Source organism: Mobula hypostoma, chromosome 24 (assembly GCF_963921235.1).
Source record: "Mobula hypostoma chromosome 24, sMobHyp1.1, whole genome shotgun sequence".
NCBI lineage: Eukaryota > Metazoa > Chordata > Chondrichthyes > Myliobatiformes > Myliobatidae > Mobula > Mobula hypostoma.
In genome coordinates, this window is record NC_086120.1 from 2323534 (window position 1) to 2395622 (window position 72089).

General features: G+C 40.4%; 1 protein-coding gene across 4 annotated transcripts; it reads left to right on the top strand.

The window, feature by feature from the left end:
* The first annotated feature begins 7033 nt into the window (after window positions 1-7033).
* Window positions 7034-59235, top strand: safb (scaffold attachment factor B). 4 transcript variants are annotated; one of them, XR_010015984.1, is made up of 24 exons: window positions 7034-7247; window positions 9329-9416; window positions 9625-9686; window positions 14075-14332; window positions 16345-16422; window positions 19245-19272; window positions 20679-21183; window positions 21671-21720; window positions 22272-22387; window positions 26018-26167; window positions 27035-27159; window positions 32818-32966; window positions 33768-33856; window positions 38410-38552; window positions 39744-39900; window positions 41140-41261; window positions 41346-41501; window positions 42401-42673; window positions 44083-44116; window positions 45621-45772; window positions 51851-51963; window positions 54742-54808; window positions 55997-56055; window positions 58870-58949. XR_010015984.1 is itself a non-coding variant. In XM_063032381.1 (24 exons), the coding sequence occupies exons 1-23, from the start codon at window positions 7098-7100 to the stop codon at window positions 56029-56031; spliced, it is 3105 nt and encodes a 1034-aa protein (XP_062888451.1). In that variant the 5' UTR covers window positions 7034-7097; the 3' UTR covers window positions 56032-56055; window positions 58870-59006. The 4 variants fall into 4 exon arrangements, 3 of the variants coding, with proteins under 3 accessions (XP_062888451.1, XP_062888450.1, XP_062888452.1); XM_063032381.1 differs by having other exon boundaries at window positions 55992-56055; window positions 58870-59006; XM_063032380.1 differs by lacking the exon at window positions 55997-56055 and having other exon boundaries at window positions 58870-59235.
* The last annotated feature ends 12854 nt before the right edge of the window (window positions 59236-72089 follow it).

Below are 72089 nucleotides of genomic sequence, written 5' to 3' on the forward strand. Positions count from 1 at the left end.
GACATGTCTATCCACGGCCTCCTCTACTGTAAAGATAAAGCCACACTCAGGTTGGAGGAACAACGCCTTATATTCTGTTTGGGTAGCCTCCAATCTGATGGCATGAACATTGACTTCTCTAACTTCCGCTAATGCCCCACCTCCCCCTCGTACCCCATCCGTTACTTATTTTTATACACACATTCTTTCTCTCACTCTCCTTTTTCTCCCTCTGTCCCTCTGACTATACCCCTTGCCCATCCTCTGGGTTTTCCGCCCCTCCCCTCTTGTCTTTCTCCCTGGGCCTCCTGTCCCATGATCCTCTCATGTCCCCTTTGCCAATCACCTGTCCAGCTCTTGGCTCCATCCCTCCCCCTCCTGTCTTCTCCTATCATTTTGGATCTCCCCTTCCCCCTTTCAAACATCTTACTAGCTCTTCTTTCAGTTAGTCCTGACGAAGGGTCTCGGCCTGAAACATTGACTGCACCTCTTCCTAGAGATGCTGCCTGGCCTGCTGCATTCACCAGCAACTTTGATGTGTGTCAGACAAAGTCAGCGTGGTTTCCTTCAGGGAAAATCCTGCCTGGCGAATCTGTTGGAATTCTTTGAGGAGATTCTGAGTAGGATAATAAAGGGGATGTTGTAGATGTTTTATATTTGGATTTTCAGAAGGCCTTTAACAAGATGCCACACATGAGGCTGCATACCAAGTTAAGAGCCCGTGGTGTTACAGGAAAGTTACTAAAATAGTTAGAGGATTGGCTGGTTGGAAGGAGGCAGCGAGTGGGAATAAAAGGATCCTTTTCTGGTTAGCTGCCAGTGACTAGTGGTGTATATAAATGACTTAGATGATGAAATAGATAGCTTTGTTGCCAAGTCTGCAGATGATATGAAGATTGGTGGAGGGGCAAGAAGTGTTGAGGAAACAGGTAGGACGCAGAAGGACAGACAGATTAGGAGAATGGGCAAGAAAGTGGCAAATGAAATACAATGTTGGAAAATGCATGGTCATGCACTTTGGTAGTAGAAATAAATACGCGGACTATTTTCTAAATGGGGGGGAAAATGCAAAAATCTGAGATGCAAAGGGACTTGGGAGTCCTCGTGCAGAACACCCTAAAGATTAACTTGCAGGTTGAGTCAGTGGTGAGGAAGGTAAATGCAATGTTAGCATTGATTTCAAGAGGTCTAGAATACCAGAGCAGGGATGTGATGCTGAGGCTTTATAAGACACTGGCGAGGCCTCACCTTGAGTATTGTGCACAGTTTTGGGCTCCTCATCTAAGAAAAGATGTGCTGGCATTGGAGAGGATTCAGAGGAGGTTCACAAGGATGATTCCAGGAATGAAAGAGTTATCATACAAAGAACGTTTGATGGCTGTACTCACTGGAATTTAGAAGGATGAGGGGGGATCTCATTGAAAACTTTTGAGTGTTGAAAGGATTAGACACTGGTTGTAGAAAGGACGTTTCCCATGGTGGGAGAGTCTAGGACAAGAGGGTACTGCCACAGGTTAGAGGGGCATCCATTCAAAACAGAGATAAGGAAAAATTTCTTTAGCCAGAGGGTGGTGAACTTGTGGAATTTGTTGCCACATGCAGCTGTGGAGGCCAGGTCGTTGGGTGTATTTAAGAGAGAGATTGATAGGTTCTTGACTGGACATGGCATCAAAGGTTACGTGGAGAAGGCCTGGAACTGGGGATGAGGAGGAGAAAAAAAAGGTCAGCAATGATTGAATGACAGAACAGACTTGATGGACTAAATGGCCTAGTTCTGCTCCTATGTCTTATGGTCTGTAATGAATTATGTAAACAAAGAATGCCTAATTAAACAATATATTTATGATACTACTGCAGTATTAAATACACCTCATATGTACATGGCCGCACAGTAACTGAAATGTTCCCTACATTTTCTGTGTAATAAATGTACCACATCTTTTGCTTTGAAACATTTTAGAGCTTCAACTTATTTACATTGCCCAAGTTTCAAGTTACAACACTGTTACAAATTGTAACAATAAACACAAAGTTAAAACTAATTCAATTAAGACATTTACTAATGTTTTGAACTATGTGCTTAGAAATGAAGAATTTGAAGGAACTATCAGTTCTTGTTGATATTGTTGGACCATTTCAAGCTTCCAGTGCTAACTCTGAACATGTACTCAATCCTATGAATTCAACCAAATGTAAATCCAGAAACAGATGAGAAGTGGAATATTTGGATGATGTGATGAGGATTAAGACGTATCTTTCTTCTGGATGCAAAATTAATCTGGGAAGTGTTTATAGAGATATAATAAAGACAGAAGAGAAAAAGTTTACAAAACATGAAAGATTTTCTTAGTTGTGCCGTAGTTCATTACACAGTACTCTTCAATTAATAAATACAATCAAAAGTATGTGTTTTTTAAATTTTCATTCTAAATATTCATAGTATGCATGTTATATTAAAAAAAAATTTAAGTGCCACACAGTTTTCAGGCCATGTAAAAATTTCCTGCTCAGAGCAATAGTTGGTCTGTACAGCTGTTCTAAAGAAATTAGAAGGAATGTTGAATATATAAAAATAAATATATTAAAAAAATTAATTTGATTTTTACTATGCTATCATTTTTCTTAGAGCAGATGTCTGATCTGCCTGAATGTAACTTTAATTCCACTTTCCTGTTTACTCTAGTCATCTTTTACCTCTTTGCTTATTGAAAATCTCTCAAAGTTCCAAGTAAAATTATTGTCAAGGTACATATTTGTCACAATTTACTACTCTGAGATTCATTTTCTTGCAGATATTCACAACAAAACATAGAAATACAACAGAATCAATGAAATACTACACACAGAGACTGACAAACAGCCAATATGCAAAAGAACTCAAACTGGGCATATACCAAAAAAAATATTGAGAACAGAGGTCTCTAGACCTCTGCCTTACATATTCAGAGACCCTTGAGGTTTTTCATTGTCTGACCTTGTGACCATACAATAACGTTTCATTCCCGTAACCTATCACTATAAAATAAGTGTTCCAGTAACACCCATTATAGCTGAGGATTTATCAGGCATTGGTCAAACTGCATTTGCAGAATTGTGAGCACTTATGCTCCCCGTATCAAAGGAAGGATAGGTTGGCATTGGAGGGGGTCCAAAGAATGTTTAAGACCATAAGACAAAGGAGCAGAATTAGGCCATTTGATCCATCCGGTCTGTTCCTCCATTTCAACATGGCTGATCCAATTTTCGTCTCGACCCCAATCTCCTGCCTTCTCCCCATACCATGTCATGCCATGGCCAGTCAAGAATCTACCCACCTCTGCCTTAAGTATACATAAAGACTTGGTCTCCACAGCTGCCTGTGGCAAAGAATTCCACAGATTCACCACTCTGTGTTGAATTAAACATTCTCTAGTTTAAGAGAATAACCTGGGGAATGAAATGGGTAACATATAAAGAGCACTTGATGGGTCTGTGGGCCCAGAGACCTTCACACCCAATGTGCAGCCACTGCGGAGGATCTCAACCCACGCCCACCTGGGCCACCTTTCCCCTGGATGTCTGTCACTATGTAGTGAGGAAGAGACAGTGGCCCATATCTTTGCAAACTGTGTGTTTCCAAAGAGGGTCTGGAAGAAGATGAAGGGACCGATGTTGCATTTCATCCCAAGGAGAATTTTCTTGAGCCAGAGGGGGGTGAATCTGTGGAATTTATCACCATGGATGGCTGTGGAGGTCAAGTCATTACATATTTTGAAAACTGAGGTTGCTAAATTCTTGATTGGTAAAGGCGTCAGAGGTTATGGGGAGAAGGCAAAATGGGGTCAAGAGGGATAATAAATCACCCGTGACAGAGCAGATTCAATGGGCCAAGTATCTTATGGTCTTACTTTCCTCACATCCCTACCAGCCCTCTCTGGATTCTACCATTCATTAGTGAATAGGGCTTACAAGGAGAAACAAGGGGATCTGTGATGGTATCACATTTGATACCATCTACAAAGCAGACTGACCAGAAAAGTAAAAGCCTTTGGAATCTGGGGGAAAGTAGCAAACTAGATCCTAAAATGGCTCAAAAACTGGAAACCTGGGTTCCAGAGGAAGTTACCAAGTATTTTTGTGAATGGAGGGCTTTTTGCAATGAGCTCCTTTTTTCAATGTGGCTATTTTTAACTTTTTGTTAGAAACACAAAAATGCAGATGCTGGAATATGAAGCAAAAACAAAACATTTGTGGAGGGAAATGAGCAGCCTACATTTTAGGTCAAAGCACTTTTTCTGGACTGAAAGAGTAGAGGAGAGATAGCCAGCATATAGATGTAAAGAAGAAGGTAAGTGACAGCTGGATCGAGCCGGGGAGGGGTTGATGCTAAACGAAGTCCCGTGAGGGAAAGAGGGGTAAAGATAGTGATAGAGGCTGGGAAGTGATAGGTGGAGGTGACAAATGGCTGCAGGTGATGGATTCTGGTATGAAAGAAGAGATCCAAGGGAGGCATGGTTGGTATTGAGACAGTGGGGATGGGAAGGGGACTTAGTAGTAGTAAGAGTGTGAGTGATGGGTAAATGGAATAGGCAGGGAAGGGAAAAGAAACTGGGAGATAGGGAGTGTTTATTTTGGAAACAAGAATGTGTCTGGGAGGACCCGTGTGAATCAAAGAGACAGAAGAGGAGTGAGTTACCTTAAATTGGAGAATTCATTGTTTATGCTGTTGGGTTGCATACTACCCTTTGGAAGATGAGGTGCTGTTCTTCCAATTAGAGCTTCCTGTTGCAAGCTATTTTAGTTCCTCTTCCCATTTCCACTGACCTCTGTGCTCAGTCTGCTCCCAGGCCAGGGTAAGGTGCAACACAAACGAGACCCAGTGCAGTGTAAACTAGTCATGCAAGTGTAGAGGAGGCCATATTGTGAGTACTGTATGCAATTGATAAAGTTGAATCTCTGACTCACCTTGAAGAACTGTTTAAGTTGCTGGATGGTGGTGAGGGAGGAGGTGTAAGGACAGGTTTTTTAGGAGTCAATGCCAGGAGTCAAGAAGGGATGGATAGAAAGAGATGAGCAAAACAGTGAACACAGAGAATGTGGTCCCCGTGGAATGAAGAAAGTGGTGGGAAAGGAAAAGATATGACTGGTCATTAGATTCTGTTGTGCTTCACAGTAGCAGAGAAGCCATGTTTCCTGAAAAAAAGAGACCATTTCAGATGTCTTGGAATGAAAGCCTCATCAAAAGAGCAGGTAACTTAGAGAAAGCAACAGTATTCTTGCAAGAAACAGTATTCTTGCAAGAAACAGGGTAGAAGGAGGAGTAGTCTACGTAGCTGTTGGAATCAGTGAATAGCTTATCTCCTGAAATGGAGGCAAAGAGATCCAGAAAGGGGAGGGGAATGTCAGATATGTTGCAAGTGAATTCAAAGGCAGCATGGAGGGTGTAGCAAAACTGATGACATTGATGAGTTCCATGTGATTGCAGGAGGCAGCAGCAATGCAACGGAGAAAGATTTGGGAAGTTGTGCAAGAGTAGGTTTGGAACAAGGACTATTCCAAGTAGCCACTGAAAAGGCTGGTGTAGCTAGGTCCTATGCAAGTGCCCATGAGTGCACTCCTTTGATTGTAGAAAGTGAAAGAAATCAAAAGAGATGTTCAAAGTAAGAACTAGTTCTGTTACTGTTAATTCCCCTTCTTTTCCTGAATAATGGTATTCCATTTGTTGTCTTCTGGAGCCATTCAGAATCTACAGTATGTTAGATCATGACCAATGCATGCACTATTGTTGTAGCCACTCCTTTTAGAATTCTAGGATGTGGGCCATCAGAATGAAAGTAATTTTCACATTCAGGTCCTCTAACTATCACGCAGAATAGGCCCTTCGAGCCACACTGTCCACCAATTCCCCAGTTTAACCCTAGCCTAATCATGGGTCATTGGACTGTGGGAGAAAACCAAAGCACGCAGAGGAAGCTGTTACCTTAAAATCCTCATTTTATCTTCCAGCTCCATCAACTTCATTACTCTCTATTTTAAAAGGTTTTGCAGTACAGTCATACAGCACGGAAACAGACAGACCCACTGAGTCTACAATCAAGCACCAAGTTGTACTTGACCCATTTTATCTTCCTCACGTGCCAATAATCTTCCCCAGATTTTACCATCCACCTACTCTAGGGGCAATTTACAATGACGAAATTAGACTACCAACTTGTATTTTTTTCGGGATGTGGGAAGAAAACAATGCCTCTGGAATAAGATCACCTAGTCCCAGGGAGAATGTGCAAACTTTGGGGTGGAAACAGGGTCAGGACTGCATCTTAATAATCTGGGTTGGGAGGCAACAGCCAATAGCTGATCGCTGACTCTCCTTATCTTTTGTATTTTTATTTGAACCACTAGAGATTCTGTAGATGCTGTAAATCTCAAGTGACAAACAAAATTATGTTGGTCCAAAATATCGACTGTTTATTTCCCACCATAGATGCTGATAGATGTTCTGATATTTTGTATGTTACTGTAGTATTCAAGATTGTTTGAATTAAACATGTCTGATTCATAACTAGGCAAACCAGAGACACGAACAAAAAAAAATTGCTGTTAAACGTTTGCCAAGTGACTGGGTTTGAAATTTAAGTATTTCTAAGATAATTAAACATTAAAAGCGACTGGCAAAATGGGAAAGAAGTTGGTGTAGGCCTGACTTTAACGCATGAGCTTTCGATCACAACATTTGGAGTATGGGTAAAGCTAAAAAAAATAGCATGGGCAGGAAACGTGGAGAAGGGGCTGTAAATCCCACAACCGTCGCCGGTGATGTAGGACGGTTAAAGCAAGGAGAATGGAGGCAGTTTATGGCATCGCAGCAGTCAGATGCCACGGCCCATCCCGCTCGGTGAGCGTTTTCGGAGGGCGCGGGGGAAAGAGCGGCGGGGTAGAGGGGAGGGGGAAGACGGAAGAGAGAAGGGAGGACGGAGAGGGAGGGGGAAGGGAATGAGGCGGGGTGGATCGGCATGTGCGCAGGCGTGGACCGGCCTCCCGCGCTTTGAAGCTTGCACGCACGCGCAGCAGGTTGCTCTAGTCCCCTGCAGCAGACGGCGCCATTTTATCTTCCTGTGGCGGTGTGGTGGATCGGAGTGATGGCGGCAGAGAGCGTGGCGCTCGTTGAGGCGGCGGATGAATTGCGCAGGATCACCGAGCTGAGGGTGGTGGACCTGAAGGCGCAGCTGAAGAAGAGAAACCTCGATACTAGTGGCAACAAGAGCGTGCTGGTAGAACGGCTGCGCAAGGTGAGGGGCTGTTACGGAGGCGCCGACCGCCAAGGCCTTGTCGGTAGGCCGTTGTTTTCACCCTTTACCGGGACAGCAGACATCTTTAGGTCTAGGGTTGGGACTGCAGTTCCTGACAGTCCCAGGCTCGCTCTCTCCGTTTAATGCTAGCATAGTCCAAGCGCTCAAGCCTTTAAATGTATTTCTGTAAATTCCTCGTATTTTTCTATATGTAAAGCCTCTTTCAAGATTGCAGGCATTTCGATCACATCCAATGGGACATAAAATTTCACAATAAAATTTGCTGTGTTGTCCAGTTTTGGGAAATCTTAACATTTCCCCTTTTAATTATCCTGACTTAATTAGCTGCGTTAATCCTTGCACGACTTTCGTTATCGCACATGATGTATTGCATTCCGGTTTTTTCCAATCCAAGAACTGAGGGTAAATTATTTGAAAATTTAAATTGAGAATATCATTTAAAAATTAACCAACATTTGAAAGGCCCAGGTAAAAATAAGTTTTCATTCATTGAGGCCACATCTTTTGACAACAGCAAACTTCAAATCAAAATTTCTATAAGCTCGATAAATGGTACATTTCATTAATTGTCCTCTTGATTTTTCAGTGTTTATCGTTGGAGTCGCTGCTTAACACGTGTTGTTCCTAACAATGAAAGAGTTACTTGTGGGCTAACTAAAGATTTGATATTTAACATTTAGTATGTACGCCATATCTCTCACATTTAAAGACCTTTACAAGGCAAGCAAAGAGCTTGAGAGTTTAAACCATCAGAAAAGATTGGTTGAAGAGTTAAAATGTGGGAAGATGGGTTATGTTGCTAGAAGAAAATTCAAAAGTGCAGGAGTGATGGCCAAAGGCACTTACAGCAGTGAAGAGAAGAAATGTGGCTTTAATATGTATAATTCAAATCATTATCTTGGAGTGAGACTGAAATAGCACAATCACTCCAGTTGCTGAACGGTGACGTCATCCCTAATGGCAGAAATTGACCTAAAAAATCCACATTGGCACTCTGGAGTCATCCTGAAGCTTGTGCTGAAGATGGCGCTGTCTTTGGAGTTATCAAATAGAAACCCTGGCACTGTGTCCTGATCAGTCAACATCGATTTTTAAAAAATAGTTATTGCCACATATGCTCTTCTGATGTCTTGCTCTATACAGTTGGGCTGAATTAATTTCAACATTACAACTGTGACCACATTTTTAAAGCATTTCAGCAGTCTAGTATTTTAAGATGTTATTAAAATATTTAATTTAGATGCTACTAAGGTTTAGGTGTGGTTTCTTTTGGCTGATTTTTCAATTTATTTCCAGGTTTTAATTTACTCTAAGAAATTTGAGTTCAGATGTTTAAGTTTATTCCTTTTTAAAATTTAAAACAATACATTGTTTGTTGGGTGGCATGTTAGTGTAATGGTTAGTGCAATCACCTTACAGCACCAGTCATCTCTGTTGATTCCCACTGCTGTCCAGTAAGGCATTTTTGTACATTCTCCTTGTGACTGCATAGGTTTCTTCTGGGTGTTCTGGTTTCCTCCAACATTTCAAAGTTGTATGGTTAGGGTTAGTGAGTTGTAGCCATCTAATGTTGGCATTGGAAGCATGGCAACACTTATAGGCTGACCCCAACGCAACCCTTGGATTATGTTGCTTGTTGATGCAAAAGCAACACATTTCACTCTATAACAACAGGAATTCTGCAGATGCTGGAAATTCAAGCAACACACATAAAAATTGCTGGTGAACGCAGCAGGCCAGGCAGCATCTCTAGGAAGAAGTGCAGTCGACGTTTCAGGCCGAGACCCTTCGTCAGGGTCTCGGCCTGAAACGTCAACTGCACCTCTTCCTAGAGATGCTGCCTGGCCTGCTGCGTTCACCAGCAACATTTCACTCTATTTTGAAGTTCTAATATACATTGACCAAAACATTGACTGTATTTTTTCCATAGATGCTGCCTGCCCTGCTGAGTTCCTCCAGCATTTTTTGTGTGTTGCTTAGATTTCCAGTATCTGTAGATTTTCTCACATTTGTAAAATCTAATCTTCACCAATTTTTTGTATAATTGTACTGTCTTTTAGGTGATAGAAGAGGAAGGTGGGAATCCAGATGAAATTCCAATTGCAGCAGATACTCCAGGAAGAAAAATACCAAAGCGAACAGGAAAAGGTAATGGGCATTAACAACAAATGTCGAACTCATGGTTTTTTTTGGTCACAATTTTACTACTCGTATTTCTACAGAATCCCATGGGAGATGAGCTGGTATTAATAGTCAACTTTTCTGTACTCCAGTTTGAATGATATACTATTAACATTTAATTACTGCATAAGCAAGCAGATACATTGAAATTTTGACACTTACCCTTTTGATACAGGTCGGAGAGCAGAGGATGATGGAACAGATGATGGGTTGGAGGAAGATTCTGGAGATGGCCAGGTTGGTGACTGGACTATAGTTCGATGCAATGTCAGTTAAAATACTATTATAAAATAAAAAATTAAGATAAAATATTAGCAATGAAGTTTTGACATGAGAGGATTTAGAATCATATATCATTGAAAATTTTCCATCGCTTCTAATTGTAAACTTTTTAACAGTGTGAATTTTGCGTCTTTATTCCCTAAAGTATTACAGCAAGATCCCAGTAAAGTGAGTTTATCCACTCGTGCTTTAGGTATCTAAACTGTACTTCATTATTCACTTAATTTATTATTTTGCTTAATTATATGATGCTAGCTACTTTGGAATATCTGGCTGCATGAATGTTGGTCACATGACCCACAAAAATCTTTTGTGTTCCATTCTTTGACATTGTCGTAGCTATGGCTTGATTTGAATTTCCACCCACATCAAAGATTGTCATGTCATCCTTGTTCAATATATGGTGACATTAAAAAAATTTCAAGAAATGGTGAATTTTCATTGGTAATGTTTGTGGTTACTGATATTTATAGTGGTATGTCGTAGATTTTATTTACAGTATCACTTTTCATGCAGTCATTTGCATTGTCATATTCTGTAAAATGTATTCCAGTACAGGAAAAATTAGTATCTGAATGAAATAATTGTACTATGCCTTTTGAATACAGTGGTTTTATTGTATAATAGGCATGGAAAGGATACTAAACTTCTAAGAGCAGCACTTGCCATTCATTAAGGGTGCATTGTGGTCTCCATTAGCAAGCTTCAACAGAAAATATTTCCAATATATCTATAACTGTATGTACTTTGTTATATTTCCTGTTACTATTTTTGCTCTGCCCTGTTCTTGTCATTAGTAATGACAATGTTTCAAATACTTTTAATTACATTTTGTGAATTTTTTCTTTGTCCTTCATTGGATATTTCATTACTTCACCTATTATTTTCAGTTCTTTTGGGTTCCTTGGATGCCATTTTGTGTGCTGAATGTACAAGAAAATTAAGTATGTGCATAACTAGTTTTCAGGTTTTGTATTTTAATGCATTCAGATATTAAAGAAGTTTTGATTATAAGCCATTAAATGTCCAAGTAAAATTCTGACTAATGTGTTCACAGCATAGTTGTATATTGCAGTCTCCCGTAAAGAACAATATCACAAAGATCATAAAATGTTCAACTACTTTTCACCTGGTCATTTCTCATTTTACCAAAAGTATCTAGTAGTTGTAAATTGTATGGCAAAGTACTTGGGCCTGAAAACTTCAGAAAGTGTTCTGTGATTTTCTTGCTCTGAGATCTTAAAGTTTATATTCCCTGTCTCTTACGGTGTCTATAAAAATAACAAATTTGCCTTTTTGGATGCTTTCAGTGCTCAGAATCAATTTACTTCACTAATTGTGCAGAAATGAATTTCCAGTCACAATGTAAATTGATGCCTTCTAACTGGTTATTGTTTCACCAAGTATTTCTAAGAACAATGGCAAACTGAGCTCTCAGTGGATTCTTTCAGATCAGTTGTTTTCCATCTGTTTTCTTTTTGTAGGCTTTGTCGTTTATAATTTCTTGTTTGTCACCATTCACCTCAGTGAGTCACTTTTAAAATGTAGGTAGTTCAAACTATGACATACTAGCAAAAGGATTCAAGCAGGACAAGAAGCATAATGAAGGGCAAAAACAGATGTATTTAAATCCTTAAGCTTTCTTGCCACATTTATGCCACTTGGTTCATTGGAGCTAGCACTTCTATCTTGCATTTATAGATGTTAGAGGAACAAAAATGCTATAAAATTTACTATTTATGATATTGTTTACTGCCAGAATTGAACCATTTGACTTCTAAGAACTGGTTTACAAGTGATAATGATGCAGTTATCTTCAATGCAGTGCACAGGGGCATAGGTGGTTTGTGAAGACCATGAGAGTGGGAAGGCTAAAAAAAGTAGTTGGTCTTAACTGCAGTGCTGTTGGGAGTCTTGAAAGAAACAGTACTCCAGAGTAAAAACAAAGTGCCATAAAGACTTGCGTTAGATATTTGTGGAAGGAGAAATGGTTAATGAATCGGATTGTAAACCAAATTCTGTTGAATTTCTCTCATTACCTTATGAGTCAATTTCAAACATGCAGAGTTTTTTTGAGTTCCTGATTATTTTAGAAAGCTGGTGTAACCCTAGAGGAGAACAGAACTGTTACCAAAAGAAGCAGTGGAGAATTCATTGTAATGTTAAAGAGAGAACATACAGTAGTGGGGCTGAAGGAATAGCTGAATTTTGAAAGCTTTTATCCTGTCACCATTTTACTCAGTTGTAGAAGTCTTGAATCAGAATCTCCTGGGTTTAAATGACAATTATGTTCTGAGGTATTGCATTATCAGAGTTGCCATCTTTCAGTGAAACTTTTTAAGTTCACCCCAATGCAATATTTGCTTTTTATGCCCCAAAAACATTCATTCCCCGACTAACACCGAAATGTTAAAACGGTCACAATTATGGTTTTCCAGGAAGTTATCTCAGTAACTGACTGCACTGGAAAAGTAATTGGTTTTGTTTCTTTCTCTTTCATCTATCTGCTATTCTCTAAATGGCTGGTGTTTTGGAGACGGAAGTGGGCAACTTTGCAACAATAATATCAGCCTAAATTAAGTTGTGTGTAAAGTATTCTACCTACACAATCTTCTAACAATTGAAGCATTATACAGGCAGTAAATACAATCTGAGTGATGAATCGAAGGATGGTGGAGGCCAAGTCAATAGATATATTTAAGGTAGAAATTTATAGGTTGTTACTTGGTTAGGGGTTGTGGGTTTGGGAAAAGACCTATGGTTGAGAGACTTGATGGGTTGAATGACTTGCTCTTGTTTTGTTTAGTGAACTTTTCAGAAAGTAAGTTTGGAACATTTCGTAATGTCATTTACACTCCTGGTCAAACCTTAGACACTAAATTTCTTACTGCAAATTTTTCATATACAATTTTGTGGAACTGTTGCTGAAGAAGCTCATCAGGGCTCAGCTTCCGAGGTCTGAGTTTGATCCTGATTCATAGTGAAATTTTCCTTTCCCCACCTTGGTTCCCTAGAATTCTCATTTTTCCCCACAGCCGAAAGATCTGCTTTTGTAGTCATTCATTCTAAATTAATGTAGTTCTAAATTGCCCTTAGAATAATCATATAGTAGAACTGGATAGAGTTGGTTGGCAGGTGAGAGATGGATTGCAGGAAATAAGTGGTAGTCCATACTTTGGGTTGTTTTAATAAACATCACAAGCAATTGTGCATATCCTTAATCAGTTGAATTGAAGGACCACAGTATCAAGAGCCCGGACTAAGAAATATAAATTAGATTTGAATTTAATGGTAAATGAAATAAAACAGGATAAAGCTCTGGGAAAAATAGGAACAGTTCAAACTTGTAAGAAGACTGGATGTTATTTTTTATTGTCAGAAACATTGTTAAAACAAAGCCATTATAAGCAAGCTAGGTCATATTGTCTGTTTCACTTTAAAGAGTTCATTTGTGCATTTGCAGCAATGATGCCAATGGAAATGGTCCCCTGACTTGTTTAAAATCATATTTGTGATGTTAGACACTTCACACAGCTGAGTTAAGTATGTAGCTGTCATCATCAGTCAATGCCAACTTTTATTTGCAAGATGCCATCAGTATGTTGTGGAATTGAGCAATGTTGATAGTAACTATTTTTTTGAGTGCTGATAAGCATGTTTGAGATCCGGGAACATGGGAATTAGGTACTGTATTGAAGGACTGATGAACTCTTAAAATGAAGGGGGCCTCTGTCTAGAAGGTCTGCTCTGTTAACTTAAGTTGTTATGTTTAGTTCCTATGTAGAGTCATAGAGTAATTCAGTAGGAAGTGGGCCTTTGGGGGCAAGTTATCCAAGATGCCCACCCAAGTTGGTCCAGTTTGGAACATGTCCTCCTTAAGCCTTTCCTATCAATTTATCTGTCCAAGTGCCTTTAAAATGTTTTTGCATTGCCTCAACCACTTCTGGTAACATTCTGACAACGGGGCAGGAATATATCTGGTGCAACTTGGTGCAAATTATTAAGTTAATTAGAAAAAAGCTAATAGTACAACAATTATTAAGTCACTTGGTACTCAGTGATCAGTTTCTCTGTACCCCACAATGGAAAATGCACTTGCCACTTCAGTAGATTGTCTTGTTTGACTTCTGCCATTGGTTCTGACAAGCTTTTGCCAAGCACTTGTCCAGTTTGCAGTCCTTTTAAAATGAAAACTCATAACATTTATTTTGAGGTTTTTTTTTGGAAGTTTCTAGATATTCCACATGATTAATTTGGCACTACATCATGACTGTGTGAGTCCTGTACAGTGTTTCCTAGCCTATTTTTAGTCACGCTAAAGTAATATGCATATTTCATTGCAGGAGGATATAGAAGCCAGTGTTGACCAATTACAGGACATTTCAACATTGGATGTTAATTTTGAGAATGAAACTGACATCGAAGGTGCAATGGCAGGGTGTGCTGATGAAAATGAGATTGAACAGATCACAGCGTCTTTAACCGAGAATATTGAACACGTAGGACTACCTGTAGAGATCACTATGCAGCTACCTATGGAGATGGGTGCAGAAGAACCTCTGGAGTCAGCACTGATTCTAAGCACAGACCTTCCAGCAGAAGTATGAAGAATTTAAATTAACTTACTTTTCATGAATGTATATTTGCATTCAATTGTGGTGAGATAGAATCCACTGTAAAAGAGAGCAAAGCTGATGAGGAATTTGGCTTATTCTGGAAGGGTCTGGATGGATTAGTGGGTTGCAATGCTGCCCTTTTGTCTTTGGAGACCTGGATCTGAATCTCATCCAGACTCTTGAGATGAAAGTTTTCTCCGTGGCTGTATAAGCCATACATGCATACTTTCAGGAAGTTACTTTTTTGAAGTAGGTGAGACCACAAAAAGGGCAGCAGTATTTTGAATATTATAAAGGTGCAAAGGGTTCTAAAATATTGTCTAAAATATTGGTAAGGCTATAGTTGTTGCGCCATGTTCATGTTTTGGCATCCAATTATAAGATTAAACAATAGAAAATGTATTATTTGGATCACCAAGATATCTGGGAAGAGAACATCTGTTATGTGGAAAAACTCAAGATCTTGGAACTATATCCACAGAAGCACTGGAGGCTGAAAGAACACTTCTAGATATTAAAAAATACTGAGCTGTTATAAAGTCGATGTTAAGTATGAATCAATTTTTAAATCTTCAGTAATGAGAGGTTTTCACAGACATGAGTGCAGGGGTGGATTGAATTTGGCAAGTCTTTAATGGGGCAAGTTTGTATCTAGAGCAAAAGAAGTTATATTAGTATGGGAAGAGTACAACAGTTATATTTTAGCTTATTACCCTGAACTGGTTGAACTTGTGTAATTCTGAATTTAATCTCAAACTAGTTTTCTACTGAACATGGGATGTGCAATGTGAATTACCAATGTGGGCAGTCAAAGGGAATGGGGGGGGGGAACATTTTGAAACTACAGGTGGTACCATTTTCAGATTGGATTAAATTAAGAATCTGTACTCAATGGCCTGAACTTTTTATTCAGTGGTGAAATGGGACTTTGGCAGTAACCTTTAAGCAATCTGCCATTGCAAATTTCACTATCTCTGGTACAGATATCAATACTATTGTCAAGGTTTTGCTCTGCAGTTTTGGTTTGACAACAGTAATGTCATCATGTTTGTAGGAATTGTGGCAGTCATTGAACCAAAAATCAAAAGCAGAATTTTTAAAGTAGTACCTAAATATTGTAGACCACAGAATAAAGATAAGAGCTCAACGTGAGATTAATCTGCAAACTCACACTTTAAAAATACAATTAATCTTCCATTTTGAAATTCATGAAAGGAAATTGGAATTCTCAAAGTTAAGCGTCAGGGAGTAAAACAATTATGGCTTGATCTGACATTTTAAAAACTCACTTTCACCTTGTGCAGTGATTATTTGGAGTAATTGTAGAGGGTGGGCTGGTAGACAATTCATATACTTCTAAGTTCTTGAGCTCATTTCATTTCTCAGAATTTACTCTGAGAAGGATGCAAATCAGCTCAGCCTATAGAGGAGCAGTGGAATTGCTGAAGAAACTTACACATTTTAATTTTTAGTTGAGCATGTGCATATTCCAGAAATTACTATCCTTTTACAGTGTGATGGCAGTGAATGGTGATATCTTCATAACTACAAAATCTGAGCCAATAATTAGGCTTATAACTGAACTATTGTCTATTGTCTGTTGTCTAACTGGATAATGCCAGTAATTCTGTTATAACTAGTTATCAGACATAAATGTGATCTTGAACCCAGCATGATGACCCTGGATTTGAATAGCAAACTGCTGGAATTTTCACAGTTGGTGGAATGTAATTTCTATGAATGGAGTAATCTTGGAGGATAAATTGTGTAAGAAATTGTTTTTTTTTTACAGAAATTCATTTTAATGTTTAACTTGACGTAAAATTTTGTGGATTACATTTTGGAAGGATGTGAAAGAACTGAATTCAGCTAATTTTGCAACTGCAGGGTCACTTTGCTGTTGGATTTGATACAAAACATTACAATGTCATTTTGATTACTTATCAATTCAAGTTGACTTTTGCATGATGAACTTAGTGCTTGATATAACATTTCAGATTGTGGATGACTCAAAGGACATGATGGACACAGACATGCCTTGCACTGGAGAGGAGGAATCCATGTCAAATAAAGAAGTAGGATACTACTTTGAGATCATTAATTTTTTCTCTTGTAAATAGTGCTTGCTGTACAGAGGAGGAATCCATGATGCACAAACTAAGGTGCAACTTTGAGACTGTTCATTTAGTTTTACATTAGCCATTGAAACAAAATCGAGAACTAAAAATATTTCAGAGTAAACTGTTTTCTGGTGGCAGCTGCTTTTTTTTTAGCAATGCTGGCAAATAAAGATTAATGTAATAACTAGAAAAAGGAACATTCATCAATAGAGTAAAATTAATTAAAAAAAATAAATCATTGGTACAAGAACATTAAGTTTTACCTTCAAGTTGTAGATTATTGTGGAATAAACAGCAGTAGTGCAAAACAATATATGATCAAGAAAACTGAATGAACTTTTGACACTGGAGTCCCTTGCTATCCTGTTCAAAGGTAGCCTTGTTATATTGAAGACAAATTGAAACTTGTAATTTATTTGACTAGTGATCATGAGATGATATTCAGAGTAATAGAGCCATTCTACATTGATGATTTGTGACTGCATATCACCTTTCCAGTTAACAGGTTCAGTATTTAAATTTTCAGCAAAGACTTGAATAGTTAAGAGATGTCAGGGGTGAAGGAGACTTGAGAAGTTTACTGAATTAAATGGTTAGGGGCATCTTTTGAAGAAGAATTTGAAAGCATTTACAGTGGATTGTGGTTAATTGGGATTCATTGGGACCAGTGCATTTTGGGCCAATTGAGTGGCTACCCTAATTAGCTGAAGTTTCATGGAAAGAGCTAAGAAGATATATCTTTTTAAAAAGGCAAACTACTGTTTAACTGAGTAACATATTATATATTTAAATGAAATACAGAGCGAATTAGAATACTACGTATACCTCTGCAGTACTATAAAACCGTATTAGTTCTGGATTGCCATCGACAGAGGAATTCATCCAGTGTGTGCTGCTGTTTTCTTCTGACTGACTGTAAATGGAAAAAAAAATCCAGTGTAGGCACCTAGTGCAGATAATGGAATACGATGCTTTCTGTGATTGCATCCTCCAAATCTTCATTTTCATTTTAACATTCAAGATGATTGTCAATACTTTCAAATTCTCCACAGTTCTTAACATCAAGTAGTGAAATTATTTCACTTTCACTCCCAGCTGTTTTTGGTGTCACCAAGCCAAAATGCTTGAAATCAAAGTGAGCAAAACAGTTCTGAATTGTCTTGCTGCTTATTTCTCAGCAAAAATCATTGGTTTTTAAGCACAAACACACACAACTGATACTATTTTTTTTAAATGCTCTAAGTGCAGTGTAGTGTTGTAACAGCCATACAAGTCCACATGTTTGATGTTAGTTAGGAACTGTTTGGCAACAGTCTACTGGCATAATGTATCAAATAAAGTGAGTCCTGGCTTTTGATTAGTTTTTGTTCCTTAAGTGTTGGCCCAAATACGTGGCTGCTCCAATTAACCAATGGCCCAATTAACTGGAATCCTCTATTTATTTGGAGTCATGCTGAAAGTTATTGAAGCGAAGAATGCTGTCTTGAATTCAAAACTAATAGCATATTAGTTTACACCCTGGAGTAATAGGTAAATTTGCAATAGTGTTTTGTGTATTGGAAAATAGAAAACCATAGATTTACAGGATAATTTAGATAGGACTCGTCCCATCCTGTTAAATCATAATAAGCAAAGAAGGTGTGGAAGAATTCACTAGTGGTGAAACAGCTGCGGATACCTTCCAGCTATTGCTTTGCCTTTGGAAAATTGGATATTGTTGTAAATTATCAATCTTAACATGATAGGATTTTGAAGCAGAGCTGGGAATAAGCATAATAATGAAAGCTTTTTGAGTGTCTTTGTATTGTATGATTCATATTCAAGGAGAAATGTAGATAATACCTTTTGGGTAAAGAAGCAATACTTGAAAAGGCTGATATCCAGAATCTTGGGATCTGTACAGCAATTAGTAATATCCAAAGGTGACTGATTTGGGTTTTTGCCCTACTGGCAACATCAGAAGTATTGGAGTAAAATTAAATCATAATTCCATAAATGAATGGATTGAAGGGAACCCTGTTGCAAGAGGTATATAGTTATGTTAGGGTGGATTGGAATGGATGATGAATTTTATGGCTCAGAGGGAATATCTACTTTTATGCTCAGTGTTATCCTTGTTTATATAAAATATACATACTTTTATAATTCATTTTCCAGCTCTTTTAATGACACAACTTTGTATAATGCAACACAACAAAGTGAAATTTCGAAACATGAGTAAATGATGCTGCATTTTAACTGGTGTAATTACAGATAATGGTATTGACAACAACTAGGTTACTCTGTCATTGTTTATGCACTGCTGAGGTTGCATTCCTCCTCTGTCAGCCTGACATTGTTATACTTGGGTTTTGGATGTACATATTAGGTGACATACATTAATGATATGTGAATCATTGTAGACACTTTGATTCTGTTAACACTAATACATTTCATTAATGTATTCAGATAATCCTTTTAAGTTGTATTTTGTACAAAAGACTTCTAGAAGTAATAGAGCAAACTACTAGAGAAAACCATTGGATTAGGCAGCATCTGTGGAGGCAAAGGGATAATCGGTGTTTTTGGGTTTTGAGCAGGATTGATAGCCAATTCTGTTGACAATCTTTTTGCCTCTACAGTTGCCACCTGGCCTGCTCAGTTTAAGTGTTTGTCCAGGATCTGAAGTTTCTTGTGTCTGCAGCTTATTTGTATTCATTGAATGGCTAATAGACTATAATTTGGTTTAATTTTTGCTATAAACAGTATTAACAGTTTTTGTTCTCATTTGTTTTTAGGACACTGAAGATGTACTTGAAGAAACAGGTATTAGAGACTATCCTTCCATCAGTATGCCCCAGAGCAGCTTTATATTTCTCACTTTTAAGAACTTGATATCATGCAAGTATTCTGGAATAGAAAGCAGTGGTTCAAAGCAGCACAGGTACAGGGAGACTGGAAAACTGAGGCATATCCCAGATCTGCTACATTATTCCAACCTGCTATAAAGTTCTAGTGGCACAACTAACTTGTACATAACCAGCAGCTTTTTTGAAAGCTGGTACTGTTTTGTATATTTTGAATGGGATCTTATTTCTATTGGTGTTTAAATTTACTTCGGGGGTGAGTGGTGGAGGTTGGATTACAATCCTGCAACTAGTGTTGGGGGACTTGAGAGTACTTGTCTAAATCAAGAAAATTTGATTTGGGGTATGTTAGTGCATGTATTTTAAATATCAAAGTGGAATTCTGCAAATTTCACAGTGATGGGAAGCAAATGTAAGGATTTCATCAAGCTTTTAAACTGTTGGGATAGTGACTAAAATTTGTTGTAATTGTGTTTTTTTTTCTCAGCATGTTTTAGCTTCGGTGTTCTTGGCAAGAAAAAAATCAAAAGTTAGTTGTGCGACATAGATGTATCTGATTTATGTACAAGTCCAGCACACGTTCGTGCTGTTAAACATCTTGGCATCCTAACTGGATTTTCAAAACTTGATCTGGTGATGTGAATGAGTACACAAGAATATTCTGTTCACACCTCTAAATTCTACAGGATGGGCAATGAAGTGGAAGTCTTAAGTGTCTAAACCGAAGTCTTACCAATGTAAAAGAAACTGACCAGGTTACAGTTTTTGAATAATACAAAATACAGACCTAAGTGAATTTGAGTAAATGCTGCAGTTTGAAGCAAATGGAAGAGCAATCCATCAAGAACATTTAAGGACTTGATGAACAGTCCATCTGCTCAAGTACATTACATGTTTTGCTGGACTCTTGCTTCAGTTTGAAGAAATGAAGTTAATCAGAAGATTTAGACCTATCAAAAGGAAACATTTGTTGAACATTCTTGGAAGTATTTGAAAATTATTTCTGAGCACCTTGAATTGCAAAGGAATTTCTGAACTTCAGCTATTTACTGCTTGGAATTATATGGACATGTATTCACTTGAACTACGTCTGCTTACTTCCAAAGTTAACCGTTGCAGCTTTGAGGAGTCTGATCTATGGAGTTATTGAAGAATCTATTGGTAATTTAGTTAAGAATTGCAATTAATTTATTTTTGTGTAGGTAGCTGTGTGCTCCCTCAGTTTTCCAATCTCCCTGTGGTTCTAGTACAAGCTAGGGGCAGTCCTGCCTAATAACGTGGCAGGCGTGTTAGCTCCGTGTATGTTCTTGCTTTATTTCAGTGGTAATTAAACCTTGTGCCATTCTATTCCCATTGATCCCGTAGAGAAGGAGAATGTAGCCGAAAGTTCGGGGGAAGCTTGTAGTTCAGTCCCTATCGAGGAGGAGCCCTCAGAAGAGACCCAAGAAATGATCTCTGCACAAGAAATGATCAACATAGAATCCTACGAGAAAGAAGAAGAAGATGACAACATCTCAGTTACTGTGCAAGCAGAGGATGCACTGACATTGGAACTCGACAATGATTTTTTGGATGCTCCCAAGAAAGAATCAAAATCATTGGGGACTGACTCCAAGAAACCCTCCAATCAAACACTCAGTGGCAACAAAAATGAAAATGAAGTGAGCACAACACCAAATTTGGCCGAAATGGAAGCCGAGCAACAGAAAGAAGAGTTAGAAGGGGCAGGCATTGAGAGCACAGAGAAAGAACAGCAGCCAGGAACTGAAGAAAGCAAAGATGAAACATTGAAAACAGAAGATGAAGGTGATTCTACTGAAGCAGCTAAGAAAGAAATCTCGATTATAGAGGGCAGTGATCAGAACAAGAGGTTTGTTGTTTCTCAGTTCTAGATCAGAAGCTTTCTTTTTTTCCATACATACTAAGATATCAGTATAAACTTGTCTCATGAATTGGCCTGCACATGGTGGTAATTTTGACCTATCTCGTTTTTGTTTCAATGTTCTTAATTTTTTCCCCTCTTGTACTGTTAGAGGTGACTTCCTAATACACTTTCTGCTCTCCTCCAACCCGAAGAGGTTGATCACAAACCTGGAATATTTTGCATCTGTGTGTCCTCTTCATCGGCAGTGCTAAAAATGTAATAAGACAATTTATGTACAGTTTCATTGCCAAATGAAATCCTAAAATGTCATTGTCCCTACACCCAATGTTCGATAATTGCATTTTCAAGTATAACGTTATACTTGGGTAGGTATTGGATAGTTTGCTTGGATTGAGAAAAGATCTGACTTTTTCAAAGTACTTTTCTGGAATCTTGTTATTCTCTATCTAACAAATCTAATTTTGTACTTTAGCTCTATCAAGGATGGAAAAGATACTAAAATTGCAGCAAAAGATGAGAAAGGTAAGCCATAGAATTGAACAGCATTGTCTATCTAAGAGAAGAAATTCAAATTTTTCATCTCTATATGTGTATACATATTGATTTAATGTTTGTTCAGTAAGTACTGCAGCCCTATGAATATTTGTCAAAAGTAATCCCTGAGAAGGAAGTATTAGTATTTTAAGAAACCTTAAGTATTAGAATGGCAATTGTGCAGTTGGGAGGTGGGATTTTTGAGACTTCATCCACTTTAAGGATGAAAGGACATGGAATTTAACTTAAGACATTAGTCTAGCATTGAAGCAAAGTAATTAACATGTATCTGTACCATAATTTTACATAATGGATTTTTTTTAACTTGACTCAGGTCAAACTTGGGTTACTGAAAACAGGGTGTTGAAGCTCTTTTAACCTTTTGCTCTGTTTAGTGGTTTGTGGCTTGACTACAGAATTTCTTTACAAAATGCAGAGATTAAGATTTTTTCTTCCTCCCTCCATCTTTTTATGCCTCTTGGTTATTTTGAAGTCAGAAAAAATGTTTTGTCTATTAAAGCTAATTTGTTATTGTTCAGGCCGATCTGGTAGTTCCACCATTTCAGACAGTGTGGGAAAGAACCTTTGGGTGAGTGGCCTGTCCTCTGCCACCAGAGCAACTGACTTGAAGAATCTCTTCAGTAAATATGGAAAGGTAACTATTATTAAAATAATGAAGTTTGCTCTCTTTAAATCCTTGTTAGACTTTTTAATGAATACTGTTCTCAAAATGCACATGCGCTGATTTTAAAAATTGAAGCATAGAAAAATGTCAGTGTGTGCTTTTGACCCATCATTTTTCACCATAGTTGATCATCCATTCCAATATCTCTTGAAACTTAGCATTGAGAAATATCTCTTGTCTTACGTAGTTAATTATCTTCTGTGACTCTGAGATTTATCACTCTGGGGTGAAGAAATTTTGCTTTGTTTTAAATGGGATACCCTGCATCTTGTTTTCAAAATTCCAATGAAAGAATGCTTTAAGAAAACCTGGTCTCTGCTTATACTGTCAGAAGCACTGAAGCTGGTTGATATCAGTGGTCTTTTTTTAAGTCCTAACGATCAGATATTCTATTGGGAGTCCCTCAGATTTTGTTCTTCTAAGAACAGAGGGAACGTCAGATGATTCAATACGATTTCAATAGTTACAATGGTATCATTTACTTAAAATATTTTGAGTCTGTTCTACATACTGTCCTTAAACATCTGGAGAAGAAATTTGCTGTTCTTGAACTACAGTTCAATATTCAATGCCGTAATTCTATCCAGGCTCAACAGGAAGCTCTGAGACCTCGGCCTTGACCCTGCCTTGTGCAGTTGGATCCTGGACTTCCTGTCAGGTCGTTGGCAGGTGGTAAGACTGGGCTCCTTCACCTCCACCCCTCTGACTCTCAACACAGGAGCCCCTCAGGACTGTGTATTGGGTCCCCTCTTTTATTTCCTGTATACCCATGACTGTGTTGCCACCCACAGCTCTAATCTGCTAATTAAATTTGCCAACGACACTACATTGATTGGCCTAATCTCAAACAATAACGAGGGAAGAATTCATCTCTTTGACACAGTGGTGTCAAGAAAACAAACTCACTCTCAATATCATAAAAACAAAGGAGCTGGTTGTGGATTACAGGAGGAATGGAGACAGGCTAATCGCTATTGACATCAATGGATCTGGGTTTGAGAGGGTAAACAGCTTTAAATTCTTCGGCATCCACATCACCAAGGGCCTCATGGTCTGTACACACCAGCTGTTGTGAAAAAGACACAACAGCGCCTCTTTCACCTCCAAAATCCTAAGAACTTTCTAGAGGGGGACAATTGAGGGCATCCTGACTGGCTGCATCACTGCCTGGTACGGGAAATGCTACCTCCCTTAATCGCAGGATTCTGCAGAGTGGTACAGACAGCCCAGTGCATCTGTAGTTGTGAACTTCCCATGATTCAGGATATTTACAAAGACAGGTGTGAGAAAGCCTGAAGGATCATTGGAGATCTGAGTCACCCCAACCACAATCTATTCCAGCTGCTACCATCTGGGAAATGGTACTGCCGCATAAAAGCCAGGACGGGCTCCAGGACAGCTTCTAACACCAGGTCATCAGACAATTAACTCATGCTGATTTGAGTGTGTTTCGATGTTACATGGACCGTTCTATTTTGTTATAAATTACTATCATTGCACATTTAGACAGAGGCGTAACAAAGATTTTTAGTCATATGTGAAAGATGTAAGAAATCAAGTCAATTCAATTCCTAACAATGCTTCCATTGAGCTCCATATCTAGACTGGGAGACATCTGAATGATCAAACACCTTCATTGAGACAAAGTAATTCCCATTGGTTGTCTAAATGTTTGAGGACCGAGAACCCTGGCACCCAAAATGCTGTGAGGGCTGACTGAGTACACAAATATTAACAGAACAAATAGGCCTGTGGCCATATTTGATGTGACAATATTAATCTGGTTTTCACATTTCTATGAAATTGGTGCGAAATAACTTAGCCATAATTGCCTGATTTGATGTAGGCCAGTTTTGGTTGTCTGGCACAGCTTTCTTCCCCTCCATGAACTCTTGTTTATTTTCTTTCTGCCTTCGGAAGCCAGCCAGCATAATTTAAAAACCCCGTCCATTCTTCACATGTTCTGCTTCCCTCCCCAGTCAAGCAGAAAATGCAAAAGCCTAAAAGCACATACCACTACCCTACTGTCAATAAGTGGTTTTCTAGCGCAATAAGATTGACTCTTGGCCTTGCAGCCTACTTCATTATGATCTGAAGACCTTGTGAATGAATGCCGGAATTCCATAACTCCTGAGTCCTTAACAGAAAGTCCTGTGAGACTGGCAGGACATCATTGTATTAAGGACGTTTTCGGAGAGTGATGCCATCAGAAAGAAGGCATCCCATCACTAAGGAGCCCCATCAACCAATCATCACTCTTCTCATTGCTACCATCAGGGAGGAGGTACAGAAGCCTGAAGGCACACGCTCATTGATTCAGAACAGCTTCTTGCCCTCTGCTAACTGATTTCTGAATGGACATTGAACCCATGAACACGACCTCACTACTTACTTTAATTTCTATTTTTGCACTACCTATTCGATACATAAATACTGTAATTCAGTTTCTTTGTCTTTTATGTTGCATTGTACTGCTGCTGCAAAGTAAGCAAATTTCACAACGTATGTCGGTGATAGTAAACCTGATTCTTGATTCAGTACTTGCAGCCAGTTGCAATGGAGGCAAACTTTGATTTTCTTTCCTGCATGTGTGTTGCTGGTTTTCAGTGACAGATGTTCAAGTCTCATTACATTGTCCCTTGTCTCTATCTTGGATAATTTGACTTCCTGCTGTTAGAATCACAGTGGATAACCTCAAATTTAGCAAAGTTAAGTTACAATTGCCATGTGTTTGTCTGCTCAACCAACTTGTCTGAGTCATATTAGAATTGCTTTGCATGCTCTTCACAGCTTGCATTCCTTCCAGCTGTTTGACAAAACTATTTTTGCGCTGTTGTTAGATGGTGTTTAGTGGTATGGTTTGTTTGCAAAACATTTTCCAACCGCAATTTCTATCTGTAGACAATATTTCAAGAGTGCCCGAAGATGCATTGTTATTTTATCCAGATTCATATAGGATAAACTAGCTTATTGCAGTACTTACATCCAAGGGAGTCAAGAAATTTGAGATAGAAATTCCAAGAACAGTAGCTTTCTGTCTTTAACCACCACCTATTACATTATCGGTAAGTCAGCAGCTTGTTTTCTGACCTGTATGTAATTTATGTTAACCTGCGTGAAACCTTTGGATGCTATTCATCTCTGAATCTCAGGACGTACTTCAGCATGCGATTTTGTGAGTATCATGGTATTGAAGTAATTTCATAGATCTTCAGATATTCAGGAGTAACCACCTGGGAATGCGGTGGTGAGAAAATGTCCAATCCAGATCTTTATTTTTAAACAAAGTTGAAACTATTGACTATTGAGATTATTATCCATTCAGAGGTGTAAATGAACATAAAATTTTGAGAATGTCTATTCATGATGCCCATTGTGAAGTTGCTATACTTTTCTGAATGTCATGTAGACCAAGTGCTTAGACACATAATTCAGTTTGATACCTAACTGGATTACTTCATGGATAGACTCTTATTCCAGGTATTAGCTGGCAAATACTTATTAGCATTTGTGCCACTCAGTCGCCGTGAGAACTGACTTTTTATATTTTGCATTTTTTTAAAAATTAAATTCACTTTAAATAATGCTGCTTCTATCCAGGTGGTTGGTGCAAAAGTTGTGACTAATGCTCGTAGTCCAGGAGCACGTTGCTATGGATTTGTGACCATGTCAACCAGCGAGGAGGCAACAAAATGTATTGGCAATTTGCATAGAACAGAGCTGCATGGGCGAATGATCTCTGTAGAGAAGGTGAGTGTAAAATGGCATAGGATAAATTCATGACTAAAATAAAACAGTAAATACAGTATTTAAACAATTGATCCATCAGTAGCTGTAAGAAAAAAAGCAGTTTGGTACTTCTGATTAATCCCCATCAGCACTCATAAAGCTAGAGTTTAAGGGAATTTAATGGGCAAGATACCTGAGTTACAAATGTGTTTAAAATTTAACCGTGTATCTGAGAATAAAGGCTAGAATCCTTCGAGAAAATGAAGACAAAACATTGCAAATGCTGGAATCTTGAGCAAAAAAAGTAAAATGACAATGATATTGTGATCACTTAAGGCTGATTAAGCCACTTCATAAGGCACACTAGTTCCTTCAGCAATCTCATTGATTACTAGTAAGCAGATGCACATACTGCTGTGAATCCTGCCTGAGTTGTGGATTTTGATGGATTAATTCAAGTCTGTCGGTCCTCTGTAAACTCGTCAGCCTGAGCAGCTGTGCATGCCACAGGAGGACCTTTGTTCTCTTGGTTTGTATTAACAAAGTATGAAGACTCTACGTTCTAGTTTTGGATCACGTATACCCTGACTGCATGTGGAATGATTAAAATACCCTCTCCCTTCCTGGGCTTCCATCTGATTTTTAAGAGTTCAAGACAGTATGCAGTAGGTGTTGAGAATCTGAGCTATGAATGCTGCCGTTGCCTGGTAAACATGACCCATTTTTATTAACTAAAAGTAGAATTGTGTGCAAGTCAGCACAGGATCATGTATGTGGAAGGAACCTTCATTATGGTTAGTAATCGGTGCTTGAGGTTCCAGCTAATCAGAAATGAGTTGTAATGGTTTTATGTTGAGGTTGTTGATAGTTATTTTGACTTTTTTTCAGGCTAAAAATGAGCCATCAGGTAAGAAACCAGATAAGAAGGATGATTCGAAAAAGGATCCCAAGTCAGCATCCAGCCGAGAACTCAGCAGTGATAGGCGTCATTCTGCAGATTCCAAAACTGACAGGTTGGTTTTAATTGCAAATTTATTTAAAATATTGTTCAGGTAGTTTGTGAAATTGTATACTTTTGTTAAATGTTGGTAATAAAGCAGATTTGATCAGTGTGATAGATCGTATAATTTCTAATTTATAATATAATATTATAATACTGCAGAGGGACTTGGACCAGCTGGAAAAATGGGCTGAAAAATGGCAGATGGAGTTTAATACAGACAAGTGTGAGGTATTGCGCTTAGGAAGGACAAACCAAGGTAGAACATATAGGGTTAATGGTAAGGCACTGAGGAGTGCAGTAGAACAGAGGGATCTGGGAATACAGATACAAAATTCCCTAAAAGTGGCGTCAAAAGTACATAGCGTCGTAAAGAGAGCCTTTGGTACATTGGCCTTTATTAATCAAAGTATTGAGTGTAAGAGCTGGAATGTTGTTGTATAAGACATTGGCGAGGCTGAATCTGGAGTATTGTGTGCAGTTTTGGTTACCAAATTACAGGAAGCATATTAATAAAGTTGAAAGAGTGCAGAGAAGGTTTACAAGGATGTTGCTGGGACTTGAGAAACTGAGTTACAGAGAAAGGTTGAATAGGTTAGGACTTTATTCCCTGAAGCGTAGAAGAATGAGGGGAGATTTGATACAGGTATGTAAAATTATGATGGGTATAGATAGAGTGAATGCAAGCAGGCTTTTTCCACTGAGGCAAGGGGAGAAAAAAAAAACAGAGAACATGGGTTAAGGGTGAGGGGGGGAAAGTTTAAGGGGAATATTGGGGGAGGCTTCTTCACATAGAGAGTGAATCTCCCCCTCCCCCTCCAGCTTTCAAATCCCTTACTCACTCTTCCTTCAGTTAGTCCTGACGAAGGGTCTCGGCCTGAAACGTCGACTGCGCCTCTTCCTATAGATGCTGCTTGGCCTGCTGCGTTCACCAGCAACTTTGATGTATGTTGCTCACATAGAGAGTGGTGGGAGTATGGAATGAGCTGCCAGAGGAGGTGGTAAATGCAGGTTCTTTTTTAACATTTAAGAATAAATTGGACAGATACATGTATGGGAGGTGTATGGAGGGATATGGTCTGTGTGCAGGTCAATGGGACTAGGCAGAAAATAGTTCGGCACAGCCAAGAAGAGCCAAAAGGCCTGTTTCTGTGCTGTAGCTTTTCTATGGCTTTATAATATAGAAGTATAATTTCTTAATATAAAGGCCTTGCCCACTATGAAATAGTAAGTGATTTATAAGATCTCTTTAGGTGGGTTATTATCACCAGGTTGCACAAACATTGCTTCGTAAATATTCAGTTGCACCTTATTAACGTGGTGCAAAGTCTTCCTGATTTGGTACTCTGATATTTTACTAAAGGTACAGATGGGAAGGAAGATCATTCTCATCTTATGAGTTGGATGTGCAGTGTTTAAAATTTAACTTTTCATATGTGGTCCGATGTCAGAGTGATGTGCTATGCTTGACAGCCTACAGGAAAAATACCCCAATAACAGTTCTTTGGTCTTGACTATAGAATAAGATACACTGGTAAAAATTTAGAGCCTTTTTTGCAAAGCATTAGTGAGTTGAATGGCCTGTGATTGATAAAGATGTCAAAGATTACAGGGAGAAGGCAGGAGAACGGGCTGAGAGGAAAAATAAGTCAGCTGTGATTGATGGTGGAGCAGACTTGATGTGCTGAATGGGCTCCTGTGTCTCCTTTGTCTTATAATTATCTGAGATTGCTGCTGAGGGAAGAAATTTAAGGATTTGAATTTAATTATGTCTTGATTATATCGAATTCTGTCTTGAATTCAACATCCTTGATAGCTTGTATATTAGGATTAATTATTTTATTTTAGACAAACTATACCTCCATGGGATGTAACTTTGAAATGCTATAATGCAGTATAATAAAGCTTTGTCCAAATTTGCATTTTTTTTAGCCTTTCAATTATTGCAGTTCTTTTCCACAGGGCTCTTGGAAAACCCTTTGCCTGAGGGAGAATTAAAGCTGCTTAATTTGATAGTATAGCATATCACTAAATGTTTTGTGGCTACGCAAGAGACAAGACTGACCTGATAGCATTAAAGACTGTTACAAGAACTGTCCAAAAGTTCATATCCTTGTATATCCTGTAAATACAGTTCTTAGCATTGTGTAGATTACTTGGGGAAAACTATATGCTTCGATAAAATAAGTTGTCGTTTTATCAAAGTTTAACAAAAATGGTAGGATAAGACTACATTTTGTGTGAATTTACTTCCTTTGCTAGAAATCTACAAGGAAGTTGGTTTAAAAAGTGTGCAGCACCTAACTCATAGCTACATTCCACAACCAATATCAAACAAGTTTGTTAATATTTTGTAAACATGACTACGTGCATCCCCAGTTCAAGAATTTAGGCAGTCGTTCAGCATCTACTCTTTAATCCAAAAAGGTCAAGGTACATGTGTCACCATTTACAACCCTGAGATTCATTCTGTTGTGGGAATTCACAATAAATCCAAGAAACACAATAGAATCAATGAAAGACCCGCACACAAGATTGACAACCAACCAATGTGCAAACAACAACAAACTGTGCAAATATAAAAAAAGAAGCTAAATAAATGGGTAGATAAGTAAGTTCTCAACAAGTAAATGTTGAGAACATGAGATGAGTCCTTGAAGGTGAGTCGATAGGTTGTGGGAGTAGTTCAGTGATGGGTTCAAGAACGTGATGGTTGAGGGGTAATAACTTTCTGGGAACTGGTGGTCTGAATACCTTCCTGACAGGAGCAGCAAGAAAAGGGTATAGCCTGGGTGGTGGAGATCCTTGATGGATGCTGCTCCTCTGCGACAGTGCTATGTGCTTAATGGTGCTGAGAGCTTTTGCCCATGATGGACTGGATCGTATCCACTACTCTTTGTAGGCTTTTCCATTCAAGGGTATTGGTCTTTCCATATCAGGCTGTAATGCAGCTGGTCAGTATACTCTCCACCTCACATCTATAGAAGTTGGTCAGAGTTTTAGATGACATGCTGAGCCTTTGCAAACTTCTAAGAAAGCAGAGGGGAGGCACTGCTGTGCTTTCTTCATAATTGAGTCGGCGAGCTGAAATGATAACACTGGGGTATTTAAAGGTGCTGATCCTCTCCACATCTATCCCCTGATGAGGATTGGCTCATGAACTTGCGGTTTTTCCTTTTGAAGTCAACAATCAGCCCCTTGGTCATTCTGTCACTAATAAACCTTCGATATTTTCTGTACCCTGGTTGAAGGTAGCAATGAAAACTAATGTCACAGGCTCATTCCAGATTACTACCTTTATATCTTTTATTTTGAGGATGTAGACAAAATATTCGTTTCATTCTTTATGTTTCCATATTCCCCATTAACTTCTCAGCCTGTGTTTACCTTTTTACCTGATTCTTTACTCATTTGCGTCTGTTATCTGGTCATAGTTTTTTGACTTCAAAGCATGGGGCTTGCACCCCAGGTATTGGACATTCCTGTGAGTTATTTTTTAGTCCTTAATTATGTATTAGTGTTGTAAATTTATTGTTTTAAAATATGTTGTTGCCAATTTTACTTCGTCTTATTTATTGGTCTTATTTCTGAAACAGCTTATATTTTATTCAGATTTAACTGTGACTGCTGTACTTCTATTCTCATTTCATCAAATTACAATTAATTAAATTTCTGTTGATTGTGTTTTGTTAATTGCCTGTTTTACTACTCAATGCTGTTCTTGGTGGTTTGGTGTTAATTTGAACCTTGTTACATGTGCTTCTGACATGTAGACCGTAAATAGGTTGGTCATCTACACTGGTGTCTTTATTATTGCAAACATATTTCCACAGGGAGGAGGGTACTGGTGAAATTTGGCTAAATAGGAAAACTCACATGATGCCCTATGTCCATTGAGTGAACAACAAGGTAGTCATGTAAGCAGACAATGAATCAAGTTACTCAATGGATAGTATGTGGTATTCTTCAAGCATAGGCAAGTCTTGTTTTTAATGGAAAACATGATTAAAATTATAGATTTCAGTATGTTCTAGTTGTGATGGCAAATTTCAGTTGTGTGTTGTCAGCATTTGAATTGGGTTCTGTAAGGAGTTCTTCCCCTGTGACCACGTGGGTTTCAAAGTTCAAAATAAATTCATAATCAAAGTGTGTATGTAGTATACAACCCTGAGATTTGTCTTCCGATGGATGGACAGCCACAAAACAGAACTATGGAGCTTGTTAAAAGTAAAACATCAAACACCCCTCCACCCCCAACACCGACCATATGCAAAAAGAAACAGATCTTTTAAGAGACTTTTGGATAGGTACATGGAGCTTAGAAAGATAAAGGGCTATAGGTAAGCCTAGTAATTTCTGAGGTAGGGGCATGTTGGGCACAACTTTGTGGGCAGAAGGGCCTGTATTGTGCTGTAGGTTTTCTATGTTTCTAAATCACACAAGCTGCAAAAAAATGCAATAAACAGTATAAGACAGGCATGTACAGGTCAGTTCAGCTGTGTTCAATCTAGTGCTGTCTTACATGTTATCTGTAACAATCCAAAGTTGCGCAAAATAGCAACAAAAGTAGAAGCGACCAGATACACATCATAACATGAACTACAGAATCCAACCCATAACTACATTGATTAAACCTTGCCCAGTACCATCCTCCGACAGCAACAGGGTAGGCAGAGACCATTGGAGCTCAGTGTCACATGCAGACACCAGCAAGTGAGGGGCTGGTAGACGGCGCTGAATACCCACTTGCCCTGATGATTTCAGTCTTCATTGGTGCTTTAATTGACGAGAAATGGAGTCGATCATGGGCTCGTGCCCTATCTTCAAGTTTGTTGGCCGTGAGGCTGCACACTTGGCTCCAAACCTGATCAAATACCCTCGGAGGCTTCAAAGAGCCAGATTGCTCAGTCCCTCAAAACACACCCCCAAAATGTAGATGACAGACTCCAACAATAGCAGAATCATATTTGAATGAGAAAGAAGATGTGAAAGAAGTTTTGTGAACTTTTGGAAAGATGTCACCCTTGGTCATATTGTTTGCTGGCGCCATCTTCCAAAAGCTTCCTCTGGATGCTCTAAGTTTCCTCCCACACTCTAAAGATATATGGGTTAGTAAGTTAGTTGCTCATATGGGTCTAATCAGCAGTGTGTGCTCATTGGGCTGGAAGGGACTGTTGTGCTATATTTGAATAAAAATAAAGTAAAATTATAGTTCTCAATAATCATAAGGTTAACATAAGGAGAAGTACCCATTTGTGAGACAATTTTCTTTACGCCATTTAATACTCAGTCTGAAGGTTGATTTCTTGGCAATACAACATTTCCCATGTGTTGCACTTAAATATCAAACTTCATAATCAAGTGTTAAAGGAAATTGAGTATATTCCGTGTATTTCAAGAATAGCTCTACTAATATAGAATGATGTGAGGAAATTCTTTCACACCTGGAAGGTTGTTAGTTTTTTTCTTAACTCCAGTAATTAGAATCTGAAGCAACCTATTGCACATTAAGTAACATTCAAGTGTTTGACAGGCCTGCAAGTTGATACTAGGAAAAATATATGTAAGGGGGAAAAAATCGCTGGAAAATAGAAAGCAGCTCTGAAACCTATTGACCATGTATATCAATTGACTTGATGAAATCCTTTTGATTAATCCAATTGTACTTTAGATCAAGTTGTGGGAAAAATGATAAAAAAGATGATTCAAAGAAATTGGATGATAAAAAGAAAGAGCCCAAGGATGAAAAGAGGGATGATAAAAAAGATTTTAAAGCTGAACGGAAATCTGGATCCTCGCGCGCTGATGGAAGCAGATCAGGTAAGATGCCAAGAATGAACAGCACAACACAGGCCCTTAAGGTTTATCTAATCCTTCCCTACTACATAGCCCTCCATTTTCCTTTCATCCATCACGTGCCTAAGATTCTCTTAATTGTCTGTCTGCTTCTACCTCCATCCCTGGTAGTGTATTCCACACAACCACCACTATGTATAAAACAAAACATACCTTTGACATCTTCCTATACTTCTTTCCAATCACCTTGACATTTTGCCCCCTCGTATTGGCCATTTCCATTGTTGGTGGGGGGGGGGCAGGATTGTATCTCTGGCTGTGCACTCTTGTGTATGCCCCTTATCATGTGCACCTATATCAAATCACCTCTCATGGCTGAAGACTCTTGAACCAAAGCCACTGTTCCTCACTCTAACTCTGTGCAAGCACACAATGGTCACTCCACTCCAACCTGATTTTGTTATATTGGCCCTTGCCAAGCACCTAATGACCCAAACGATTTCAGACTTTGCAGAAATCCTGACAGGTCTGTTCACTTTTTAAATGTGTCATCACTACTCACCACAAGTAACTGATCCCATGATCCTAAGCGCTGCAGAAAGAGTTAAATTGAAGAAATTCAAAATGCTCCAAATACGATTTAATCTTTCTTCGATAATATTTGCTACTTAGGTTTGGTTAGCTGATTTAAGAATTTAGTTTTGAAGTACACATCTGGGTCAGAATTTCAGTTTTTTTAATTTAAGTTACTTTTGCACATGATTCTGACAAAGTAAAATGCCTCTAGTATTATAAAGTGTTTAAGCATTTGCTTTATGCTTTCAGGAAGTCGTGGTTCTGAAAGAATAGTCGTAATGGATGAATCTAAAGGCGAACCAGTCATCAGTGTGAAAACAAAATCCAAAGATGAGTCAGTAAGTTCTTCATGTAGTGCCACAAAATAGACAGTTCTGTAGCTTGGTGAAGCTGCCTGAAGTATTTTGTCCCAGGCAATTAAAATTAAGTAAAATGCTCCAGGGAGAAAATTGTGTTAAACTGAAATGGGAAAAGCAATACTATTTTAATGTACCATTGGCTTTGGATCTGCTATTAATCCAGTCTCCCAGCCTCCTGGGCGGCCACATTTGTGTCAGGTACATCGAGCTACAGCTCAGTGACCTTTGTCTGGTCTGGGAAAGTGAGGAGGTGATAGGGGGGCAGTAATAGTCACACCGGGGTCTCGGAAGACAGATAAGTGGGTTACAGTCAGGAGAGGGAAGGGCAGGAGTCAGCTACAAGAGGCTTGCCCCCTTAACAATAAATACTCATGTTTGAGTACTGTTGAGAGGGACAGCCTATTTGGAGGAAGCGACAGTGGCTGCCCTTGTGGCACAGAGTCTGGCCCTGTGGCTCAGAAGGGTAGATAAAGGAAGAGGATGGCAGCAACAATAAGGAATTCTCTAGTTAGGGGGTCAGACAGTTGATTCTCTGGACGCAGGAAAGAAGCACAGATGGTAGGTTGCCTCACAGGTGCCAGGGTCTGGGATGTTTCTGATCGTGATCACGACATCCTGAAGTAGGAAGGTAAACAGCCAGAGGTTGTACATAGATAGGAAAAGGGAGAAGGTCCTGAAAACAGACAACATGGAGTTAGGAAGGCAGTTGAGAAACAGGTCCTCAAAGATAGGTTATCTCGAGGTTACTGCCTGTGCCACGCGACAGTGCATATAGGAATAGAGTGAGGTGGAGGATAAATACGTGGCTGAGGGATTTGAGCAGGGGGCAGGGATTCAGACTTCTGGATCGCTGGGACCTCTTCGGGCAGAAGTGACCTGTACAAAAAGGACGGGTTGCATTTGAATCCAAGGGGGACCAACATCCTGGTGGGGAGGTTTGCTAAGGCTGTTGAGAGTTTAAACTAGAATCACTGGGGGGTGGGAACTGAACTGAAGAGACGGAGGAAGGGGCGGTTGGCTCGCATATCAAGAAAGCTTGTAGACAGTGTGAGAGGGACAATAGGTGATAGAGAAGGGATGTGCTCAGACTGATGGTTTGAGATGTGTCTATTTTAATGCAAGGAGTATCATGAACAAAACGGATGAGCTTAGAGTGTGGATCCGTAAATGGAGCTATGATGTTGTGGTCATTACAGAGACTTGGTTGGCTCAGGGGCAGGAATGGCTACTTAGAATGCCAGGCTTCAGCTCTTTAAGAAAAGACAGGGAGGGAGGCAAAAGAAGTGGGGGCGTGGCACTGCTGATCAGAGATACTGTCACGGCTGTAGAAAAGGAGGTAGTCATGGAAGGATTGTCTACAGGGTGTCTGGGTGGAAGTTAGGAACAGTAAGGGGTCAATAACTTTTTTTTAATAGACCACCCGGTAGTAACGGGGACATCGAGAAGCAGATAGGGTTGGTGTGGTGGGAGATTGTAATTTCCCAAATATCGATTGGCATGTCCCTAGAGCAAGGGGTTAAGATGGGGTGGAGTTTGTTAGGTGTGTTCAAGAAGGTTCCTGACACAATATGTAGATAAGCCTACAAGACGGAGAGTCTGTACTTCATCTGGTATTGGGATATGCTCCTGGTCAGGTGTAGGGTCTCAGCGGGAGAGCATTTTGGCGATAGTGATCACAAGTCTATCCCCTTTACAGTAGCATTGGAGAGGGATAGGAACAGACAAGTTAGGAAAGCATTTAATTGGAGTAAGGGAGAATATAAAGCCATCAGGCAGGAACTTGGAAGCGTAGATTGGAAACAGATGTTCTCAGGGAAATGTATGGCAGAAATGTGACAAATGTTCAGGGGATATTTGCGTGGTGTTCTGCATAGGTACGTTCCATTGAGACGGTAGTCTCATGGTAGGGTACAGGAGCCATGGTGTACAGAAGCTGTTGAAAATCTAGTCAAGAAGAAAAGAAGAGCTTATAAAAGGTTAAAAAAAAACTAGTTAATGTTAGAGATATAGAAAATTATAAAGCTATTAGTAAGGAGCTTAATGAATTTAGGAGAGACAGAAGGGGCCATGAGAGAGCCTTGGTGAACAGGATTGAGGGAAAACTCCAAGGCATTCTACAAGTATGTGAAGTGCAAGAGGATAAGACATGAGAGAATAGGACTAATCAAGTGTGACTGTAGAAAAGTGTGTATGGAACCAGAGGAGATAGCAGAGGTACTTAATACTTCGCTTCAGTATTCACTACAGAAAAGGACCTTGGCGGTTGTAGGAATGACTTGCAGCGGACTGAAAAGCTCAAGCATAGAGACATTAAGAAAGAGGATGTGCTGGAGCTTTGAGAAAGCAAATCGGATAATACACTGGGACTGGACGAGATATACCCCAGGCTACAGTGGGAGGTGAGGGAAGAGATTGCTGACTCTCTGGCAACAATCTTAGCATCATCAATGGGGATGGGAGAGGTTCCAGACAATTGGAGGGTTGCTGATGTTGTTCCCTTATTCAAGAAAGGGAGTAGAGATAGCCCAGGAAATTATAGACCAGTGAGTATTACTTCAGTGGTTGGTAAGTTGATGGAGCAGATCCTGACAGGCAGGATTTATGAACATTTGGAAAGACGTAATATGATTAGGAATAGTCAGCATGGCTTTGTCAAAGGTAGGTCGTGCCTTACAAGGCTGATTGAATTTTTTGTGGCTGTGACCAAACACATTGATGAAGGTAGAGCAGTAGATGTAGTGTATATGGATTTTGGCAAGGCATTTGATAAGGTACCGCATGCAAGGCTTATTGAGAAAGTAAGGAGGCATGGGATCCAAGGGGACCTTGCTTTGTGGATCCAGAATTGGCTTGCCCACAGAAGGCAAAGAGTGGTTGTGGACGGGTCATATTCTGCATGGAGATCAGTGACCAGTGGTGTGCCTCAGGGATCTGCACTGGGACCCCTTCTCTTCACGATTTTGATAAATGACCTGGATGAGGAAGTGGAGGGATGGATTAGTAAATTTTCCAATGACACAAAGGTTGGGGGTCTTGTGGATAGTGTGGAGGGCCGTCAGAGGTTACAGCGGGACATCGAGAGGATGCAAAACTGAGCTGAGAGTGACAGATGGAGTTCAACCCAGATAAGTATGAGGTGGTTCATCTTGCTAGGTCATAATATGATGGCAGAATATGGTACTAATGGTAAATCTCCTGGCAGTGTGGAGGATCAGAGGGGGACCGTGTCCATAAGACACTCAAAACTGCTGCTTAGGTTGGCTAGTTAAAGCGTATGATGTATTGGCCTTCATCAACTGTGGGATTGAGTTCCAGAACCAAGAGGTAATATTACAGCTGTAGAAGACACTGGTCAGACCCCACGAGTACTGTGCTCCATTCTGATCACCTCACTACGGGGAGGATGTGGAAACCATAGAAACGGTGCAGAGGAGATTTACAAGGATGTTGCCTGTATTGGGGAGAATGCCTTATGAGAATAGGTTGAGTGAACTCGGCCTTTTCTCCTTGGAGCAATGGAGGATGGGACCTGATAGAGGTGTACAAGATAATGAGAGGCATTGATCGTGTGGATAGTCAGAGGCTTTTTCCCAGGGCTGAAATGGCTAGCGTGAGAGGGCACAGTTTTAAGGTGCTTGGAAGGAGGTATAGAGGGGATGTTGGTTAAGTTTTTTTACGCAGAGAGTGGTGAGTGCGTGGAATGGCCTGCCAGCAACTGTGCTGGAGGCGGATACAATAGGGTCTTTTAAGAGACTCCTGGATAGGTACGTGGAGCTTAGAAAGATGGAGGGCTTTGGGTAACCCTAGGTAATTCCTCAAGTAAGTACGTGTTTGGCACAACATTATGGGCTGAAGGGCCTGTATTGTGCTGTAGGTCTTCTGTGTTTCAGTCAATTCTGTTTTCAGTTGATGCATGGAGCAGATTCAAACCGAATGATATGTATGCAGCAGTAAAATGAAAGCCAGAACAGTTTTTTTCTAAATGGTCAGTTTCTTCTGGAGGGTGATTGGGTTACTGAAGTAGAATATCAGAATTTTCAGTAGAGTGCATCTGTGAATTGTTTTGTGGGGAATAAAAGCATTCATATAATGGAAACCTTGATTGCTGCTAGAAATTGATCAAACTAACCTATTTTGGATACTTCACACTCTGCAGAGTTGTAACACGCTTTTTTTGCTTGCCTTAAGCTAAACTTGCTCACTCTTCAAATATGTGATAGTACTGGTGCATTGATAAGTGTCTCTAAGCATGTCCTGCTGTCTTGCAACTGTAACCTCTGCAATCTCATTTAAACACTGGCATATGCTATTCCAAACGTTCTGTATTTTCATGCAGTTTACTTTAGTGAAGGGGTCTGGTGAATGATACTATCAAATTAAAACGTTCAACCATGACCAAAAGTGGGATAAATTATCCCTTCTATTAGTAGATCTCTGCACCAGTGCTTTTTTTTTGTAAACACTGGATACCCTTACTCCAGGCTCTAAGCAGCTCAACTTAAATTAAAGAGAAAATCTTTCTGTTAACATAGTCTGTAAAGAACTTGGACAGCAAGTCAGACAGTAAAGAAAAGGACAAAAAGGACATATTGTCCTTCGATAAGATTAAAGAGCAGCGGGAGCGTGAGAGGCAGAGGCAACGTGAGCGGGAGATTCGTGAGATTGAAAGGCGCAGGTGAGTTAAATCTTAGTTTTTTTTTCAATTTCTATCTGTAATCTTGTATAATTTTTAAGGAGATTAAAAAACAAAATATTTTTTCCAATTGACAAATACAACTGAACGCATGGCTCATGGATTTATGTTTGGATCCTTGTTATGATCCTTTCATAGTGTACTCCATGCTATATAAACTGACTGCACCAAACCATTGACTGGCCTGAATACACACTAGGCTTGGTTCACTGATGGGTTCAGTACATTACATCAGTATATGCTTAGATTGTATGTTGCATTTCTACATTTATCCTGGTAACTTGAGCTGTAAGTGAAGTCCTAGAGTTGTACAGCATAGAAGCAGACCCATCTGTGCCAACCAAGTTATCTATCTGAGCTACGTTTGCCTGTGTTTAATCCTTTCCTATATATGTGCCCATCTAAATATCTCTTAAATATACTCCTATTCGCACTGGAGTTTAAAAGAATGAGGGGAGATATCAATGAACTCTATCGAATATTGAAAGGCCTAGGTAGAGCAGATGTGATAAGGATGTTTTCTATAGTGGGTGTCTAGGACGAGAGGGTACAGCCTCAGAGTAGAGGGGTGTTCATTTATAACACCCGACACAGGCCTCTCATGGTCTGAGTTGACGTTCCCCCCATTTATAACAGAGATGGGGAGGAATTTATTTTGCCAGAGGGTGGTGAATCTGTGGGATTTATTGCCACAAGCAGCTGTGAAAGCTATGTTATTGGATATATTTAACATGGGGGTTGATAGTTTCTTGACTAATCAAGGTGTCAGGAGAAGGCAGGGGAATGGGGTTGAGAGAGATAATCAGCCACCATGAAATGGTGGCAGACTCGGAGGGCTGAATGGCCTAATTGTGCTCGTGTCTTATGGGCTAAAATTGGTGAATGATAATTTCATCAGAGGCAAAGCAGCAGCATTGAAGTTGCTAAACTGAAGTTCTGTAGCATCAAATATAGTACTGAGGTCATGCAATGGTTCACACTAAGTGAATTGTTGGGAATGGTTATAACCAAATACAGTGGTAGTTGGATTAAATAGCAGTGGCAGGTTCGAAATTAATGAGGGCGAGTGTGAGGATAGTGAAGCGTTCTCTGCATCTTTTGGTAAGGGGAAAGTTTTTTCCCCCCGGTTGGTGTGATTTATTTCAAAATGACTTTTAAAATCTACTTTAATAGGGAACGGGAAAAATGGGAGAGGGAACGTATGCGAGAACGTCAAGAACGGGAGTTGCTCCAACGGGAGCGAGAGCGACTTGAAGTTGAAAGAAGACGTCTGGAGAGGGAACGGCTAGAACGTGAAAAACTGGAACGGGAGAGGATCCAAATAGAACAGGTAAAATGGAAGTTCATTTTGCAATTGCAATAATGTTGATGAAGCCATTTGGAGTTTTTGTGTTTATTTGAGCACTCTACCATAGGAAAGATGCCATCAAGCTGGAAAGAGTGAAGAAAAGATTTACAAAGATTTTGACAGGACTGTGGATTGCATTATAGCAACTGCTTGGGTAGGCTAGGGCTTCATCCTTTGAAGAGTAGGAAACTGGGGAGTGATTGTATGAAGGTGTATAAAATCACAAGGGGCATAGAAAGTATGAATGTATACATTTTTTCTTTTCCTTGGTTTGGAGAATTGAGGCTTGGAGGACATGGGTTTAAGATGAGGGGGAAGGCTTTAATAAAAATACGAGGAGTAAATTCTTCCTCACAGAATGGAACAAATTGCCAGAGGAAATGGTTGAAGCAGGTACAGTAACTTAAGGCACTTGGTTAGGTACATGGATAGGAAAGGTGTAAGGGCACATGGGCCAAACAGACAAATAGGACTAGTTTAGGTGGGCATCTTAGTTAGCATGGATGAGTTGGCTAAAGGGCCTTCTATGAATTAAATGCAAATGTCAGGATTCACTTGTTATTCAGAGTGACACCTGGCAGTCTCGAGGAAATGTCACGTGCACAAGTATGATGAAAAATACGTAGTAGCATCAAATAAACAACATTCAGAAAAAAACAAATATATGCAATGTTTTTTCCAAGAAATGGCACAGTTAGAATAAAGAAAACGTATTTTGGTATAGAACAAACACATTTTTCACGGTGTTGCTAAGCTAGTTGTTAGGGTTTTGCTGTTTGGTTCAAGAACCAAATGGTAGAGAAGTTGCATATTAGCATAAAATAAGTTATTCAGCACATGCAGTTAGCATCAGGGAAATGTTGAAGGATATTGAAGGAACGTTAGATTGTTATTGGGAGAACATTATTTGACAGGGTGCTTGGCATTACTCCCTGAAGTATTGGGATATGAGGTCGATGTACTAATGCCTGATGAAGTGTGCTGCAATGATGGTTTCATATAATGCACTGATGTAATAATGACTAGTTAATATATACAACAAAGAACCCTGGGTCTACAGTGAGATGGCTTTGGGAAAGCCCTGAACCAGTATCACATTTTCTGGTATAATTGATTAATTAGCTTATGTGGGGTGGTCATTTTTGCTGCAGTAACCTTAAACTAAGCTGGTACTGTCCATTTATATAACCCTAAATATGTAATTTCCCTATTTCTGCACAGGAAAGGAGGCGCGAACAAGAGCGAATTAATAGAGAGAGAGAAGAACTCCGGCGTCAACAGGAGCAAATGCGCTATGAACATGAACGCCGTGGTGGTCTTAAAAGGCCGTATGATAGCGATAGGTAAATGTTGAATCATAATTCTGCTCCCTGCTTTGGCTACTAGTTCTGTGTGTGTGTATGATCCAAATGATGATCTCTTTATAGGCGAGATGATCAGTATTGGCCTGATCAAAAACGTATGGCGTTGGACAGTGACAATAGATACAGCAGTCATGGGTCAGATTTCGGCCGCCCAGACCGGTTCAGTGATTTTGACCGTCGGGATCGAGGTCGGGCATTTATGGATATGCAGATAGACAGGTATGTTGTGAATTAGAGTATAGTATGCAATTATGTTGACAATGGGATGACGGGTAAATAAATGTTAATTATTGCTTTTTGGATTGCTTTTAAGGAAAGTCTAGTTCATAAATTTTGAGAATTATTCATAAATGAAGTTGAATTAGGGAACTTGAGTGTTAATAACAAAACACCTAACTGAACTAATCTTTTCTGCCTAGACAACATCCATATCCCTCCATTCCCTGCACATTCATATGCTTTTCTAAGAACCTTTTAAATACCTCTATTGTATTTGCCTCCACCATTGCCTGCTGTTGTTGGTTGACTCCTCACCTACAGTTTGCTTGCAGTTGTCCCACCCCCTCTTCTTTTTATATTGGCTAGCTTTCCTCTATTCCAGAGGTTTCCAACCTGGGTCCACGGACCCTTTGGTTAATGGTTTGGGGGGCGGGGGGAGTGCATGACATTAAAAAAGGTTGGGAGTCCCTGTTCTACTCTCTTTCAGTCTAGATCAGGGTTTCCCAACCTTTTTTATGCCATGGACCAATATCATTAAGCAAGGAATCTGTGCACCCTTGGTCCAGATAAAATATCTTTATCTAAACATCAGCTGTTTGACGACCCACTGAGTTTCTTCAACTGCTTGTGCTTATTTTTGCTTGTGTTTACAGCATCAATTGTTTGAATTCAGCAGGAAGTTACCGCCAGTAATTACTTCACAAAAGATTATAGTGAAAGGATCTAGTTACCTTTAAATTGGTTCAGGATCTATCTGTGGTTTCAAAGTGTGTTCTGGCCCTCATTCTCTGTGAATGCTAGTGCTCTTAGTATGGCGTGTGTTTTTCTCTGCTTTTGATTAACTTTGATTTTTTTTTAAAAAAGAATGAGTTTTATAGCTTATTTTATTTTTCCCTCAGGCGAATAGATCGCTTTGAACGAAGAGATAGTGGTCCACCACGTCGGGATGAAATGCCTTTTGGGGGAAGGTTTGACAAGAGGCCTGAAGGATTTCATGAAAGGCGTGGTGGTAGCCGTGGCCGTGAGATCATAATCAAGGCTGGTAGAGATCACGATAGACACCTTGTTCACGGTTCTCATCGCAACCACAGTCCTCGGCGTGAGTCTCCACGAAGAGGGCCACCACGTGGGGACTGGAAACTTGAGAGAATGGCAGACAGACGCGACTCTAGGTATCAACTGAGTTTTAAGCCACAAATAAATCTGAAATGCTTACAGTTGCAAGAAAAAGTCTTACCTGCTTTTCTGCATTTATTATTCATAAAATGTGTCTAGGCCATGGGTTCCCAACCTTTTTTGCCATGGATCCATCCTATTAACTGAGGGGTCTGTGGACTGTAGGTCGTGAAATGCTGCGTTTAGGCATTGGGATTCAGTAATAATAAAGCATGTATGTTGAATGTTTGCATAGTTGCCTTCATGTAGGGAGTAATTTTTTAGTTTGTCTGAAATTAATGTTTTGTTCTTGCCTCTTAAGAGTTAATACCAAGTTTAACTGATGAACTGGATTGCCTAGTGTAGTATTTGGATTTTGTGGTCACTCTTAGAAATTTGTGGCACTGAACATGCAATTTGACTTTCCATATCCATGCCAGATGAGTTTTTTTAAGATCTTGTGTTTTGGCTTTTGGCCTACAGCCCTGCAGTTAGTATTCTTTCCCCCCCACTTTATGCTCAAGTTCTGCATATTTGAAATGCTGATGAATCAGAATTGCTTGTGGAAGTTTTGGTTAAGTTACATTATCTTGTATCCAAGGTTGAATGTCTTTAGCTTTTAGCTTAACTCCCTGGGACATTGCACTGATCTGAAAGCAAATAAGAAATCTTAATTATGTGCATGTGAAGCCTGCTCCAACAGTAAAAATTCATGGGAGAACTAGGATTCTTTAAATAACTTCTGTCGGTAATATAACGTTTGATCTGAAAAATCCGTACCAAAAGAAATAGGATTTTGATTGCAGCTAAGAAAAAATACTTAGTTTGCTGCTTTTAGCTGCTGTGCCAAACGTGATTTTGTTGATTAAAGAATGCCTGATTTTTCACATACGGGTGCCTATGCAGCATTGTTATTTTGGTGGTAGCAGCTCTAACACGGTTTAATAAATTATCAGAGAGTATATGTGCACAGCTCCAAAACTCAATTTTATTTCAGCACCTTTGATATTCTGAAATAGAGCTGATAGAATTGATAATATTAGTGAATTAATTAGTGTCCTGTCTATAGGAAGCTAATTTGATTAATAAAAATATTACACTAGTGGAGAAATTTGGAAGTTTCACATTCCTAACACTCCTTAACCCTAAAATTAGCTGATTTAATTTGGTATCGTTTCTTTTTACACCAAATACAATTGATTGTTTTAAGGTTTTACCTTTTGGTAGCTGTTCATGTGGAATTCTAGTTCAATAACTGATAAAAGTTAGTTTGGAGAATTGCTTGGTAAAACCTAAGTTTTAAGTTCCTTTTTGGGCCAATAGATAGTGACAGGTCAGATTAATTCTCTAGCTTTTCAGAAGTGCAATCAACTTTTATATGCAATTACCTAAATTCTTTGGATATGTTGTGTTTCTTTCATTACAGTTCCCGAGGCATAATTGGTGACAGAGATGGGCAGGTAATATTATTTTGCTTTTGGACTTAATTTCATGTATGTGGTTAGAATTCTTACAATATGCCTTTCCTGTCTTAGAGGTAATACTGTATAATTTGGGCCTTCATACAAAAATAATCCATTAATCAGTAAAGTATTTGTAGATGTTATTTACAGACATTGAAATCAGTGAGCATATTTAAAGTATAAGATTTATATCTTGGTTAATTCTCTCAGTGTGACGATTTTGGCTTTTGTAGATAAGACCATAAGAGAAGAACAGAATTAAGGCAATTTGGCCCATTAAGTCTGCTCCACCATTCCATCACAGCCAATTCACTATTCCCCTCAACCCCATTCTTTTGCCTTTTCCCTATAATCTTTGATGCCCTTACTAATCAAGAACCTACAAACCTCTGCTTTAAATATACCCAATTACCATGCCTCCACAGCTGACAATGGAAATGAATTCTAAGACTTAACCATCCTCTGGCTAAAGAAATTTGTCCCCGTCTTTTCTAAAGTTCTGAGGTGCTGCCCTCTGGTCCTGGACTCTCCCGCTGTAGGAAATGTCCTCTCCACGTCTAGTCTATCTAGGTCTTTCAATATTTGGCAGGTTTCAATTAATTCTCTTCCCTCCTCCTCCTCCCCCTCCCCAAAAAAAAACTCCAGCAAATACATGCCCAGAGCCATCACAAACCCCTCATACACAGGATCATTCTTGTGAACCTTTTTTGGATCCTCTCTGATGCAAGCACATCTTTTCAGAAATAAGGGGTCTAAAATAATCTTTGAGCTTTTACCGTGGTGTATGACCATACACTTCTGGTCCCGCCACCTAACTTTGTATCATCAGCAAACTTGGCCACAAATCCATCAATTACATCATCCAAATCATTGACATATAATTTGTGAGGGGAAAGCCGTCCCAGTACTAACTCCTGAAGAACACCACTAGTCACTAAATATTCTTGTATTTCGAAGGCAAACATAATCAACGGGCTAGTAAAGTAGGTCAGATGCAGAACAAAGTTATTAGAAGCAATCCATGAAAGTTGGGTGCTCCTGTGAGCATTTTGTATATTATTACTAACAGGAGATGTATAAAGAAGTTCCGTTATTTTTTGTTAGAACTATCTGTCAGAAGATAGCAATCATCCTCTTTTAGACTTAATGGAAGGAGAATATTTTTCAGTTCTGTAAACTTACAAGGAATTTAGGTGATGTTGTCAGTCCTTGTAATGGAAGGACTAAAAGGAAAAGAAAGTGGGCAACATGTAGAACAAGATGGGCTGAAGATGAGGCACTGATCTTGTATTAATGAAATTGAGATACAGTTTAATCAAGAACACCACGTGTGCTGATTTTTTTTTCTTCCCCACCAATGAGGCAGAGGTTAGTTAATTATTCTGTTTTGACTACATCACTTGTTAAAAATTATATTGGAATAGTAAAATATTCACAAAACATTATGTAAGTAAATCATTCAGGGGCAAAGATAGCTTAATATATACATTAAAACTTTCAGCATTATCCTGATGGAAGGCATGGAGGACCAGAGCGTCACAGCCGTGATTCAGGGTCACAGCGGGAAGGTTGGGGTGGTTCTGCTGGTGGCTATGGACCTGGCATGAAACGTGTGGGTGACAGCAGAGGTGGAATAATGCCTCAGCAATCAAGGTAAGTGTTGGTTAGAAGGAGAGAACACATATAGTGAAAGGGCTTTAAAAGAAGGGTGAAGCTCTGAAGTACTATAAGGAATATGTTGGTCAATGGGCAGTTGCAGTAGACAGGCAAGGATTAATAATGTGTAAATAAGGTGATTCTTGCTGATTGAGGTATTGGGAGGAGAAAAAACTAAAGATGTGTTGTACAGATAAGATGTGAGCATCATTCTTAGTTGTGAATGTGCAGACAAACACACCATGGTTGCCTGATTGGCCAATGCCACCTTTGTTTACTCGACATTCACTGAAATAATACATCTATAACCTATCATTCATTAATCCTGGTACAGGTTTCCCCCGCCATCCGAAGGTAGAGCGTTCCTATGAAACAGTTCGTAAGCCGGAAGGTCATGAAACGAAGAAGCAATTACCATTTATTTATATGGGGAAAAATTTGTGAGCATTCGCAGACCCAAAAATAACCGACCAAATCATGCCAAATAACACACAAAACCTAAAATAACAGTAACATATAGTAAAAGCAGGAATGATATGATAAATACACAGCCTATATAAAGTAGAAATACTTCTCTACAATCATTGCCTGCACTGTTCTCCGTAGCAAAAACCTCACGCAAGCGCTCTTGGCAGAAACACTCTCTCCAGTAACCTTTAAGCTATGAAGCTGCCAAATCATACCAAATAACAGCCTATATAAAGTAGAAATAATGTATGTACAGTGTAGTATCATTTACGGGAATCGAGAAGACAGCGCTGAGCACACTGACGATGGTGCGTTAGGCTGAGTCATCAGAGGTTGAGGTGGTGTAGTGGTCCCAACCTCCGGGCCGCTGACCGATACTGATCCGCAAAGCATGCAGGGGTACAGCGGTGGCAGGGACGCACCCAGCACATCTTTAAGAAAAAGAACAAGCTACTTAATTAGATGCCGCCCGGCACGTAAATGTCGGCCCAGATTAGAGGCGATGCAATCGGCAATCGCCTCTGATTTGGGCTGACATTTTTGTGCCTGGTGGCACCTAATTAATTAGCTTGTTTATTTCGGCTTTTTTTCTTAAAGGTGTGTTGGGTGCTTCCCGGCTACCGCTACGTTCTCCGCGAATTGGTATCTGTCCGTGGCCCGGGAGTTGGGGTGGTAGGACACTGGGATGTCATCCCGTCATCTGTTTCCATGAGGGCAGGCAGGTCATCTCCTTTTATGTCTGCCTGCCTTGATGTCAAAGGTCCAGTTTCGTCGTCTGCTGTGGCTGATGTGGAAGGCTTGCTTGACTGCTAGCCTGGCGCATTTTTCTATCATACAGTTTTTTGTAAGCACTCAAACAATCTTGCAAATATGCCCTAAATCGACGTACCCTTTCAAAATTAAAGTCGTACTTTTCTGCAATCATTACAGTGAAAATCTCATGCAGTTGCTTCACATTCAGTTCCTGGACGACTTCACTTTTGGTCCGTTCGCTACTGCATTCGATTTCGATTGTTACCCTTTTCTCTTCCAATTGCATCAGCTCTTCATCTATCAGTTCTTGGTCATGTGATGCCAAAACCTCTTCAACATCATCTTCGTCAACTTCCACAAGCCAAACTCACTTTGTCCTTACTTCGATCACCACGATCAAAACGCTTAATTATGTCTAGTTTTACGCTAAGTGTAACACCCTTACGAGCTCTTCTAGGCTTTTCCGATACCTTAGAGCTCATCTTGCAAATGGATGCTCACAGGCACATGTTTAAGCAATGCCGGCTAGAATGCAGTTCTGGGGGGAGGAGCTTGGTTGCTTGGGGCACATGCTGCCTTTTTTCGTAACAGTGAGGTTTCATAAAGCAAAGGTTCGAAAAGCGGGGAACACCTGTATTTTGGTTTTGCCAAGCACAGAGCTAAATCTTGAAACTTACTGATGCAGAATGAAATCATTTAACCTTTGTGATCATGCTGGTCCAAAATGCTACCAAGCTGAATCGTTCCTTCCAATTCCAGTAATGTTGGCTCGTAAGTTTATCGCCCTGTTAGTCGGTTGAATTCCAGATTATTACGGCTTGGTGGGTGAATTTTAAAAAAATGTTCCTTGTCTTCCCCCTTTAATCTTTTGTAATTAGTTAAATGACTGCCCCCTTTCACCCAGCTGCCTATGGAGATGAATCAAAACTGGTCACTTGTCAAGGCTCCTTATAATCATACAGTTAAGTCTCTGATCCTCTGTCAAACGTCATTTCCACAATTGTATTATTATTTCAACTGCATTACCTTTGTAAATGGCTCTATCCATCTCCAGTGTAATTGCAGCTTTCCAAGATCTGTCTAGTCCTCAGGAACCCTGTGCCATGTCTGCAGATGAACACTCATCTACACCATCATCCTATTTCTATATTCACTGGATTTATTAGATTATCACCGCTCATTCTTTTCCAAATACAGTCAACCTTCACTAATCCGACTACCTGTAATTCGGCATTTTCACTAATCCGGCACTCCTCAGGTCCCAGTGGTGCCGGATTAGTGACGGTCGACCTGTACAAAATCTGACTTTAAAGTCTTGTTCATTTGACTTGCGTCACTACTGCCACTATGGATTCTGGCTGTTTACCATCCCTCCCCCACCACCACCTAGGGCTGTGGCCTTAGAAATGCTAGTCTTGTTCTCTCAATTATTGAGTATCCAGTACCTGTTACTCTTTTGACTTCCTTTCTGCAGAGCAGAGCCAACTGTAGTGCATTTGTGGGGTCTCTAGCTGTACTCTCCTTTCAACCATTAGGACTGAAATACTCAAAATTATGTCCTCATTGGCTTGTTCATTTTTAGATACTAGTTTTCTCTCACTGCATCATCTAGATAGACATCCCACTCTACAAAAACTCACTTCAGGGAGGTAGCACCCCCGTAACCCCATATTACCCCCCCCCCAAGTCGACCTCCAAAGGTGTATGTAATTTTATTGATTTTGTCTAATCTGTAAACCAAGTTGGGTATATGCAGAAAATGTGACATTAAAATATGTACCTGTATTATCATGGAGTCTTTTTTTAAATTCTGTTACAACTTTTAAGCAAGTCTACAGGGAGTTTGGCCTCATCACGTAGGCCAGCATCAGTAGAGTAGCTCCTTAGCAGCTAGCCAGCTAGTTTAAATAACGATAGCTATGCTAATGAACAAATGACACCTGTTAAACTCACCTCAACATGTCTTTTATATCTTAACCCACCATGGGCAATAGAAAAATCACTGTTGCAAACAGTGCAGCGAACAACACTTGTCATTATTTTTGAGGTCGACTGCAAAGCCCACCAACAGAGAAAACTGATTGGTCTCTCTTCATGCTAAGTAGACCTATCAGGATGCTTGCTCTCCCTCTCAAAAAAAACGATTTCCAGGATATTGTATATTTCTGGGTCAGGGAGCCGCTATCAATATGTGGGAGATTTCCAGAACTTCCGGGAGAGGTGGGATGTCTGTCTAGAGCTGTGAGTGACTACCTCTTGAAAACACTGTCCATGAAACAACCTGTACTAAAGAAAATTTGGAGGTACAACCAGTTGGAGTGACCAAGACAGGTATCATCAGTACAGTTAAGGTATTCTTATGTAGAAGTCGAAGTAACCTGACCAAAAGTCTGTGTTTTAAGTAGATAGAGGTGATCTAGAACGTGTTGTTTATTTTATCATATTGCAGAAGGATTACATGCCTAATGTTTCACACTGACCATGGTTTTGTGGGTAGGATGCATGGGCTAGTTGTAAGACTGGCAGGTAGAATTAAGGAGAATCCCAGAGCTTTTTAGAAGTATATTGGAAGCAAAAGGGTTGTTAAGGAAAGACTTAAGTCCCCTCAAAGACTAAAAAGATGATCTAAATGTGGAGTCTGGGATACAAACAGGTCCTAACTTAATAATTCCCATCTTCATCAGGGAAAAGAGTGTGGAATCGGAAGGGAAGAATATGCTGATATTCTGATACTTGTCTATATCAGGATTTAAATGTATTTGCATATTGAATTCCAGGGGCCTGACAGGATTTATCCCAGCAGTAGCAGGGGAAGACTTGGGCAATAATCTTTTGGGTTTTTGTTATCTTTGTGTCAGGTAATAAAGATTTGAAGATGGCTAATATGCATTTATTCAAAAAGAAATATAGGAATAAACCCAGCAGTACACAGTGTGATGATCCTTTCAGTGGTAGGGAGGTTGTTGGGCAGAATTTATATTCACTTGGGAAGGCTGGTTCTAATTTGGAGGAGCCAGTATGGTTTTGTCTCAAACCCTTATTTTTTAAAGGAAGTAACTAAGAAATATATACATGGTTTACATTGTTTGGTAAGGTTTTTGACAAGATCCTGCATGGGAGGCTGGCTAGAACAGTGGTCCCCAACCACCGGGCTGCGGACCGGTACCGGACTGCAAAGCAGGTGCTACCGGGCCGTGAGGAAACAATATAAGTCAGCTGCACCTTTCCTCATTCCCTGTCACGCACTGTTGAACTTGAACATAGGGTTGCCAACTGTTCCGTATTTGCCGGGACATGCCATATATTGGGCTAAATTGGTTTGTCCCGTATTTCTCCCGCTAAGGTAGAGCATTCCTATGAAACGTTCCATGCCAAAATGGCATTAAGCAAAGAAGCAATTACCATTAATTTATATGGGAAAATTTTTTGAGCATTCCCAGACCCAAAAAATAACCTAACAAATCATACCAAATAACATATAAAACCGAAAATAAATAACACTAACATATAGTAAAATCAGGAATGATGTGATAAATACACAGCCTATATGAAGTAGAAATAATGTATGCACAGTATAGTTGGGAAGATGAAGGTAAAACTGATCAGTGGGAAAATTTGGCACGTACACGCATGCGCGCGCACGTGCCCGCACAAGGCTTCTGGGAGTGAGAAAGTTGGCAACCCTAACTGTAAAAGACATGTTGAGGTGAGTTTAACCCTAATTGAATACTCCCCGCCCCCGGGTTGGCCAGTCCGCAAGAATATTGTCAATATTAAACCAGTCCACGGTGCAAAAAAGGTTGGGGGGCCCTGGACTAGAAGGTTAGGGCACAAAGGGTCTGAATTTCAGCATGTTAACAAGTGCATCCAGAGTTGGCTTGATAATGAGAGAGAGGCTTGTGGGTGAGTGTAAGTGGAAGTCTGTAGCAAGTATACCGTAGGTATCAGAGCTGGGGTCCAAGTTGTGTATACTGGATGAGAATATCGTAAGCTTACAGATGAGACAACGATTGGAATTATACCTCCATAAAGTCTAAGGGTACAGCAGGACATCAGCTGGAAGGTTGGACAAAGTGGTGGCAGATGGAATTTAAATAAAGGTACAGTTGAAGGAATGCACTTTGAGGACAAATTCTGTTAGAATATTTAGAGTAAGCAACAAGGTCTTGGGAGCAGAGATCTTAAGTTGCAAATTCATGGCACCTTGAAATTGGAGTTTAGGTGGTTATGATAGTGAAGATGGCAAGGCATTAAGTGTGTGTTGGAATGTCGTGTTACAGTTGTACAAAGCGTGTGTTGGATCATATTTTGGGCAGGGTGTACAGTTGTGGTCACTTTAGGGAAGGGAGAATGCAGAAGAGATTCACCAGGATGTTGTCTAACATTGGAATGCAGGGTGCTGAATTGTAATGTTGTAGAAGTTTATAGACTTAAAAGGGCATAGATAGGACATATGTCCCCCCCCCCCCAGTGGAGAAGTTTAAAAACTACAGGTTTAAAGTGAGGGGAGAAATTTAAGAGATCTGTGAGGCATGTTTTCCACAAAGAGGGTAGTGTTTCTGTCCCCATTTCACTAGTGTTCTCATCTGCTATACTCTCAGTTTTGTGGGTGGGGTGCACAGCAGTTAGTTAAATCTTGATGAACTTGTATTTGGGTTTTTAAAAAAACAATCAGAATATTGTATGAGGAGATGCAATATTTGAGTCTGAATGTAAAGGGTTAATGTGGATATCGTAATATTAAAACATTTAAAGCAGCATGTCAGTAGCAGTAGGAATTGAACTCTCACCCATCTTGTATGTTGCTGTTGAAAATGCATGCTTTGACTCATAAATTTTTACCTTTTTTAACAGAGATAGGGATTGGGGTGGTGACCATGGGCGGAAGATAGAAGGTCATCCAGAGCGCTCTTGGCAGGGAAGCATGGATGGAGGAATGATGGGAAGAGATCATGACCGTTGGCAAGGTAACCTGCTTGAGGAGATGCACAAGCACTGGAATGTTGGTGTTTAGAATCTTTGGCCAAGATTTCTGCATAATTTTATCACTTCAAAAGCATTAGGAGTTTTTAAATGGACTATTCAAAACACTTGTTCAGTGGTTACGCTGTTTCATTGCATCCTATAAATGTGGTATATCAGTTTAAAATGTGCCCATAGTTAAGAAAAAGTTCTTTAAATTGTTTACTGAAATCAGCATGTATTACCATCCAGTTTGCTATCTCACCATCTCTTTCCCAAAATTCAAATCTTCAACTCTTTGCAGGTGGTTTGAGGCCTCTGTTTAATCAAACGTTACACGTGAATATATATTTCTTAGATAAACAATAATATTTAACAAAAAATGAATACGCTTGACAGATCTTAACCATCTTATGCTTCCCAGATGCAAATGTCATAATGTTGAATGTATTATCCAAACTGCTTACATATTTGTAGAAGTAGATTGATGTATTAAGACTGCATTTTAAGTATAGTGAGCTGGATGTTTGAAATGATAGAATTTAAGAATAGGCAGTGGTTGTCTCCCAGTGGAGCAGTGCTTCACCCACACTAATAGCATGGCTTGGATTTATGGTGAGATCTGTTCCATGATTTCTTCATAATTTACTCCATGCAAAATCAAATGCTACCTAAAACCATTGACTGGCTTCAATCCTTCATAGGCTTGTTTCACTGATATGGGCAGTACACTAAATATGGAATGCTGATTATTTTGTATCAGACTACCTAACAGTGTGATATAAGTTAATTATAATGTCATTTTCAGGGTTGTGTTATATCTCTGAACTTGATTAAAATTTTAAACCTTAGGTTCTTAGTAAAATTGAATTTGTAATTTTTGTTTTTACTTGCTCATTATACACATTCTATTTGTTTGAAGGTCATCTTTACCATTAAACCCCCAAACTACCAATGCATTTGGAGATTTCATCAGAGTAGACAAATAAAAGTAGGTTACAATGGAACATTTACAGAATGCAGAGCTGAGATGAGAAGTGGCAAATGGAAGTGATTAATTTTGGAAGATCTGATTTGAAGGCAGAATACAAGGTTAATGCAGGAAACTTGGCAGAGTGGAAGAACAGAGGGATCTTAGGTCCACGTTGCCATTCAGGTTGATAGGGTTGTTAAGAAAGTGTATGGTGTGTTGGCCTTCATTAGTCTGGGGATTGAGTTCAAGGGCCATGAGGTAATGTTAAAGCTCTATCAAGATAGATAATCCCAAAGGAAATTACGGTGTCTCAGTCGCATTACGAGTGCACAGATATACAAATATTAGAAGAGAAATAAGAAAGAATTTGTTTAAGTTACTTTAAAAATAAGAGGTACAAGATTTACCAGTCAAAGATAACCGATTTCTAAGTTCACACTGATAAGATGGTAGTGCAAGAAATGCATAATATTATATAGTAATATTATATCGCATATTCACACCGTCCAGATAAGACATGATGATAGTATTGCACAGGGTGTCCTCGATAGCAGGTTGAGGTAAAGAGGTTACTAACAGTCTGAATGGGGAGGGTCATCGCTTCACCGGCTATAGGTTGACTCATTGAGCCTAATAGCAAGGGTATTAATGACCTCATATAGCTCTCTTTGGAGCAGTGCAATTACTGTATGTGCTCCTCTGTTCCACTAAGGTGGCATGTAGAGCCTGAAAAACATACAGAATTGCCATGATTTTCTGGAGGGTCCTTTGTTCTACCACAGCCTCCATCCATTATGTCCAGTTTGGCTCCTATAACCCTAATCAAATCCTGGTTAGGCCACCTTGGAGTCTTGTGTTTAATTCTATCGCCTCCATCATGATTTAAATTAGTCAGCTCCATCATAGGTACATCGTCGTATCCAAGACACCTTCAAGTGGCATCCATCATTACGAATCCCACCACCCACGGCATGTCCTTCTTTCATTATTATCATCGGGAAGGAGGTGAGAAGCCTGAAGACACACACACGCCGATTCAGGAACAGCTTCTTCCCCTCTGCCATCTGATTTCTAAATGGACATTGAACCCGTGGACATGATCTCACTACTTTTGTAATTTGGGGGGGGTGGGGTTGGGATTTATTAGCACTACTTATTTTAATTTTGCTATTTAATAGAATATATATACTTCAGCTTTATTTCTCTAAATATTGAGAGGCGGTTTTCTTGAAAAGGCATTGGTGAATCACTTATCCTGAGAAGTCAGGAAAACTGCATCTGCTTCAACAGCAGTTGTTTGACCTCAACTGGAACAAAGCAGTTTCAATGGTGGGACAATTTTTTTTAACCACGTAGAACAATTCCCTTCACTGCCATCAGGCTGCAGCTCATGTGACTAGTCTTGACAACAGCACCTAGGCCCATGAACTGCAGGGGAACACCACCATCTATAGATTCTGCATGTGCTGGAAATCTTGAGTAACACAAAATATTGGAAGAACTCAGCAAGTCAGGCTGCTTCTATGGAGGGGAAATAAGTAGTCAATGTCTTGGGCTGAGACTTTTGGATCTGAATCCTTAAAAACCCCCTCCTGAACAAAAGCAAGCACTATTGTGGTTCAAGAATTTAACGGGTTTCCCAATGGCAGTGACAATTAATCTGTATTTGGCAGTGATGTCAACATCCAGAAGAATAAATTAATAACCCATAATATGACCTCATTTTTTGTTAATCTTCTATAAAATCATTACTCATGACTGGTGTAAGGCTATTTTTTGTGTAGAATAATCTTGTCTTCTGCCATTGTAGGTGGTGATAGAGGCATTCCTGCCCAGTCTGGACAAGGTCATATGATGCAACGAGGAGGAATGCCAGGGTAAGAAGACATGTTTTATTAAGTGTGGAGCTGTTAGCTTTTGAAGTATTGGCTATTGCTGAATCCAGCTGAGCTCAAATAATGGTTTTGAATTATATTTGATTACAAGTGGCTTCATAGCACTGACATTATAATCTATATTCACTAGGGTCTGATTTGGGATACGGCCCTAATTTTATAGGATGAAGGAGGCCTTTCTCAGCAACCTTTTTGCAGGTGGGGAAATACCTTGGTGGATCATCCAAACTAACTGGGGTATTATTTAGCGCCAGTTGATAGTCCTGAAAATAGGGCTAATTGAGAATGTTCTGAGGTTAATCCCAAAAGTTGGAGGTGAGACTGGTTTTGGGATTATACCTGAACTGGAATCACCAAATTGTTCCCCAGTGTAGTTTCTAGTTTCCAAATAGAAATTTGATATTACTCTGTATTTGTGCTGCTGTTCTGTAGTTCTATTTTTAACTGGACCTTGCATTTCAGAATGTTACTATGCACTGTTTTAATGAATTAGATTCGTGAGCCTTAAATCTCAAAATTGCCCACATGCTGTGAAAATTTGTAATTGTGTTTTAACAAAAATTTCTTTTTCATTCCATGTCACAAATATGTGCTCACTTGAATTAGTTCTTGTTGAACTCCAGAAGTCACTTTTGTGTCTTTACACTAGAACATGCTGTCTTCCATCATTTCTTGCATCTGTTTCAAATAAGAACTGCATGCATCTGGTTTCTGAAAATTAAATACTTTCCTGATAAAGTTTACAAGAATTAATTGACAGTTAATCTAATATGGCTAGTTTCTCCAGATGCTCCCGTATTTGTTTTAATTGTCCAGTTTCCCAGTTGTATTTGCAGAAGCAATGAATTCATGTCTGCAGTATCACCTTTCTGAAAGTTGTTTTTGAAATGGGAGTGTGAAGTGTCCCTAGTTCAACTGGCCACCTTTCAAGATTTGTCTCAAAATCTTGGCCTAACTTTTGCTTAACAGCTCATTTTACCTAATTTGTTTACCCTTAACATCTGCTTGAATGGTTTCATCATTTGTCTTCAATGGTAGATGAAACCAGCATCCTGCAACTGAATGTGACTGTTTTCTTAAATGAAGGTTACTTGGTGAAATTGAAATACTTGATAATGAACTACTTTTGTGAAAAGGTTGATCCCAATCCTTCTCATTTTACCAGAGCAGCTGAGTTCAGTTGGCATTCTCGGAGCAACTTATGACTGATGTAAATATGCAGAATGGAGGTCAGTATAGTCTTCATTGCTGCTGGCATTAGTGAATGAAGTCACTGCTGTTATCCATTCCATTTTGCTCCATTTACTGAGAAGCAAGTGTCCAATTGCTCAAATGTGCTTTAAAATATGTGCTTCATCTTGAACCAATAGAAGGAAATCAGCAAATGATCAGACATAATTATATTTGTGCTCGTCAGGATTCAGCAAATTAAATATTAAAAACTGATTTTAAAAACTAATGAAATTGAGTGTTTTTTAAGAGTGGATGGATTGTGCATGTTTGCATATCAATGATTTGAAAATGGGGCCAGAATGTGCATCATCTGAATATGGTATTAAAATGAATAGCATTATAAATAATTTTGATGATCCAAAGAAGCTACATTGGAAGGAGTTAAAAGAAAGTTGTTGTAGCAAGGAGAGTACAGCACCTGGTTTACCAACATTTCGACCTGATAAGATGTGAATAAATACAAATAGGGGGAGTATTTCAAAACCTCCATCTATAGATAACAGACCATTTCTGCTGCTTGAGGGGAATAGAAACCATCAGGTTGTGTTGTTGTTGTCGGTGTTTAAGAATTAAATGAAAGGGTAAAACAAGATGAGTGCAGAAGGGCCACTGCTTATTTGTAGATTAGAAATACAGAAACTGCTTTTCAGTTGGGTACAAAACTGGGACACTTGCCCATTTGAATACACAGTTCCTATAAAAAGCATTCACCTCCCTTGGAAGTTTTCATGTTTTATTGTTTTGCAACATTGAATCACAGTGGCTTTAATTTGGCTTTTTTGACACTGATCAAAAAACAACACTTTCATGTCAAAGTGAAAATAGATCTCTACAAAGTGATATAAGTGTAAAATTCAAAATTAATTGCATAAGTTCCCCCCCCCCCCCCCGGCACCAAATCATCACTGGTGCAGCCAGTTGGTTTTAGAATTCACATAATTAGTTAATTGCTGATCACCTGTGTGCAGTCAAGGTGTTTCCATTGATTGTTGTGAAAATATACCTGTATCTGAAAGAACCAACTGCTGATGAGTCAGTATCCTAGCAAAAACTACAGCATGAAGACAAAACAAAGCTCCAAGCTACTCCGTAAAAAGGTTATTGAAAAGTACAAGTCAGGAGGAGATGGATACAAGAGAAATTCTAAGTCACTGAAAATCCATTGAAGTACATATAGTTAAGTCAATCATCAAGAAGTGGAAAGAAAATGCCAGGCTATGAACCTGCCTAGATCAGGCTGCCCTCAAAAACTAGATGACCAGGCAAGAAGGAGATGAGTGAGGGAGGCCTCCAAGAGACCTGTAACAACTGAAGTACAATCTTTAGTGGCTGCGCGTACAATTGTTGCCCCAGTGCTTCACCAGTTACAGCTTTATGGGGGAATGGCAAAGAGAAAGCCACCGTTGGAAAATCTTGGCTTAAGTTTGTCAGGAGGCATGTGGGAGACTCTGAAGTCAGCTGGAAGAAGGATCTACAGTCTGATGAAATCAAACTTGAGCTTTTAGCCGTCAGACTAACACTATGTTTGGCGTAAACATCATCAAAAACCTACCATGAAACATGGTGTGGGGATGCTTCACTGCAGCAAAATACAGGGAAATCCTGATGCAGTTTGCAAGAGAACTGCAACTTGGAAGATTTGTTTTCCAGCAAGACAATGACCCCAAGCATAAAGAAAGCCAAGGCTACACAGCAAAGTTGATGTCCTGGAGTGGCTAAGTCAGAGTCCAGACCATAATTCAATTGAGAATGTATGGCTGTTCACTCACAATCCCCATACAATCTGACAGCTTGAACAGTTTTGTAAAGAAGAATGGGGAAAATTGCCATGTCCAGATGTGCAAAGCTGATTGAGACCTCTCCACACAGTCAAAGCAATAATTACTGTCAAAGCTGCATTTACTTGAAGGGGGTGAATACTTGGGCAGTCAATTATTTTGTAGTGTCCATGTGTGCAGAGCTGATGGAGACCTATCCACACACATTCCAGGCTATACTTGCAGCCAAAGGTGCATCTACTAAATTTTAACTTGAAGGGGATGATTACTTAACCATTCAATTGTTTCATATTTCATTATTCTAATTTATACTTCGTAGAGATCTATTTTTACTTTCAAAAAAGCCAATTTAAATTCATTGTGATTCTGTATTGTAAAATAATGAAACCTGAAAACTTTTGGGGTGGGGGGGAATACTTTTTAGGCACTATTTCTATTCAGTAATGTCAGTATTAATAAGCTGATCATGTTTAATGTTTGCTTGTGCATCATGTTAAAGAAAATGTTGATCAGTGACTCTTACTGACATTCTGATATAGATTGAACACTTGGAGTTCTAGGAAAGTGCACATCAATATTAAGTTACATTTTTTGTCATCCTTTGCTTCCTGTTTATTTGAGATACCGTGTGGAATAGGCCCTTCTGGCCCTTTGAACCATGCCACCCAGCAATCCCGATTTAATCCCTAATCACAGGACAATTTACAATGACCAATTAACATACTAACCAGTATGTCTTTGGGAGGAACCCATGCAGTCATGGGGAGAATATAAAATGCCTTGCAGGCAGTGGCGGGAAATGAACCAGAGTTGCTAGTACTGTAAATGCTGCAACTGATCAGTATTTGACATTTGGAATTGAGATTTCATTTTCTTCTAGGATTTTGGCATGCCGTTTTTATTTTGAAGGTTGGAAACATTGCCTCTCTGGTTCTACTATTTGTACATAGTTTCACAGTGGAGTAACTTGGGTCACCTAACTGGCTTGCCTATGTGTGGTTCTTGTCAATCAGTTTATCCTTTGTTCCCCAGGCATGGAGGATTTGTGCAAGGAGGGAACCAGCAGACTGTTCAACCGATGAACCGTACTGTGCAGATAATGTCTGGAGGTGGCATGCAAGGATCAGGCAACTTTGGCGACCAAGACCGAGCACAGAGACCATCCAATGATCCCCGTTTCCAACGTCGTTACTAGATCTTGTTTGTATTAACAGATTTTAATGTAAAGGAATTCTTTAGTGGTGCATAGTGCTAATCACAGTACCAGGTTCTTGTGTATTTTTGTTTACTGCCTCTGAAACCAGAATTGTTTTGGAATTATTGATCATTTCATGGTTACTTTATTGTTAAAGTACTTGTACTGAAATTAGGCTCTACTGTAGAGTCGCTTCAATTTTCCATGAATAAAGGTTTTAAAAAAAAAAAGACGGTTTGAGTATTATTTTGGGGTTTGTAACTCATATCTGACAGTTTTGATAATATGCACTAGTTAAAGAAGTATCTTCACATGTATTGTTTTAGTCTTCCACATGGATCTTAATGTAATTACCTACGAAAGTTAATGAAGTACTGTACCTATAAAGTATATACCCACCCCTTTGGCAGCAATTACAGCCTTGAGTCTGTGTGGATAGGTCTATATCAGCTTTGCATTGTAAGTGAACAGCCCTTTTCAAGTCCAGCCACAAATTTGAAGTCTGGACTCCTGACCACTCTTAAGACATTAACTTCGTTGTTTTAACCCACTCCTGTGTGGCTTTGACTTTATGGTTGTCATTATTGTCTTGCTGGAAAACAAATCTCCCAAGATGCAGTTCTCTTGTAGACTGCATCAGGATTTCTCTGTATTTTGCTGCATTCATTTTGCCCTCTACCTTCACTGCCTTCCAGGGCCTGCTGCAGTGAAGTTTCCTCACAGCATGATACAGCTACCACCATGCTTCATGATAAGGATGGTGTGTTTGATTATATGCAATGTTTAGCTCACACCAAACATCAGAATCAGGTTTATTATCACTGGCATGTGTCGTGAAATTTGTTAACCTAGCAGAGCAGTTCAATGCAATACATAATATAGAAGAATGAAAAAAATTAATTAGTATATGTATACTAAATAGATTAAAAATCATGCAATAGACAATATGTATTTAAAAAGTGAAGTGTTCACAGGTTCAATGTCCATTTAGGAATCAAGTGGCAGAGGGGAAGAATCTGTTCCTGAATTGCTGAGTGTGCCTTCAGGTTTCTGTCCCTCCTGCCTGATGGTAACAGTGAGAAAAGGGCATGCCCTGTGTGCTAGAGGTTCTTAATAATAGACGCTGCTTTACTGAGACATCACTCCTTGAAGATGTCTTGAGTACTTAGTAGACAAGTACCCAAGATGGAGCGGACTAAATTAACCACTCTGCAGTTTCTTTCAGTCCTGTGCAGTAGCCCGCTGACCCACCCCCATTCCAGACAGTGATTCAGCCTGTCAAAATGCTCTCCACGGTACATCTACAGAAGTTTTTGAGTGTTTATTTGTCATACCAAATCTCTTCAAACTCCTAATGAAGTATAGTCGCTGTCTTGCCTTCTTTGTAACCATCCCTGAGGGCCAGGTTAGGTCCTGAGAGATCTTGACACCCAGGAACTTGAAACTGCGCACTCTCTCCACTTCTGATACCTCTATGAAGATTGGTATGTGTTCTATGTCTTGCCCTTCCTGAAGTCCACAATCAGCTCTTTCATCTTACTGACGTTGAGTGCCAGGTTGTTGCTGCGGCACCACTCCACTAGTTGACATATCTCACTCCTATATGCCCTCTCGTCTCCAGCTGAGATTCTACCAACGATGGTTGTATCATCAGCAATAGTATTTGACCTATGCGTACCCACACAGTCATAGGTATAGAGAGTGAGCTAAGCACACACCCCTGAGGTGCCCCAATGTTGACTGTCAGCGAGAAGGAATTATTACCAACCTGCACAGATTGTGGTCTTCCAGTCAAGAAGTCAAGGATCCAATTGCAGAGGGAGATACAGAGGCCCAGATTCTGTAAATTATCAATCAGGATTGTGGGATTGATGGTATTAAATGCTGAGCTATAGTCGATGAACAGCATCCTGACATAGGTGTTTGAGTTGTCCAGGTGGTCTAAGGCCATGTGAAGAGCTATTGGCAATAAGCAAATTGCAATAGGCCCAGGTCCTTGGACTCCTGAGGCAGGAGTTCAGTCTAGTCATGACCAACCTCTCAAAACATTTCATAACTGTAAATGTAAGTGTTAATGGCTGATAGTCATTAAGGCAGCTCGTATTATTCTTCTTGGGCACTGGTATAATTGTTGCCTTTGTTGAAGCAACTGGGAACTTGCGCCCGTAGCAGTGAGAGGTTGAAAATGTCCCTGAATACTCCTGCCAGTTGGTTGGCACAGGTATTCCACTGGGACCTTCCACCTTGCTAGGGTTCACCCTCTTTAAAGACAGCCTGATGGCCAAAAGACCCCATTTTGGTTTCATCAGACCATAGAATCATCTTCCAGCTGACTTCAAACTCTCTCACATGCCTTCTGGCACACTCTAGTGGAGATTTCATGTGAGTTTTTATTTTCAACAGTGGCTTTCTCTTTGCCACTCTCCCATAAACCCTGAAGCACCTGGCAACAATTGTATGTCAGTTTCTCATCTCAGCCACTGAAGCTTGTAAGTCCTCCAGAGTTGTCATTAGGTATCTTGATGGCTTCCCTTACTAGTCCTTTTGCATGGTCACTTAGTTTTTGAGGATGGCCTGCTGGAGGCAGATTCACAACTGTGCCACATTCTTTCTATTTCTTGATTATTGACTTAACTGTACTCCAAAGGATATTCAGTGACTTGGAAATTTTCTTGCAACCATCTCCTGTCTTGTGCTTTTCAATAACCTTTTTTGCAGAATAGCTTGCAGTGTTCTTGTCTTCATGGTGTAGTTTTTGCTGGATACTGACTTACCAGCAGTTGGACCTTTAAGATACAAGTGTATTTTACTACAATCAATTGAAACACCTTGACTGTACACAGTTCACCAAAAACACATATCTCCATTTAACTAATATTACTTCTAAAACCGATTGGCTACAGCAGTGAATGATTTGTCATTTTAAAGGAGGTAGGAGAATACATCTGCAATCAATTATTTTGTATTTGTAATTTAATTTAGATCACTTTGTAGAGATGTGTTTTCACTTTGACATGAAAGTTTTTTCTGTTGATTGGTGTCAGAAAAGCCAAATGAAAGTCACTTTGATTCAATGTTGTAAAACAAAATATGAAAATTTCCAAGGGAGGTGAATACTTTTTATAGGCACTGTACGTTTGGAGATGTCCATTCATTTGAACTGCCTACATACCGAAGCCTTTATATGCATCGTGCTCTTAGCGACTTAGCTTTGCCTCAGTTAGATACAACCTGAGATTACTCACTTCATAAATCCATGTTACACTGTCCTGGTTATTTAGTGTGATGATTACAACATTTTCTCTGTCCTTGATATTTTTTTTATTCCTTAAGCAGTGTGTTTTCACTTGCTGCCTTCCAGTCTAGTATCATTCTAGAACAAGGTTGTAGAGTGTAGAACATGGAAAGGTCCTCACAAACCACAACTACCCTACCTGATTAATGCACTGTTTTAGCTCCTTGGTGGTGGCACAGTAGCATAGTGGTTAGCACAAAGATTCAAGATTCAAAACTTTATTGTCATTCTAACCATACATCAGCTCTGCAGGGCAGAATGAGACAGTGTTTCTCGGGGGCAGTGCAATCATAACATACAAATGCAACACTAAATAATAAACATAACAATAAATAGTAAAACACAACAGTCACGTCAGTTAAAATCAGTTATAAGTGTCCAGTGCAAGTTAAAAGTGTCCAAAGCAGAGTTTGGTGGAGCAGCTATTTAGCAGTCTGACTGCCTGTGGGAGGAAGCTGTTTAGTAGCCTTGTGGTTTTAGTTTTAATGCTCCTGTAACGTTTGCCTGATGGCAGAAGAACAAACAGTTCATGGAGAGGGTGTGAGGGGCCTTTAATGATGTACCATGTCTTCTGGAGGCATCGACTCTGAAAGAGGTCTTGGACAGAAGGCAGGGAGACCCCAATAACCTTCTCTGCTCCCCTAACTACCCTCTGCAAGACTTTTTTGTCGACAGCACTGCAGCTGGAGTACCAGGTTGTGATACAAAAGGTCAGCACACTCTCAACCACGCCTCTGTAGAATGTAGTTAAGATGTTGGTGGAGAGTGTTTAAGCTTCCTCAGAAAGTGCAATCTCTGCTGGGCCTGTTTCACAATCCCAGTGGTGTTCCTGGATCAGGTGAGATTGTCCGAGATCTGCACCCCAAGGAACTTGATGTTTTCCACTCTCTCCACTGTGGAGCCACTGATGCTGAGGGGTGTGTGCTCAGGCTGAGACCATCTGAAATCGACGATCATCTCTTTGGTTTTGGTGACATTAAGCATCAAGTTGTTATCCCTGCACCAGCTCTCTAGGTGTTTGACCTCCTCCCTGTACATAGTTCCATCATTTTTGCTGATGAGCCCCACCACTTTGGTATCATCTGCAAATTTAATGATCAGGTTCTCCTTGAATTTGGCTGCACAGTCACGTGTTAGCAGTGTAAACAGCAATGGGCTAAGCACACAGCCTTGTGGGGATCCAGTGCTCAGTGTGATGGAGTCAGAGATGTTCCTGCCAACACGGACTGACTGTGGTCTCTGTCAAGAAATCCAGAATCCAGCAACACATGGCAGTGCTAAGGCCAAGCAGCGACAGTTTCTCCACTAGTCTCTGCGGGATGATGGTATTGAATGCTGAACTGAAATCAATGTACAGGATTCTGGCATGTGTCTTTGTTGTCCAAGTGAGAGAGAACTGTGTGTAGTGTGGTGGATATTGCATCCTCCGTAGAGCGATTTGGACGATAAGCAAACTGTAGAGGATTCAGTGATGAGGGGAGGCTGGCTGTGATAAGAGGCTTGATAAGCTGTTCAAAACATTACAGTTCAAAGCTTTACAGTGGTGACCTGGGCTCAATTTCTGCTGCCGTCTGTAACAGTTTGTAGTGTTTTCCCTATGAACATGTGGGTTTCCTCTGGGTGCTCTAGTTTCCTTCTACAGAACAAGGATGTACCTGTTGATAGGTTAATTGGTGATTATAAATTGTCTCATGATTAGACTGATTAAATTAGGGGGTTGCCACAAGGCGTGGCTTGAAAAGCCTATTCTGTACTGTATCGCAATAAAATAACTCGTCAGATCAGATCTGGTCTGACAAAGCCCAGCAGGCTGTCTCTGATTAGTCATCAATCCTCAATTTTCTCTAATATATTTCCCACCAAAGATACAGGTGGAGGTTGGGGACGGGGAATGTAATTTACTCCAGTTATCTAGCACCACCTATGTCCAGTGAAAATTCGAAAATTCTCAGCTACCAAAGCCTCAGCAACTTCCCCTCTGATTTGCTATGCCTACCCCCACCCCCCCACCACCCATCTCCACCTCAAACACACATACATGTCCTACCTTGATTTGCCCTTCCAAAATGCAACACCTCACACTTGTCTGCATTAAATTCCATCTGCCATTTTCTGGCCCATTTTTCCAGTTGGTCCAGATCCCTCTGCAAGCTCTGAAAGCTTTCCTCGATGTCAATCTTAGTGTCATCAGCAAACTTACTGATCCAATTTACCACATTATCATCTAGATCATTGATATAGACAACAAACAACAATGGTCCCAGCACATATTCCTGAGGCACACCACTAGTCACAAGCCTCCAGTCTGAGAAGCAATCATCCACTACCACTCTCCGTCTTCTCCACACAGCCAATTTCAAATCCAGTTTACAACCTCTCCGTGGATACCTAGTATTTGAATCTTTGGAACTAACCTCCCATGTGGGACCTTGTCAAAGGCCTTATTAAAATCGATGTAGACAACATCCACAGCCTTTCCTTCATCTTCTTTCTTGGTAACCTCCTCGAAAACCTCTGCAAGATTCGTTAAACACAATCTACCACACACAAAGCCATGCTGACTATCCTTAATCAGCCCTTGGCTGTCCAAATGCTTGTATATCTGATTTCTCAGAACACCTTCCAATAATTTACCTACCACTGATGTCAGGCTCACCGGCCTGTAATTAGCTGGTTTACTTTTGGAGCCTTTTTTAAACATGAGCTACCCTCCAAACCTCTGGCACCACACCCATGGCTAAGGACATTCTAAATATTTCTGCCAGGGCCCCTACAATTTCTACACTAGTCTCTCTCAAGGTCTGAGGAAATATCCTGTCAGGCCCGGGGGATTTATCTACCTTTATTTGCTGTAAGGCAGCAAGCACCTCCTCCTCTTTAATCTCTATATGTTCCATGATACTACTGCTTGTTTCCCTTCCTTCCATATACGCTATGCTAATTTCCTGAGTAAATACTGATGCAAAAAAACTGTTCAACATCTCCCCTATCTCGTGAGGCTCCACACATAGATGACCACTTTGATCTTCTAGGGGACCAATTTTGTCCCTTACTATCCTTTTACTGTTAATATAATTCTAGAAACCCTTCAGGTTTACCTTCACATTATCTGCCAAAGAAACCTCATGTCTTCTTTTTGCCTTCTTAATTTCCTTTTTTTTAGTATTTTCTTCCATTTTATGCTTATTAGGGAAAGTGAAGAGATGATAGATAGGAGCTACAGGGAGATAGTCATCCCTAGGCTACAGGGGTCAGAAAACTAGGTGACTGTCAGGAGAGGGAAGGAAAATGCCTGGATAGTGGAGAACACCCCTGTGACTGTCCCCCTCAGCAACAAATATCTTGTTCTGGATGCTGTTGAGGGGGATGACCTGACAGGGGACGCCCACGGTGACCGGTCCTCTGGCACTGAGCCTGGCGCTGTTGTGCAGGAGGGAAGGAGGGAGAAGAGGAATGTAGTAGTCTTAGGGGATTCCATAGTCAGGGGAACAGACAGGAGATTCTGTGAGCCTGACAGAGATACCCACATGGTGTGTTGCCTCCCAGGTGCCAGGGTACGGGATGTCTCAGATTGGGTCCAGAATATTCTGAAGGGAGAGGGCGAGCAGCCAGCTGTCTTGGTACATGTAGGTACCAATGACATAGATAGGACAAGGGAGGAGGTCCTGAAGAGAGATTTCTGGGAGTTAGGAAAGAAGCTGAGAAGCAGGTCCTCCAGGGTAGTAATCTCAGGATTGCTACCTGTGCCACGTGCTAGCGAGGGCAAGAATAGTAGGATCAGGCAGATGAATGCATGGCTGACAGACTGATGCAGGGGGCCGGGCTTCAGATTCTTGGATCATTGGGATCTCTTCTGGGGGAAGTATGACCTGTTCAAAATGGACAGGTTACACCTGAACCCGAAGGGGACCAATATCCTGGCGGGAAGGTTTAATAGAGCTGTTAGGGAGGGTTTAAACTAATTTGGCAGGGGGATGGGAACCGGAATGATAGAGCAGAGGAAGGGGAAAACAGAAATAAATCTAAGATAGTGAGCAGTAAAGATGTCAAGAAAGACAGGCAGGTGATGGGCAAATTTGTAGCCATTGGGATGAGTTGCAGTGCAATAAAGTTGCAGTGAAATCAAAGCGAAAAGTACCAAATACTGGTCATAAGGTGTTATACTTAAGTGCACGCAGCATAAGGAATAAGGTGGATGATCCTGTCGTACAGCTACAGATTGGCAGGTATGATATTGTGGCCATCACTGAGACGTGGCTAAAGGATGCATGTCTCTGCGAGCTGAACGTCCAAGGATACACGGTGTATCGGAAGGATAGGAAGGTAGGCAGAGGGAGAGGTGTGGCTTTATTGGTAAGAAATGATATCAAATCATTAGAAAGAGGTGCCATAGGATCGGAAGGTGCAGAATCTTTATGGGTTGAGCTAAGAAATCGCAGGGGTAAAAGGACTCTGATGGCAGTTATGTACAGGCCTCCAAACAGCTGCAGTGATGTGGACTACAAATTACAACTGGAAATAGAAAAGGCTTGTCAGAAGGGCAGTGTTATGATAATTGTGGGGGATTTTAACATGCGAGTGGATTGGGAAAATCAGGTCAGCACTGGATCTCAAAGAGAGAATTTGTAGAATGTCTGCGAGATGGCTTTTTAGAACAGCTTGTTGTTGAGCCCACTAGGGGATCAGCTGTACTGGATTGGGTATTGTGTAATGAACCGGAGGTGATTAGAGAGATTGAGGTGAAGGAACTCTTTGGAGGCAGTGATCATAACATGATTGAGTTCACTGTGAAATCTGAAAAAGAGAAGCCGAAATCCGATGTGTCTGTATTTCAGTGGAGTAAAGGAAATTATTGTGGCATGAGAGAGGAACTGGCCAAAGTTGACTGGAAAGGGACACTGGCGGGAAGGACAGCAGAGCAGCAGTGGCTGGAGTTTATGCGAGAAGTGAGGAAGGTGCAAAACAGGTATATTCCAAAAAAAGAAGAAATTTTTCAAATGGAAAAAGGATGCAACCGTGGCTGACAAGAGAAGTCAAAGCCAAAGTTAAAGCAAAGGAGAGGGCATACAAGGAAGCAAAAATTAGTGGGAAGACAGAGGATTGGGAAGTTTTTAAAAAGCTTACAAAAGGAAACTAAGAAGGTCATTAAGAGGGGAAAGATGAACTATGAAAGGAAGCTAGCAAATAAAATCAAAGAGGATGCTAAAAGCTTTTTCAAGTATATAAAGAGTAAATGACAGGTGAGAGTAGATAGAGGACCGATAGAAAATGTTCTGGAGAAATTGTAATGGGAGATAAGGAGATCGCAGAGGAACTGAATGAGTATTTTGCATCAGTCTTCACTGAGGAAGACATCAGCAGTATACTGGACACTAAGGGTGGCAGGGAAGAGAAGTGTGCGCAGTCACAATTATGACAGAGAAGGTACTCAGGAAGCTGAATAGTCTAAAGGTAGATAAATCTCCCGAACCAGATGGAATGCACCCTCGTGTTCTGAAGGAAGTAGCTGTGGAGATTGCGGAGGCATTAGCGATGATCTTTCAAAAGTCGATAGATTCTGGTATAGTTCCGGAGGACTGGAAGATTGCAAATGTCACTCCGCTATTTAAGAAGGGGGCAAGGAAGCAAAAAGGAAATTATAGACCTGTTAGCTTGACATCGGTGGTTGGGAAGTTGTTGGAGTCGATTGTCAAGGATGAGGTTATGGAGTACCTGGAGGCATATGACAAGATAGGCAGAACTCAGCATGGATTCCTTAAAGGAAAATCCTGCCTGACAAACCTAATACAATTTTTTGAGGAAATTACAAGTAAGCTAGACAAGGGAGGTGCAGTGGATGTTGTATATTTGGATTTTCAGAAGGCCTTTGACAAGGTGCCACACATGAGCCTACTTAACAAGATAAGAGCCCATGGAATTACGGGAAAGTTACATACGTGGATAGGGCGTAGGCTGATTGGCAGGAAACAGAGAGTGGGAATAAAGGGATCCTATTCTGGTTGGCTGCCGGTTACCAGTAGTGTTCCGCAGGGGTCCGTGTTGGGGCTGCTTCTTTTTACGTTGTACATCAACTATTTGGATTATGGAATAGATGGCTTTGTGGCTAAGTTTGCTGACGATACGAAGATAGGTGGAGGGGCCAGTAGTGCTGGGGAAACAGAGTCTGCAGAGAGACTTGGATAGATTGGAAGAATGGGCAAAGAAGTGGCAAATGAAATACACTGTTGGAAAGTGTATGGTTCTGCACTTTGGCAGAAGAAATAAACGGGCAGACTACTATTTAAATGGGGAGAGAATTCAAAGTTCTGAGATGTAACGGGACTTGGGAGTCCTCGTGCAGGATACCCTTAAGGTTAACCTCCAGGTTGAGTCGGTGGTGAAGAAGGCGAATGCAATGTTGGCATTCATTTCTAGAGGAATAGAGTATAGGAGCAGGGATGTGATGTTGAGGCTCTATAAGGCGCTGGTGAGACCTCACTTGGAGTACTGTGGGCAGTATTGGTCTCCTTATTTAAGAAAGGATGTGCTGACTTTGGAGAGGGTACAGAGAAGATTCACTAGAATGATTCTGGGAATGAGAGGGTTAACATATGAGGAACGTTTGTCCGCTCTTGGACTGTATTCCTTGGAGTTTTGAAGAATGAGGGGGTACCTCATAGAAACATTTCAAATGTTGAAAGACATGGACAGAGTGGATGTGGCAAAGTTGTTTCCCACGATGGGGGAGTCTAGTACGAGAGGGCATGACTTAAAGATTGAAGGGTGCCCATTCAGAACAGAGATGTGAAGAAACTTTTTTTAGCCAAAGGGTGATGAATCTATGGAATTTGTTGCCACAGGCAGTAGTGGAGGCCAAGTCATTGGGTGTATTTAAGAATGCAAACAACAGGAATTCTGCGGATGCTGGAAATTCAAGCAACACACATAAAAGTTGCTGGTGAACGCAGCAGGCCAGGCAGCATCTCTAGGAAGAGGTGCAGTCGACGTTTCAGGCCGAGACCCTTCGTCAGGACTAACTGAAGGAAGAGTGAGTAAGGGATTTGAAAGTTGGAGGGGGAGGGGGAGATCCAAAATGATAGGAGAAGACAGGAGGGAGAGGGATGGAGCCAAGAGCTGGACAGGTGATAGGCAAAAGGAATACGAGAGGATCATGGGACAGGAGGTCCGGGAAGAAAGACGAGGGGGGGGGACCCAGAGGATGGGCAAGGGGTATATTCAGAGGGACAGAGGGAGAAAAAGGAGAGTGAGAGAAAGAATGTGTGCATAAAAATAAGTAACAGATGGGGTACGAGGGGGAGGTGGGGCATTAGCGGAAGTTAGAGAAGTCGATGTTCATGCCATCAGGTTGGAGGCTACCCAAACAGAATATAAGGTGTTGTTCCTCCAACCTGAGTGTGGCTTCATCTTTACAGTAGAGGAGGCCGTGGATAGACATGTCAGAATGGGAATGGGATGTGGAATTAAAATGTGTGGCCACTGGGAGATCCTGCTTTCTCTGGCAGACAGAGCGTAGGTGTTCAGCAGAGCGGTCTCCCAGTCTGCGTTGGGTCTCACCAATATATAAAAGGCCACATCGGGAGCACCGGACGCAGTATATCACCCCAGCTGACTCACAGGTGAAGTGTTGCCTCACCTGGAAGGACTGTTTGGGGCCCTGAATGGTGGTAAGGGAGGAAGTGTAAGGGCATGTGTAGCACTTGTTCCGCTTACACGGATAAGTGCCAGGAGGGAGATCAGTGGGGAGGGATGGGGGGGACGAATGGACAAGAGAGTTGCATAGGGAGCGATCCCTGCGGAATGCAGAGAGAGTTGGGGAGGGAAAGATGTGCTTAGTGGTGGGATCCCGTTGGAGGTGGCGGAAGTTACGGAGAATAATATGTTGGACCTGGAGGCTGGTGGGGTGGTAGGTGAGGACCAGGGGAACCCTATTCCTAGTGGGGTGGCGGGAGGATGGAGTGAGAGCAGATGTACGTGAAATGAGGGAGATGCATTTAAGAGCAGAGTTGATAGTGGAGGAAAGGAAGCCCCTTTCTTTAAAAAAGGAAGACATCTCCCTCGTCCTAGAATAAAAAGCCTCATCCTGAGAGCAGATGCGGCGGAGATGGAGGAATTGCGAGAAGGGGATGGCGTTTTTGCAAGAGGCAGGGTGAGAAGAGGAATAGTCCAGATAGCTGTGAGAGTCAGTAGGCTTATAGTAGACATCAGTGGATAAGCTGTCTCCAGAGACAGAGACAGAAAGATCTAGAAAGGGGAGGGAGGTGTCGGAAATGGACCAGGTAAACTTGAGGGCAGGGTGAAAGTTGGAGGCAAAGTTAATAAAGTCAACTAGCTCTGCACGTGTGCAGGAAGCAGCGCCAATGCAGTCGTCGATGTAGCGAAGGAAAAGTGGGGGACAGATACCAGAATAGGCATGGAACATAGATTGTTCCACAAAGCCAACAAAAAGGCAGGCATAGCTAGGACCCATACGGGTGGCCATAGCTACACCTTTAGTTTGGAGGAAGTGGGAGGAGCCAAAGGAGAAATTATTAAGAGTAAGGACTAATTCTGCTAGACGGAGCAGAGTGGTGGTAGAGGGGAACTGATACTTACTGTATCAACTGAACACCTACACTGTCTGCCAGAGAAAGCAGGATCTCCCAGTGGCCACACATTTTAATTCCACATCCCATTCCCATTCTGACATGTCTATCCACGGCCTCCTCTACTGTAAAGATGAAGTCACACTCAGGTTGGAGGAACAACACCTTATATTCCGTCTGGGTAGCATGAACATCGACTTCTCTAACTTCCGCTAGTGCCCCACCTCCCCCTCGTACCCCATCTGTTACTTATTTTTATACACACATTCTTTCTCTCACTCTCCTTTTTCTCCCTCTGTCCCTCTGAATATACCCCTTGCCCATCCTCTGGGTTGCTCCCCCCCCCCCCACCGTCTTTCTTCCCGGACCTCCTGTCCCATGATCCTCTCGTATCCCTTTTGCCAATCACCTGTCCAGCTCTTGGCTCCATCCCTCCTCCTCCTGTCTTCTATCATTTTGGATCTCCCCCTCCCCCTCCAACTTTCAAATCCCTTACTCACTCTTCCTTCAGTTAGTCCTGACGAAGGGTCTCGGCCTGAACCGTCGACTGCACCTCTTCCTAGAGATGCTGCCTGGCCTGCTGCATTCACCAGCAACTTTTATGTATGTTGGGTGTATTTAAGGCCGAGATTGATAGGTATCTGAGTAGTCAGGGCATCAAAGGTTATGGTGAGAAGGCGGGGGAGTGGGACTAAATGGGAGAATGGATCAGCTCATGATAAAATGGCAGCGCAGACTCGATGGGCCAAATGGCTGACTTCTGCTCCTTTGTCTTATGGTCTTATGGTCTATTTTCTATACTCTTCAAGTACCTCATTTGTTCTTTGTTGCCTATATCTGCTGTACACCTCCCTCTTTTTCTTAACCAGATCGCCAATATCCCTTGAAAACCAAGGTTCTCTATGCCTATTAATTTTGCCTTTAATCCTGGCAGGAACATGCAAACTCTGCACTCTCAAAATTTCGCCTTTGAAGGCCTTCCACTTACTGAACACATCCTTGCCAGAAAACAACTTATCCCAATCCACTCTTCCTAGATCCTTTCTCATTTCCACAAAATTGGCCCTTCTCCAACTTAAAACCTCAACTCGAGGACCAGACCTATCCTTTTCCATAATTAACTTGAAACTATGACATTATGGTCACTGGACCCAAAATGTTCACCTACACATACTTCTGT

Coding starts and splice junctions, on each gene's coding strand:
- safb (XM_063032380.1), top strand. CDS start 7,098: ATGGCGGCAGAGAGCGTGGCGCTCGTTGAGGCGGCGGATGAATTGCGC. Junction 9,687..14,074: donor AAGATTCTGGAGATGGCCAG/GTTGGTGACTGG, acceptor ATTTCATTGCAG/GAGGATATAGAAGCCAGTGT. Junction 42,674..44,082: donor GCAGACAGACGCGACTCTAG/GTATCAACTGAG, acceptor CTTTCATTACAG/TTCCCGAGGCATAATTGGTG.